Genomic DNA, 72,089 nt, shown 5'->3' with positions numbered 1-72,089 from the left:
TGACATGGTGGAATGTGCTTCGTTCCACTCCAGGCCTCTGCAGCAATTGATTCTCTCACAGTGTATTGGGCAGTATAATCTAATACGGTCCCAGAGGATCCTTCTCCGGAGGTTCAGCTCTTTTGTGGTGGCTACAAAAGTCTCATCTGTACAAGGGTCCGCCCTTTCTGGAATCCAAATTGGGTGCTCCTCACCATGGACGCCAGTCTTGGCGGATGGGGGTGGTGACAGGTCATTATACCTTTCGGGGAAAATGGACAAATGAGGAAAGTCACCTGCCCATAAACATCCTGGGGCATTGTGTAGTATACAAAGCGCTCATCCTGGCACAGGACCTCCTCCAAGGCAGGCCAGTCCAGATCCAGTCCGACAACAGTTGCCTATCTCAGTCATCAGGGAGGCATGCAAAGTCAAGCAGCCATGAGGGAAGTGGCAAACATTCTGATCTGGGCAGAACGTCATCTTTTGGCTATCTCTGCAATATTCATCCCAGGAAGTCCGCTTTCCAGTTAAGGACTCCCAAGTCATAAGGACATACACGCCGGAGAGTGGGCTCTCCACCCGGGAGTCTTTCAACTTCTGGTGAACAAATGGGGCCTACCAGACGTAGACCTCATGGCCTCACATCACAACCACAAAGTCCCCAGGTACGGGTCCAGGACTTCTTGGATGCACTGGCAGTGAGGTGGAACTTCCTCCGATTTCCCTCCTCCCAAGGGTCCTCAGGAAATTCAAACAGGAAGGCGGAACAGTAGTACTGATAGCTCCTGCTTGGCCCAGGCGCCATTGGTTCACCTACATACAGAGTCTCTCCATAGACACTCCGTTTCCTCTTCCTCTATGGTCTGATCTATTGGTGCAGGGTCCCTGCTTTCATCCGGACCTACCTCATCTGTCTTTGACGGCGTGGCTCTTGAGTCTTCCATCTTAAGAGCCAAAGGTTTCTCCAGCTTTGTGATTCAGACAATGCTTGGGGCACAAAAGCCTTTCTCTGCCCGTATCTATTACAGAGTTTGGCACTCCTTTGGTCACTGGTGTTCCCGGGTACTTGCTTTTCTCCAGGCTGGGTTAGACCTCCTGTCTCTGCCTGGCCACCCTGAGAGTACAGGTTTTTGCATTGTCAGTTTGATTCCAGCAAAGGATCGCTTCTCTGCCGGATGTTCGAATTTTTTTTTTTCAGGGTGTTCTCAGAGTTCAGCCACCCTTTGTCCAACCGGTGGTACCGTGGGATTTGTCTTTGGTTCTCAAGGGGCTACAGGCTCCTCCATTTGGACCTCTGGACTCAGTAGAGTAGAAGTGATTGATAGCGTAGACACTTTTTCTCCTTGCTATCTCCTCTGCCCGCAGAGTCTCTGATTTGGCAGCTCTCTCTTCACGCTCCACCTTTTTGATTTTTCACCAGGATAGAGCTGTCCTCCGTGCATGGGCAAGTTACCTTCCTAAGGTAGTATTCCCATTTTCATGTGAATGAAGAGATTGTGGTTCCAGTCTTCAGATCTGTATGTGGTTCGTGCTCTCCGTATCTATTGGATTGTACAAACTCTTTTAGGAAATCAGAAGCTCTTTTTGTGTTGTATTGGTTTCACAAACAAGGGTGGCCAACTAACAAACTCTGGCTCGATGGCTGCGCATGACTATCTCTCAGGCATACACGCAGGCTGATCTCCCTGTTCCAAACACGGTGACAGCACATTCTACTTGGTCTATAGGACCATCTTGGGCATTTTGACGTGGTGACTCTGCTGAACAATTGTGCAAGGCGGCCACGTGGTCTTCTGTTCACACCTTTCTTAGGTTCTACACCTTTGCCTCTCAGGATGCTTCCTTTGGGTGGCGGATTCTCCTTTCTGCTCATGAGTGTCCCCACCCTCAAGGAAACTGCTTTAGGACATCCTCATGGTATCCCTGTTTACCCCCTATGGACCCTGAAGAAGAAAATTTGAGTTATGGTAGACTTACCTTTGTTAACTTTTTGGTTTTTTTTTATCTTCAAGGTCCATAATACCCCCTACCCTGACGCACCAGGCTTCATTGGGTAATTTTTCTCTGTCACGGATTCCCTCATCTTCTGTGAGAGAGTGTTTCCGGTGTACATTTGTCCTTCCTTCTCCTCTTTCCTTCTCCTGCCTTGGGCTTGTTTCCAAAATGGAATGGATGGGCCAGGGGTGGGTTATATGTGGAGGAGGACCCGAGGCATCCTGGGACCTGACAGCTTAACTGTTTGGTGCCTGGATCACTCCAACCACATTTCCCCATGGTATCTCTGTGGACCCTATGGACCTCGAAGCAAAAGAGTTAATATAGGTAAGTCTACCATAACTAATTTTATTCTATATGATATTGCAATGCACATTGCACTTTTTTGTATATACTTGGAGATTATGTAGATACCTGTTAAGGGTCAGTTGTCTCTCTCTGTTTTTTATTGTGTTTTTCTTTTTATTACTTGTAGAAATAAATTGTTCATATATTTTTCTTCTTAAATTATTGTGGTTGATTATTCATTATTGGTATTTATACCTGGCAAGACACTTAACTACACATTGTACTTTATTACACAGACACACAGTGTTTACACATTTATATATGTATATAAAAAAACACGTCAAACCTATGTTTCCATCTAAATTTTTCTAAGGACTTTCATTTACAGTATTTGAATCATCTCGGTGTTGCAATAACTGATCTTGGTTAACCATTTTGGGAGGTTTTTGTTATGCGATTTGAATTCGATCCTGTCTCATTTCAGGGTATGAACTTTATCACTGGATACCTGATACTTGTTACTAAAGATGAAGAAAGAGCCTTCTGGCTGTTAGATGCCCTTATTGGACGCATTTTGCCTGGTATGTTTAATGTTTGTACCCAGTATAAAAAAGTTTGCTTAATAAAGACAAATTTTGTTTAGAATATTCCATTTTCTTGTTCTCTGCCAAATTCTAAAATGGAGGCATTTTATCTAAATGTCCTCATATTTAATGATTACAAGAGCATTTGTGAATTTGATGGTAGATGTTTCCATGAAGCAGACAAATGTACATCTTTTAATCTGCTTTTTTATGAAAGAACACATGTAAAGGCAGACTCCATTAAAGTCAGTGATGTATAAGTTATTTTGTATAAACATATATTGCATGTTTTTCGCATTATGTTATTATTTCTGTGTGTTTATGCACAGGGCTTGTGCAGGGTTTTTAGGCGCCCTAGGCAAAGCTGCACAATTATGCCCCTGCCTCCTCCAATCCCCTCCTCCCAGCTGCTCACATAAAAACATGTTTTCTAAATATTAATAAATATATATATATATATAATTTTTTTTTTTTAACTTTGAACTACAGTTGGCCTGGTGCCAGATTCACATGAAATACATTGGAAAAAAAAGCCACTCCAGCACCCCCCCTCCTTCCCATCTCCCTCTGTAAACATAAAATGATGCACCTCTCTACATATAACATTATGAATCTGTCCCCTCTATAAAATAACATTATGCACCCATCTCCCTCTGTGCACATAACATTATGCACCTGTCCCCCTCTGTGCACATAACATTATGCACCTGTCCCCCTCTGCAGACATAACATTATGCACCTCTCCCCCTCTGTAGACACTAACATTATGCACCTCTCCCCCTCTGTACATATAACATTTATGCATCTGTCCCCCTCTGTAGACACTAACATTATGCACATCTCCCCCTCTGTACAAGTATCATTATGCTCCTTTCACCCTCCACCTCTAGCGTTCACACAAACGTTTGATGTACAATACTAGACTTAATAGTGAAGTCTCAGTCTGAAGTTTTCAGCCCCATCCCCCAGCCAGCCCTACTGCTTGTCTCTCTGAGAGGAAGAGGAGGGGCTTAGGGAGATGAAAGCAGGCATACATCACTGCTGACAGGCAGCAGCCCGGGGGATGGGGATGTGGAGAGGAGTCCAAGCACTAGCAGTGACCAGTGCAGTGCCGACGTTGAGGTGACTGACAGCAGCATAAGTGGCTGGTTAGTGCCGCAGCCGCAAGGCTGGCCCAATGCAAATGAAGGATGTCTCTTTCAGAGACATCTATAATTTTTTAGTATAACAGATTTAGCGGGCGCCCTCCAGTGGCCGGAGCCCTTAGGCAGCTGCCTAATGGTGGCGCCGGCCCTGTTTATACAGCATGTGTCTTAAACTTACTAAAAAATTAAACAAATGCATTTTGTTTTCTTTAAGATTTGCATGCCCAACACTTAAATCTTTTTATTTATATGTTAATGATTGTCTGTGCAAATTTATTTATTTTTTAATTATTTATTTGACATCAGAGTATTTTGTTTTGATTAGAGGTAAGAATTACAAAATAAAACATTTTGATCTCATGATATAAATAAAATGTGAAAACCCAAAGACGTCAACACCTTTTATAGCAACTGTACCTCTCCCTTGCTACACTACAACATGTGCAGTATTTCAATACAGTGGCAGCTTTGACATGCCCTAGGCTTACAAATGTTTCTCTAACAGATTCCATCATTCTTTCCTTACCCATTTTGTTGCCTTTGTTCCTTTTCACTGTTCATTTGGGAATGTGCCAACTTGAAAGGAGCAGTGCAATATTATACTGGCATTAGTGTGAGTGTTGGGTTGTGCAGGAATGTGCCTTCTATTCACTGTTCACCTCTATGCTGTGTAGAGGGGCTCACAGCAAGCATTTGGTTGATTTATGTAATTTAGGATTTTGAGAACTTTTTATTTGATCGGTAGCTTGGTGCAGAGTTGAACGCTAGTCCATTTGCAAAGAATATATTCCGTTTTTTTCTCACTGTGCATGCATCTCATCCAAGTGTATGCAATTCTGGTCAATGCAGCCTAGTACATGGTATACAGTATGTATTTCAGTCACATCTCTACTGCAGGCTGAATAGGCTTAAGTGGGCTGTAACTAGGTGTCCTCCCATAGGCTGTTCAGTGAGTTGTGCCAGCGAATTGCAAGTTACAGATGTGTCCTCATATACTATTGCTGCAGTTGTGCCAAACAGACCTCCTTGGTGCACCAAGTCCTGTGCTGCTCTGCTAGTGCCAAGTGTCTTTTTCACCCAAAAATGTGTCTTAGTCGCAATCAGAAGTGACAGACCGACTCACAAGACTGCACCGATTCATTTGAAATGTGTCTGCATCTGTATAAGAAGTGCTGTAATGCAGCAGCCGTGGCTTTTTTCTACACCAAGTTCCCTCGTGCTTAGTAAACAGCTTCAGTGGCACATCAAGCAGTGCAGCGTTGTGAAGGGGTTTGAGACTTCCGATTGCGACAAAGATGCATGTTGAGGTGAAAGACTTGTAAGAGATGCTGGGTGCAAGCTAAGTCACACTGTTGTGTACTGAGCACTGCAATTATGTGAGGTTATTGTCTGTACTGTTTTGTACTTATGCATCTTGTTGTATGTTTTGCCTCTGTGTATGGTGCTTTGGAGCCTGTGTGGCACCATATAAATAAAAGATCGTCATCATATTGACAACTATGCATTAACTTCCTATTAGAAATGCATAAATACATTGCATAGGATCTTCTGAATGCGCAATCATTTATAACATCATTCCTCAAATATCTTCCTGCTCCACAAATATTCCTATCCTATTAAAGCTGACCTGTTTCTTCTAAACCTTGGCACATGCTGTATACAATTATTTAAAATGCATTAATTGTAAGTAGGGAACCGAGTAGAACCGAGCCTGCACATCCCTAATTGTAAGTAACATGTACAATTAGCATCGGGCTTTGCTGAAAATTGTCCAGTATTTTCTGAGTGTAACAAAGTATTTTGTTTTCCATTTATTTTTCTCCTTTTCACTAGGAGATGGTATAGTTTTGCTACCTATTATCTATGCAGAGATGCTTCAGTAAGTGATTAATTTTGCTCTGATATTTATTTTATTAGGGATTGCCCAGGGCTGTGGCAGTAAAGGCAAACTGCAATCTGTATTCCTCAAAATTGGTTTAAAATTTGCTAGTGTCTATTCTGGTGTGAAATCTATGCTAGTGGTCACAATGCAGAGCCAATATTAATATGCACCTCAGATTAACAAGGTACTGGAGAAGCAGCTAAGTATGAAACATTTGTAAACTACATTGACTTACAGTTGTGCGCGTCCTGAAATCGGGCCTACTGTAGTCCCAATTCTCCAATTGTTTCCTGTTTTTCTACTTTTCTGGCAGAACAAGTTGCAGAACTTTTATAAAAAGTTTAAAATAAAGCGTTCAAATGAGACTCAGAAAACGGTGTATATTTATTTATTTTTTGCCATTTGTTACACCAGTATAAATTCTTTATACCTCCCACAAATTTAATGAGGTTGCAGTGAAGGAATTGACTGTAAATCTGATTATTTCATGTGTTTATAGACACATTTATGCTTCTTTGGAAAGACTTTGAAGATGGCAAGTATGTCATAATCTTAGTTGAAAGTTGCTTTTTTTTGATTTAATTTACTTCTATGTTTATTGGGGACCTCTATTGTCTGCTTATTGGAGCAGAGACATTTGTTACTGTGGCTGGGGGCTTCCATAATGATTTGTAGTGATACATCACATATAAAATTTTGCCCTTCAAAATGAAAATATGCCCTCCTCACTGATTAGGCGCTAGAATAAACACTACGGATCAAATATAATAGGGTGAGAGTTTAGAAAATGTGAGCGAAAACTCGGCTAATGTAATAGTCTGAGAATATGCAAACTTACATGTTTTTAGACTAAAAAAAAACTCTCACGATTTAAACTCTCATCCAGATGTTTTCCCATTTTGAAGATACAACTCGACCAATGTAATAGTGTGAGCGTTGTTTACTGCTAAACTCACATTTTCTAAACTCTGACCCTATTACATTTGTCCCTATATATTATGTGTATATATTTCAACAGTTAATGAGGCACAGGTTGGTCTTTTCATATAGTAGTGATTTAATAAAATGCTTTCTTAAGACAAGTTGTCAAAAGTTATTAAAGGGGGATATAAAGCATGGGGTAACAGAAACGACGGAGCATTCATAGGATTACCCCAGGCAGTTTGCCCTATCCCAATACTAAATGAATATAATTGTATACACACAAATCACGTCAGCATGCAGTTGCAGAACATCAGATAAATCTAAATATAAAACATTTAAATTCTTCACATGACAAATATTTATCCAATCATTATTTTAAATGATTCCAACTCTTGTCGCAGTTTCTCTTTTACCCATATTTTTATATGATTGACCAATATATGGTTTTATTCTGTTAATGGACTGAACTGTAAGGTACAGGCGTTTACTTTTCCTTTCTGCGAGCACTACAATATGCGCCCCATGACCAGTCTTGTCCCTTTTTATTTTTAGGTGCTTGGTCACACATAATGAAATGGAAATTATTCAGTGTCTTTTAATATTTGAATTATCTTTATCATGTCCAGATGGGTATACCTACAACCCCATGCATGTTGGTATTGGATCGAAAGCATTTGGTAATTCTTGCTTCATTTCCAGTAGATTATTTTCCTGTTTGTAAATGTAAGCGTGAAAAGCTTTTTGTATTGAAGTGCATATTCATCCTCTTTATTTTGGGCATTTAACTTTACATATGTTAAGATAATCAAAAATATGAAATATTTTCTAATCTGGCCACACCCTGGCTGACCTGCCTAAAGCTATATTACACTCGTATACAATCGTCAAGCCGTTCTTTCGATTTTGACCCCTTCTGTTGTTATCGAAGGAGTGTGTACGCACCTTCCAGCATGTTTTGTCGGAAGAAAACTGGTCGAATCGAAGGATTGCATGTAATGTGCAGTTTAATATTCATCCGATTCCTTCGGGCGAGATCAGACCAAAAGTGCAGTGTATGAACCTTCCACTGTTGTTGCAATTCTACACCAGCAGCAGTGCCACCTCCTGTCGGTGGTACAATAATTTTCTTTTGATATTTTGGCAGTCGGGGATCGAAGGTCAGCAGTATGATACTCTGATCGCACTGAGTGAAAACAATTGTGGGTCCCAGGGACTGTGGAGTAGGGGCCCAATTTTTGAAAGTTCCATCATATATTATGGGGGGTGAAGGCAGGCAGCAGTTGGGACCGTGCTGGAGATATAGGTAGGGAGAAGTTGGGGGTAGAGCTGGGAGTAAGGGCAGGCAGTGCCACGTGTAGGGAGGCGTAGTTGTAGACAGCAGTTGTGACCCTGCCAGGGGGCAAGGAGGGGGCTAGTGGCAGGCAGTGCTGGGGTTAGGGAGGTAGCAATGGTAGAAAGCAGCTGGCGCAGTACTGGGGAACAAGGAGGGGGCTAGAGGCATGCTGTACTTGGGGTATGGAGTGGGCAAAGTTAGTTAGCAGCTGGGGCAGTACTGGAGGCAAGGAGACTCTGATCCCTGGAACAGGTTTATCAGGTATGTTAATGGTGGGGGGCCCTGCGCACTGGAACGGACTAAAGTGTTCGGGGTGTGCTGCAGATAATAGGTCGCCGTGACCTTAAGTATATGAAATAGAAGGGTAACACTGCGCTCTACCCCTTCTGTGTGATGACTAAATAATAAATGAATGCAGGATGTGAAATGATATACACTTTTAATTCCAAAATAGTTGGTGAAGTGAGTATAATGAATCAGGGTATACACATTAACAGCAAACTTGTGTTCTCATATAAACATGTCTATACAGTTAGTTGTGATGGTAATCCTATAAAAAAGTCTAAGAGTACACTACTACCCAATGCAATATGAGATAACATTGGTGGGTGGTAGGTAAAATTCTCCTTAATAAAAGTCTCTCTAACACCTGCGTGTTCAAGTCTGTCCGTGTGAAGTACCTTCACTGCCTTAGTTGAGCGGCGTCCCGCTTTCCTTCGCGTTGTGGTGCACCTCTTCTCTCTTTGATGTTGGTTCTGGGGCGGTGGAGGCCCGGTGGTTTCAGCCCGGTCTTATGGTACACCTAACTCGTGTGGCTACCTCTACCACTGTCGTGCTCCCTACGGATCACCTTGTTAAGGTTCACCTTGGGGCATCTAGCTGTGGAGGTGCCTGGCTCTGGATGTTGTGACCTCCTTCTGGTCCCTAATGGGGGTCCGTGGTTGGTCTCTCCCTCCGGCCCGAGCAGTGCGCCCGCTGTCTGTTCCTGATCGCTTCCGGGTCCCGGTCACGTGACCGCGAGTCCTAGCTTCCTTGATGCTGAGCTGCCCGTAGCTGGACAGTTCTCAATAAATATGAGATAGCATTGCTCTGGTGGGTAAGTATCAATGTCCCAACATGTTTTGGCCCTTGGGTCTTCCTCTGGGGATGTGTGGAAGGAGAACTCTGTCTCTGTGGCTCTTTTATTAGTCCTGCTAGATGTTACATGTTATCCAATTGGGCAGTAAAAGAGCTGCGTTGCTTGGTGCATAGGGCTGTCACTCAGTGTGTGCTGTTACAACGTGGGTATTACTGTTCCAGTTTGGCATGTTAGGGGTTAGACGGCCATCTTGGTTGTGGCTAATGAATGGGTAGTTAGCCACAGCCTCCTTAAACATGGAATTGTGGTACTACATATATGTATTAAAACCTTAAATTCCAGACCACTGCAACAAAACTCATGGCTCCAGCCCTACAACTTGCACAGTAGTATGGTCAATCTCTCAGGAAGAGTAAATATCAGGTGGGTGCATGGGGGTGGGCAGGATATACAGGGCAAAGAAGTCAGAAAGTAAAGGGGAATTAGCAAGAGAGAGTAGTACTGTGTGACTGAAGTAGAAAAAGGAGTGCTGTGCAGCAAGGTGTACTGAGCTTCCTACCTTAGGTCTGTTATACTATAATCTCAGCGCATTGCATACCCCTAAGTCCTCATTTATAAAACTTGGTGTGCAGGAAAGAATTGAAACAAATATGACATTTGTTTTCTTTAATAGACTACCACATATATTAGTTATCTATATATTAGATTCTGGATACAGTTCAATATATGATTTTTTATTTTTTTTATTTTCCAATGTGTGATTCAAGTATCTGATAAAAACCGTAATGCTGGTGCTAGACCATGTTATCACCCAGCAATACGCTGGTTGCCAGAAAATACAGTATTAAACAATATATATAAAAGGTTAGCAGTATGTATCATGTCACTTGGGTATTTTCTTATATGCAATAGTGATTTTTCTATCTAACGATGAATAATAAAGTTAAAATGACAAAGTTCTATAACAGCTTGACAAGAATTCGGTTACACTAGATCAACCAATCACAGATCAGGTCACTGTATAGGAAATATTATTCTAGTCTAAAATGTGTATTTCCCAGCAAAGTTTGTAAATGTCAGCATCTCCATGTTATCTGTGTGCGGAAATAGTTTGCTTATCGTGTCATGTTCTCACTCAAGGTTTGTTTTTTAACAATATATAGTATAGTACATCATTCTCCCATTTTATCTGAAAAAGATTGTGGAGACACTTCTAAATAAATATATTTGTATGCATTGAGATTCTATTTGCAGTGACCTGCGAAAGAATTTCAGCATATTTTCTATGTGTATTACAGCCCTTAATATAATGGAAGACTTGTACTTCACTGAATATGTCTGCCATGGTCTTTAATTTTGGGGGTTCCATAGGAGATTGGAGAAGCCTATGCAGTGGTTATTCACATTGGGGATACACGGAAAAATAGCATGATTTCTCAGAAAATTGTAATTTGGGGTTTTAATTATTTTTCAAAAACAACTGCTTTCTCCAAATATACCCTAATGCTGGACCTACATTGTGAGATCAGACTCCCCATCAGACAGGCAGACCAATTATCTGACATTGCAATACACAAATTATTGCATCTGCCAGGCATGCTGGAAGGTTTCTCATGCCTGACATAGCGATAATTAATGGGATAATTGCGTTTTGTATGGCTGCTTAGACATTTATTCTGAAATGCTTAATATTTCAGAAAATTGTCTATTCCCAAGAATATTGGTAACACAGGTGGCAGCTATCATAGGATATAAAATGTCAGTCAGCTAAGTCTGGGATAGTTATTGTGACCTCTACAGTAGTGGCACTGGTGCTTTTAAAATATATGAAATGAGAAGTTGCTGAAGTGTTAAGTGAATAATTACATGCATTATTGATAAAGTGTTTTTTTTAGTTTGATAAAGGATATAGTGTTTCCCCACATGCTTCTGGAGTTATTTAATTCTTTGATATTTGTAAAGATCATATCTGATGTTGGCACAGTGTACATTGCCATTTATAAAACTGATAATGAAGATGGGAGGATCACATCCCTCTCCTCTCCCTTGATTTCTGGATTACATTTGTGATTGTGAATGACAACTAGCAGGTACAACAGTGTGACCAGGTTGTACACCTTTCCATGGTTCTCTCACCTATGCAAGAAGCATTGGAAGTGCAATGCAAATTTGATGGGATACAGAGAGTAAGGACATAACTAGGGCCGCGGCTCAAAGCTCAGTTGTTTTTTTCCTTGGGGCTGAATCGTCCGTCATCACAATGTCCATTTGCCGGGCGCCCGCTGCAATATTTTTCTTAGCAGTACTCCCGGCTCCTCCTGCTGTGTGGCATGATGTATAAGGGGCATTACTGTGTTGCATAATGTGTATGAGACATTACTATGTAGCATAATGTGTAGAAGGGGCACTACTGTGTGGCACAATGTGCTGTAAATGTTTTACTCTTGACCCCTATGTGCATGTTGTTAACAAGACAGAAATAAGCACCAGGAAATTAGGAATTTAAAGATTACCACTATTTCTGGATACTACTGATCTGGAGATTGTAATAAGTAGATTAAAAGTATTAGTATAGGGAGTGAAGGTCTTATTTTTGGCAGTGTGTTCTTAAGCTACTAGTAACTGAGAACAAGGTCGCAAGCTGATCGTAGTGATAAGTGCATAGCCATAAAAGCCAATTTCCTTCTATTTTTATGGAGATTATGTTCTTTACTCCTAAAAAAGGAAATCTGCAGGACCTATGTAAATGAAAGCCAAAAAGCTTTATTCAAAACTCTGTTCTCTGTATTTAAATGGATGTGCTTAGAATAATATTCAGCAAATGTGGCTGTAAACACAACCGTAATGTGTCTCTTTTGTTTCTAAATGATCATGTACTTGGCTGCAATAAAATAAGTTGTCTGCACTATGCTGGGCATGTTCTCCTGTTATATGAAATTATGTTTAATGGGGCCACACTGTGTATGGCTTGTGTCATCCGAACTGTAGCTGGTGAGCCACAGAGCATAACTGACTACGGTTCCAACTCCAACAAATCCCAGACAAGTATGGTTCTATTCAGTATTTAACAAGTGTATCACAGGTATTGTGCTGCTCTTCATCTAACCCTCTATTAAATGAAGGCTGCAATAGGCTCATGTTGGTAACCTTATTTTGCCCCTATCCGTATGTTATTTATATTTATGCTTTATATGGTACCATACAATGTACACTCTGCCTTGCAGTACAGTTCCAGTTAGGTCGTTTGAGGGGCACCGTGCCCTGCCCAAATTTAAATAACTAAAATGCGCCCTGCCCTTATGGAGGGCACCCTGGCGCCCCGTTCATCTCATTCTTTGCTGACCTCGGCGGACCCACGGAACCCCGCCTCCCAATCAACTTGCTCCCACCAACTTCATGCTGCCGCGCATTGATTGAACAGACTTGTGACAGCGTGCAAACTGATTAGCTGGCAGGTTGCTATGACAGCCAGGGATGGGGTTAGGGTGTCAGGCTGGAGCGACGCGGCCGCTCTGCAACTACAAGTGCAGGGTAAGCAGTCCAATCACAGTGCAGTTGGTTCTGGATTGACCATGGCGGGGGGCGGCGGGAGGAGAGAGGTGGCAGACAGTGACTGTAACACTGCAGCTTAGTGTTCAGTACTGGCGTTTCAGCTGTGCTGCTGCTTTATGCACTGGTGCACCTCTCCCTGCATCCCCACATTAATGCAATCCGCTCCAGGTGACTGTGTATGCAGCACCCATTTTCTTCCGCATTCAATCATGGGCAGGTGACTTACCCTGCAGAGAAATCCTGAAAACATGAGCTACTGGAGGGATGTGAACACCGGGCATGGGAGCTGCTGCTGCTGCAGGCTAATAGGTGGGTATCCCTGCTATGTACCAGCGCAGCAATTGTCTGTACACCCACACAATGTCCCTGCTCACTGCAGTAGATGCCCATTCCCCAAATTAATCATGAGTGTCTTCTTTGTATGAAATAGGTTAGACACACCCCCAGATTGATGAGAAGTGGGCCTGCCATAAGACCACACCCCTCCCGGAGAGGTCACACCCATTTTCCAGTGCACAGGCGCCTGTGATATGCGCAGATGTGCCCTCCTAGGTGATCAGCACCTGCCCTAAAAAAAATTCCTAGAGTGAACACTAAGAGAACTACATAGGAAAACCAATGACCTCATAAATATATTCATTTTTAATAAGGTATTTACTATAGCTATCCTTCCCAGTAACCCTTATGCACTCACTGTAGGCTTTAGATTTTCCCAGAACTGCTTGAGAACTGGTTTATCTTTGCTCATATAGGGCCTCGTTTATCAACAAGTTCTATTATTCACAGAGAGTGATAAAACTCGTTTTGTATGATAAATGGTGCTACAGCCAATCAGCTCCCAACTGTCATCTGTCTGAAAAATGACAGTTGGGAGGTGATTGGCTGGAGCACCCTTTATCATATGCAGCGAGATTTATCACTTGTTGTGAGTGATAAAACTTGTTCTCTATGGGGCCTCATTTATCAACAAGTCCCAGAGTAACCACATGAATTGTGTGTGGGCAGTGGTGCTTTTAGTCTTTAGGTCCTAGGACCAAGGGTAAACGTGCATAGGAGATGCAGTGCATGCCTATAATTAATTTGGTTATGTACTGTAACTGTTCTGCCAGCACTGCACTTTTTACATAATGTGTATGTTGCATGTCCATAAATAATTACCAATCTGTTTTCAGACTAGAAAAGGTTGATGGTTATCTGGAGGTTAAAGGAAAATCTTTGTTGGCTACATTATTTTTTTATCTACTCTATATGTACTTCTACAATGGTGACAGGATAATGAACACTCTGCAATCTGATCTAGTTTACCAGTAATCCAAATAAATTGCATGCGGTACATGGAGGGCACTGTAGAAATTCTGGACACCATGTCATGCCGCAATTCAGATGAAAATATTCAGATAAACACGGATTTAAACATTTTAAATACTAATTTTTGTTTTGTCTCCCTAGACTACTATAGCCCTGCAATGATTGGTCTTAAAACAGACCAAGAGGTACTGGGGGATCTGGTAAAAATGAAGATCCCAGACGTGGCAGGCTTAATGGAAAGGCATGGGGTGATGTGGACGCTCGTGGTTTCCCGATGGTTTATATGTTTGTTCATTGATATCCTTCCAGTAGAGGTGAGTATACATGTTTTGCAACTCTTAGAACTCTGTAGTCTAATTCAATCACAATCTAGTATAGGCACAAAAGGATAGATTATAATTTGCTATACCAACAACCACAACCCATCTACCTAATTTACTTTTTCAAATTGCAAGAATAATGAAGCAGCCATTATACCTTAAGGAGTCTAGCATATATTAAACTGATCTATTTTACTAAAAATTAAGAAAGATGAAAGGAAGGGGAAAAGATAAGTCTTTGGGGGGATTAGTGGCTGAATTAGGCAGAATGAGCTAATTATAGAATCTAGACACAAAACCGAACTTTTTTGGAAGAGTAAAAGCAAGTGAGAAACCCAAGATTTCCATACATTGTAAACGATAGCAAGGAGTACTGCATAAAACAAGACTGTATACGCAATCCATAAACATGCCATATTCTATGTAAGACTGCTTGTATAAGAGGGAGGAAGCTTTCCATTCCGCAGCCAGCTGACAAGTGCCTGTCGCTATAAGGCCTGATTCTGAGTTGGGAGTAAAGCAAAAAAGAGTAAGTAGCTGTACACCTGGACAAACCATGTAGCAATGCAGAGGGTGCAAATAAATTGTTTTTGCATGTGGGCTATATACTGGCGGCTGTTGCATGTAGACCACAAATGCTGGACAGCTTTATTATAACACTGCACTTTTAGATGTCAGTTTGGACACCCCCCTCCCAAATCTAAATCTCCCTGCACATTTTATATCTGCCTCACTTGCAGTGCAGCATGGTTTGTCTCTGTGCACAGTTACTTGCTCTATCTTGCTTAACTCCCAACTCAGAATCAAGCCCTAAATGTCTAATAAACTTAAGCTGAGGCTGTGTGGTATAGGAACAGGGAGATGTAGCAGAAGCCTTATCATTGCATGCTATATGTAAATAGGGATGTAGTTCATAACCAGGCTGCCGGGATGCCAGCACCGTAATCCCAGGACCAGTCAGAATCCCGGCGCCGGTATTCCGGCAGTAAGTCTTGGGGTGGGGGGGCTAAGGCTTAGGCACTGGAAGGTTAAGTTTAATCTTTGGGAGGTAGGGTTAGGTTTAGGGGTAAGGATTAGGGTTAGGATACTTACCTGCAGGTGTCGGTATCCTAACACTGTCGGGATGGCGGCGTCGGAATTCTGATCGCCGGCATCCTGTACCCAACTCTGTAAATGTTATCATATATCGTTTTTAAGTAGGAACAAGCGATATTTTGTTTTTTGAAGGTTCTAATTAATCTGTTTTCCAATCACCAACAAGTACAGTCAGATTTGTAATTTCCAGTTTAATTACTGCCCAATTTTTTTACTTTTTTCTTCTTCTTGTAATGCATTACAATAAATCCTGTGTTGTTCAGACATGCATTTCATTTTTAAAGTGTACTCGTCTCCAACTTACAGTAGAGTCGGCCTACTTGGCTAACGACTTATAAAAATGGAGCCTGTGAATGGTAGTGACAACACCATAAGGGCACAAGCCAACAAGTACCCTATGTATCCTTAGGGGGCAATTCAGTTGTTTGTAGCCACCTACGCACCCGATGGAGCTATTTAATTGTTGCTCCTGTCGGGCGCGTTCAGCTGCCGGTGTCGCCATTCCAGCTCACATCCCACGAGGGGTGAGAGCTGAAATGCTCAAAAAATTACACGTTTTGAGGCCCAAACGGCGCTTTTCGTGATCGCACCCAGCATTTTGGTCAGGTGCAGCCATTTTATGCGGCTAAATCCGACCTCATCGTGCGCGATCGGTGCAATATTCTAATCAATTGAATCTCTCCCTGCGATCTGTTACTTTAGACAGGAGATTGGGTACAAGAAAACAATTGAATTGCGCCCATAATGGCTCTAATTCCTGGTCAGAGAAGAGGCAAAGTATTGGTTACTGACTGAGGGGTCTATTTACTAAGCATTGGATGGAGATAAAGTACCAACCAATCAGCTCCTAACAGTCATTTTTTTCAAACCCAGCCTGTGACATGGCAATTAGGAGCTGATTGGCTGGTACCTTATCTCCGTTCACTTTATCGCCATCCATGGCTTAGTAAATAGATCCCTGAATGATTACCTTCATTGTGTGTGAAGATAACTGTTACACTTAAAAGGCCAATTCCAAAAATGAAACCCCTCGCAATATTAATTATCTGTGGTGGTGTGTTTCACCTAATTTAGCAGGTCTTTTGATGCTTTACTAGACCACGCCAAGGTAGAAATTCTTCCAATCTAAACTATGCTAGAGATAGGGGTATAGAGAGCACCTCTAGGGGGATCTTTTTAGGTCGAGCTCATCTCTGAATCCCGAATCCCCAGGTAAGTGAGTTTTGGTTTTTTAGTGGTTCTCCTTTTAGTTCATAAATCTGCAATTAATCTCACCTGTGCTTTAGACAGGACATGAAAGAACATATTAAATAGATTTCCAGAAAACTGCCAGCTGTATGATGAGTATTTCTGACGTTTACAGAATGTAATCATTTTGTCAATTTTTATAAACAGTGTTTTTATCTATTAAAAGCTGTAAATTCTATATTCTGTCCCAATTATGCATTGGCATTGTTCTCACTTTTCACAGACTGTACTGCGAATATGGGACTGCCTGTTCTATGAGGGATCAAAAGTTATTTTTCGTGTGGCCTTAACACTAATAAAGCAATACCAAGCTTTCATATTGGAAGCCAAAAATTTCCCTGATGTGTGTGATAAATTCAAGGCCATAACAAAAGGACAGCTTGTTACAGAATGTCACCTCTTCATGCAGGTATCGTATACAGTATGTAAATGATTTAAAACTTAAATTTAGCAGTGCGGTGGTATTGGTGTACATCTCTGAATCAGGTTCTTAAGTGCTAATTATTGGCCTATCAGCTGCCTCATACAGACCACAGTTTATGTACATCAGACATATATGGGGCCATCGATTACAGTAAGCCGGTAGGTGTAGCACTAGGGCCAGCCCGTCTGAGCTGAGTGTTTATTTTTCCAGATGTGGGCACCAGTCGACAATCCCAGTCCCCTACTTTGCGGAGCATTGGAGCAAGTCTAAGAGTGGTAGAAAAACCGAGCACCAGTTCTGAACAGAAATGTACTTCTTATACACTGGATAGTGTATACAGCATTAATAACTAACACTATAGATAGTCTATAATACAGATTTTTGGGGAGAGAGTCTAAAAACAAAAAAAACACCTAACTTTCTGTATCAAATGTATGATGCAGCAACATACTCCCAAACCCCTCTATACAACATGTGCTGAGCGCAGCTCCATCATTTATTTTTATTTATTGCTAATATGATGCAGCAGATGACTCCCCTTACCAACAGATGTCCGGATCTGAGAAGAGGAGTGCAGTGATGAGTTACTGAGCACTCAAAGGCCCGTGAAAACTGCATGGGAGGAGCTGCACATCATAGCAGCTCACCTGGACTCCACCATCTCACTGTCTGTTCAGCAGCCCCCATCACTGACTGACCAAATCAGCAATGGATCGGTGGGCAGGGTAGGTTTCTGGGTATTTGCAACCCCCCTTTTCCCTGATTGCACCACTGATGATGCCAAGATGGTCAGCTCTACAGAGGACTTCAAATTGGAAACCAGATTTTAAAATGCCTAGAAGTATGGACTTCATCTACTATTTGAATTAATTTATTTTAGTAGTAACAAACTGATCTATGTTAAAGCACCTGGATCTGCCCACAGGGAAGAGTTTTCAAAGATCGCCAATCCCAGGATCCTGAGAAGGACCAGACATGAAAGAAAACTTAAAAATGAGGAAGAGGAAGATTAGATTTAAAAAAAAAAAAAAAAAAATTACCTTTTCTAACACCAGTGTATCTTAAAGATGCCTACTTCTTTATACTAATTAACTAAGCACGTCAAAAAAATTCTGAAGATTTCAGATATTCTATAGACCATTTCAATACTAATGTCCCCCTTTTTGGACTGTCAATCTCACCAAGTACTTTCACAAGGATTCTGGTTCTGGTCATGGCAATGTTGAGAAAAGAGAGCAATATCCCTTTGGCCTTATTTGGATGATATTTTGATAGTTGCAATGTCACAGTTAACTTCAGCTCAGGTCAAAGCCTGTACCCTGCAAGTTCTAAAGATGCCTACACACTTGGCGATGTGCTCACGATGTAGAATTTCCCTTGAACTCTCCCCCGGCAGCTCCCCGGCAGTCCTACACACGATTTGGAGTCAAAAATGTCCAGTCTGACTTGAGATCTATCGTGCATCCAGTGCATTGTGTCCCAGATTGGCAAATCTGCCCTACAGCACGGTAGAGCTGAAGATGCGATGTGCGACCAGTGGGGACGTGCATCACATTGTGAGTGGGGACTTATGATTTGGGCATTTTTTACATGATCTGTCGTTCCAATGCGTTGGAATCTGCCAGATCGTGTAATAAATCGCCAATTGTGTACGCACCTTAAGATCACTCGGTTGGATAATAAGTTATATAAAGCCATCTCTGTCCATCTTTAAAGTTGAAACTTTCCTAGGGATGTGTTTCGGACACAGTACAAGGAAAAGAACTTACCCCGAAACAGGAAGTGCTTTCTGTAGTATGAAGTATTGGGCAACAGCACAGATGTGACTGCGATAGAGGCCATTCCTTGGGGCAGGCTGCATACGAGAAGTCTGAGATTTTGCTTTTTAGCAAGCTGGAGCAACAATACAAACAATAAAAGTTTAACAGATTCCTAAAACAAAAGTTAAGAAAGGAAAGACCTACAGTGATGATCTACAAACGAAAATCTGAAAAGGCAGATTGTTATGACAACAGATGCCAGCAGGCAAGGATGGGATGCCACTTGTGAACATCTAATAGCACAAGTTCAGGGGAAAGAAGATATAGCAAGCTTGCTCTCAAACATTAGGAAGATGAAAACAGTTTTTTTAGGTTTATAAGCAGCTCATATTTCAGGGGTACAGGACGCATCAGGCCAGATTTCCTAACCTGCAGTTATGTTACACCTAGAAGATTAGGTACTGAAAAGTCAAATGTCTCTCAAAATTGTAGACAAGTGAAGTAATTAAACCTCAAGACAACATCAGAAAATACTATAGCGGGTGCCTTCTCAATAAAGTAGTAATTCAAGCTGTGTTGTGAATCATACCCATAATACCACAGCCCTAAATTAAATTGAATTCATAATGACCCAATCTATTTGGCCACAGCCAGCATGGGTCTCTCAAGCACTGCAAAGAACAGTGGACCATCCATGGTTCCTTCCACTTTGACCAGACTTAATCTGGTCAGATATAGGGCCAAATGTTATAGGGTAAGAGTTTAGGAGTAAACTCTAACACTTTTTAAACTCTACCAATGTAATAGAGTCCGAGAACATGTAAATTTGCATGTTTTTAGACTTAAAAAAAACCTCACGTTTTAAACTCCAGATGTTTTCCCATTTTGAAGCTAAAACTTGACCAATGTGAGAGGTTACTACTAAACTCACATTTTCTAAACTGCAAACCCAAGATTTAGAGAGTGACAGCCTGCTGTAGATTGGAGCCATTTAAAGCAAGTGTTTTTAAGGAAAAGTGTTTCCTAGCTTGGAAATTAATCTACAATCCAGTACAGGATTTGGCACTTTTTTAGAAGGTAGTCCTCTGAAATTAATATCTGAACCAAGATAAATCAATAACCACTGACAGCAATATTCCTGCAATTTACCACCAGTGATAATTCTGTATATAATTGCAGGAAATATTCCAACACACACTCAATGTCAAATTGTTCTGTGTGCTATTAACCTGCACTACAAATTTTAAAACACAAAATATACAAATGGTCTCTCTCTGTACTGAGTCACCTCTACCGTATCTGTGTATAAATGAAGTTGGGTGAGGAGCAGGACACACTACTGCATCAATGGCACCTTGTTCCGGCCAGACTACATTAACTGTAGCCCAATTCTTCTCCCCTGTGTGGGAGAAGATGAGGTGACGAGTACCTTTATTCATATCTGGTGAAATTGCCTAGCCCTGCGGGAAATTTTGGACTGACTTTAGAGCCCTCATTACTGTTAGTAACCAGCATTGACATCCCACATTATCTTAAATATTTCTGCCCCTTTCCCTGCCTCATATCTAATAAACTTATTCTGAGTGCTTCTACCTGCCTGCTTGCTGGGTCCTCAAGCTCCCAACTATGGAGTCCCTAAAACTCTCTAGTCCTTTGTGTCTGTGGACACAACATCACGGTACTCACATCCTACACCAGTGTTGGCTAACCTTGTCACTCCAGCTGTTATGGAACTACATAACCCAGCATGCACCGCTACAGTTTTGCTATTAGGGCATGCTAAAACTGTGGCAGGGCATGCTGGGATATATAGTTCCACAACAGCTGGAGTGTCAAGGTTAGCCAACACTGTCCTACACTAAGGCCTCCTGTTCAACTATTCTAACTCAATGCTTAAAATGCGTATTGAACTAGAATATTCCCCTCCCATATGCCTTACTTAAGTTTTCCTGTTGTCTTTCCACATCTTAAAATAAAACCTAGGAATCAGTATTTCATGTATTATTCTGTACAGTTTGTACACTACCTGCTGTATTACCTTATCTGCTATTGAGCTATTTATATCATGTAATCTACATTTACTACAAGCCAACTTGACACAGGAGTGGTTTCTATTGTTTCACTTGGTACCCCTGGTTGCCATTAATAAAATGCAATTTAAAGAATAAATACATATAAAATTAAATTTGCATTCATTTATTTTATATTTCTTCTGTTGCAGAAAATCTTTACTGACCCAGGGAGTTTATCAAGAACCACAATCAGTAAATTAAGAGAGAAACACCGCTCACAGTTACTGACTCAGTCATAATTGTCAGTCTTTCATTACTCCTGACACATTCCTTCAATGTAATAATTGCACTGAATAAGTCTTTGCTGCCTGGTGGAGTGCAACAAGTTGTTATACAATATGCTGCAGTCATGGCTGTAAGACATTAGCAGATGACGCTGACTGTTAACACAGGCTATGAACCTTCCTTTTTTTAGGGCTTTAAACACTACTGTACTTGGAAATTTGTAGACTTAATATATTTACTTTTCTGTGATCTTGTGGTAAACCGAATTCTGTTTGAAACAATAAAATATATACCCTGCTACCAGGTAAAACGCCTGTCATTGTATTAAAATATTTATTACTAGCACTTTGTACTGCAATATTTTTTCTGCGTTACGTTAAAGGTAATGTTCCCTAAATGTAACCATCAATTTTCAATGCACAACTTTGACTCCTGCCTAAAGCATGTGATGTGTGTAGCATAGCATTAGTTTGTTCTTATGTTACTGGAGTATATAATTAGTAAAGCTAATTATCCAACATGTTCATATGCAGATTTTTTTTTAATTATTTTGTTGCACAGCCCCCTCCAAATGGCAGCCCATTAATATTTCTGCAGGTACGGCATTGCACACTTCCGTTGTGTTTTAAAATGGCGAGCTGCGGGGTCAGGAGCTGCATTACAGGAAGCTACATATTCAAGTAGATTTATTTAAAAATCGTGGTTCCACATGCTGAATCCAGCGAGCACGGCAGTCTCCTTCCTGCTAGCTTATTTACAAGACTGACAACTACCACAAGGGGACAGAAACACAGGAGAGAGTGCATGATATTGCTGCATTGTCCTCTGCATACCTAGTGCATGTGAGGCAAAGGAGTGTGCATTGTAGACTTAGCACTGTGGGCGTAATGATGTGCACAAGGTGATGTATGGTGGTATTGGAATGATTGTGCTAGGCATTAGACTGTTGGAGGGCATACAGTTGGAAACCAAAATATGTATGGTGAAATGTAATTGGAGAACTTTATTTTTTGCAGACAGGGTATTGCATCCTGGACACAGGACTGTGATTGCCATAGGGCTATTATGGTGACCACAGGGATGATGTATACTGGCTTTTCGTTCATGCATAATATTTGCTTTACAGACCACCCACTATGCATAAAGCACAAGGTGTATATGCTTACTCTCCACATTGCACATACAAATTCCTTTTCACTAATGTTACAAGGTATCTTAATTATATGCTACAGCCAGGTAAATATATAGTTGCTATTATACACCATGCACACAACTTTTTGACATCCACCTGTTTATACACAATGAGTGACAATGTGTCCCTCCATATCTAAGTTGGACAGCACTGATTTAGACTGGTTTATGCTGAAGTTTCAGGGTAGTTAGTCCCTTTGTCATGGCAGTATTAAAGTCAATGCTTTATATAGAGAGAAATGAAATGTGACCTATGTTCTCACGATCAGCATATTTTGATCAGGGTCAGGTTAAGGTACGTGGCGGCCCGTCAATAAAAATTGAAATATATTTTCATTTTCTCTCACTCACTCTCTCATTCACTCACTCTCTCACTCACACATACTGGTTTCAGAGGCAGAAGTTGTACCAGCGCGATTAGCAGGTCTTTGAAGAGGGAACGGAGCCAAACGCCAGGAGAGGTGGGCAGAGCTGGTGCTAGGGTATTTGGTGCCCCTCTGCAAACTACAAATTTGCACCCTCCTACAAATGGGACAGGCAGTAGGTGACAGGCAGCGGGTGATGGCAGAGGGTGACAAGGAGAGGCAGTAAGTGACGGAGTGCTTGACGGGAATGGGGAGAGGGTGATGCCTTGTAGAAGCAGAGGGTGATGGGGAGATAGTGATGCAGGGGAGAGGTAATTAGGGTCAGCTTTAATGGCTTCGTTTACAAACCTCAATAGAATTGGACTGAACATACTTCCGTTAGTGACTTATCTGACCATGCATCATTGTCTAATAGCACTTCTTATGGGCAGATTTTACAATCTACATAATCTCATATATTGTACAGTACTTCAACTTGCTCTGCACTACTTTTTAATATTGCAGAGCACTATATTGTACTGTAGTCCAACTGCTCTGCAATTAAGTGTAATTAAAACAAAAAACTTGATTTCTACTTCAAGGTCCATAGGGTATCCACAGGATACCTTGGGGTATAGGTGATGACGTCAGGGATCGGGCACCATAGAGTTAAGTTTTCAGCCTCCCAGGATGCACTAGGGTCCCCCTCCTATACCCCGAGCCAAGGCATCTCTGTTTCGTGTGGTGCCCGGCCGGAGTCGGATGCACCTGGCTAGAGGGGGGCTTAGAAGAGCCCCTGAAGTTTTCTTCATTGCAGCTGTGGCTGCACATCTGGAAGTACAGCATGGACAGTCAGTACTGACGTCCATGCTGTCTTCCCTACACGAACGCCGGTACCGATCCGGGGATGCTGGTAAGCATCTGGGGTCACTGCTAGCGGTGACCCCAGATGTTTTGGACCATGGCCGCATCTAAGGGGGACAAAGGTAAGCAGGGGTCCCGCGGTGGGACCCTGCTGAACATGGTCCAAAAGTCCCTAGGCAGGGGGCACCCTGGGGACTGGCTGCAGCGTGGAGCCAGGTATTAACCTGCGCTACCACTACCCCCCTGGGACCGCGGCAGAGCGGTAGCGCTGCGGCGTCCCAGGGGTTAAATGCATGCCTGGGGAGCGCGCCTCCCTCGCTGCACACAGCCCTCTCTGCACACGCCGACTGGCCCTGTGGCAGCGCTCCTCCCCCAGGCCAGCCTCCTCTATGCTCCTCGGTGGCCATCTTCAGAACGCATGGTGAACGCTGCTGGAAGCCTAAGATCGGAGGCATCATGGTCTGGGTCCTCCCGCATCTCTCCTCCGCTTGGTCAGGTCTGTGTATGCAGCGCTGTGTCCTACCAGACTCTGTGTCTGTGTAGTTGAGTATCAGCGCTGATAGTGCAGGATTTATTTTTCTGTGCATTGTATGTGACTGTGCTAGCGCTGCTGCCTGTACTTTTGATTTCTTACTGTCAGCCTTATCACTGTCCCTGTTCTTTCTGCTAAAGCCCTTTCGGTGCGGTGCTGCAGGGTGGTCTCTCGCTATACTAACGAGTATTGTGAGAGGGGTCACATACTTTCCACCATCATGTCTGAGAGTGACTTTCCTCTCCTGTTTCAGTGTATTACGTGTAAAATACCTATAGCGGAGGGGGATAGTAGCGCGGAGTGGCTATGCCGGCAGTGTTTTTTATTGGAGCGGCCAATTACGGTCACAGCACCAGTACAGGAGCCGCCCTGGACTTGTTTTGCTAAGGCGCTTTCAACCTTGGTGGGCCAGTTAGCTCCGCAGCCCGCGTTCTCACAGATGGGATTGTCCCAGCAATCAGTGGTGTAGTCACCCATACAGGATTTCCCGAGGCAATTGATGGTACCCCACAGTATCCTTATTTCCCCTCCCCCGGTCTCTCAGGAGCCTGCGTGGGTTAATAGTGCCACATTACCTATGCCATCCATGTCTTCCCTTAAGGATGCTACAGACCGCAAGGTGGAGATCTGCCTAAAGTCCATTTATTCCCTTGCGGGGGGGGGGGCGCTATGGCCATTTGCTGGGTTGCCAGAGCTATGGAGCGCTGGGCTGACACTTTGGAGGCGTCCTTTGATTCCGACTGTTCGGCTGAACAGACGGAGTTGATTGGCAATCTCCGGGATTCTTCACCACTGGTCTGCCATCAGACCGGAACAAAACCTTGGAACTGCGGAAGGTCTTGCACACTATGCTCCAGGCTGGAGTTATAGTGCCTGTTCCATTCTCCCAGAGGGGCCAGGGTTTCTTTTCCAATCTTTTTCGTGCAGAAACCCAATGGGTCGTATCGTCCATACTCAACCTCAAAGCTCTCAACAAGTCTTTGCGGGTGCCGAAGTTTCGGATGGAGACCCTACGGTCCATCATTCTGGCGCTGGAACCTGGGGACTACATGGTGTCGTTGGACATACAGGACGCTTACCTGCATGTCCCTATTCTTTTACGCCATCAACAGTTCCTCAGGTTTGCAATCCGCAGCGACCACTTTCAGTTCCGGGCGTTGCCTTTTGGCCTGGCGACAGCACCATGTGTTTTCACCAAGGCGATGGCGGTCATGGCGGCTTCCCTGCGACTGCAGGGAGTCCGCATGTTACCGTACTTGGACGACCTTCTCTTGGTGGCAGGATCTCCAGAGCTCCTTCTACGCCACTTGGACCTGACCATTGCGGTACTGCAACAGCACAGCTGGTTAATAAACTGGCAGAAGTCCACCCTGATCCCGTCTCAGCGGATTCTGCACCTCGGAGCCTTATTGGACTCCAGACAGCAAATGATCTTTGTGACGGGGTAAAAGATCTCTGCCTTGCAGTTGAGGGTGCGCAGTTGTCTGCAGAGCCGCCGGGTGTCTCTGCATTCGGCGATGAGGTTACTGGGCTCCATGGTGTCGGTATTCGACATGGTGGAATATGCACAGTTTCACTACAGACCTCTGCAGCACCTGATCCTGTCCAAATGGAATGGTCTGCCTCAGTCTCTAAAATCCCAGACGATTTTGCTCACTCCGGAGGTTCGCCTGTCCTTAGCCTGGTGGTTGCAGACGACCCATCTCAACAAGGGTCGTCCGTTCTGGGTGGCGAATTGGGTCCTGTTGACAACGAACGCCAGTCTTCGGGGCTGGGGAGCAGTCTCGGGTCCACGCTTGTTCCAGGGCAGGTGGACTCAGGCAGAAGCAGAGCTTCCAATAAACATTTTGGAGCTCCGCGCGGTGTTCAATGCTCTCCAGCAGGCACATCGGGTTCTCCAAGGTCACCCAGTGCAGGTCCAGTCCGACAACACTACCACCGTGGCCTACATAAATCGGCAGGGAGGAACCCGAAGTCGGGCGGCTCTCGTAGAGGTGTCCCAAATCCTGGTATGGGCGGAGTGCAATCTCCCGGCTATATCAGCAGTATTCATCCCGGGAGTGCTGAACTGGGAGGCGGACTTTCTCAGTCGCCAGGACGTTCATCCGGGGGAATGGTCCCTGCACCCGGACGTTTTTCAACTGCTGGTGGACAGGTGGGGTCTTCCAGAGATCGGCCTCATGGCGTCCCGGCACAACAAGTTGCCGGTGTACAGGTCTCGCACAAGAGACGAAAAGGCGTCTCTTGTGGATGCTCTGTCCGTCCGGTGGACGTTCCGGTTCGCTTATCTGTTTCCTCCATTTTCCCTTCTTCCGCGGGTAATCCGGAAATTCAAACAGGAAGGAGGGCCGCTTCTGATGATAGCTCCTGCATGGCCCAGACGGCACTGGTTCTCAGACTTCCAGGAGCTGTCCGCCTCCCTTCTTTGTAGCCTGGCCCAGGCAGTGCTGGGCTCCTCCAGGTGGCTCAGCTGCGGCCCGGAACTTTTATGAGTAACGCGGCAGCGTGACATCATAGGTCACGTCACCGCAAGAGTTTCCTGCCTGTGAGGCAGGCTGCGCTGTGGACTTGGATCCAGCTAGGTTACCCCTTTGTCCTAGGAACTTGACATGACTACCCAACCCTAGCAACGACAATGAGGAGTTTAGGGGATCATAGAGGATTAGGGGCTGGGGGCAAAGTTAGATAATAGGTGCTGGGGACAGAAAAAGATGAAGGGGGAAGCTGATTAGGGATGAAGGTGAAAGGGGCAGAGGAAGCTGAAGGGGGACTGGGGCCAGAAGATGATGATAGGGGATGGAGGAAGATAAAGAGGGAAGAAGAAGATGAAGGGGGCTGGTGGCAGAGGAAGGTTATGGGGGGGGGGCTTCTGGGCTGAGGAAGGTGATGAGGGGCTGAGAACTTAGGATTGCTGGCTGCAGACACCATCTCTCCTACACCTGACAGCACTGTCATCAAAAAGACCTTGCAAGAGACGGCAAACAAGAACTACAGCCTGCATCGTTCGCGACAATGAGACAGTGTGGTAAGTCATAAGTTGCATACACACGATTTTGTAAATGAATGATTTTAGTAAACGATTTTCGTTCATTTTTTCAAGGGAAAAATGAACAAAAATCATTTACTAAAATCGTTCACTTACTAAATGTAATGAAAATCGTTGGTCAGTCTGACTGAACTACAAACGTGAACGCGCATGAAAGATAATCATTCATCATTTTAAATTTTTTTTGAACAATAAACAATATCGTTAACGATATTCATTCAAAAAAATCATTGTGTGTGTATGCACCTATAGTGTATTTTTACTTTAAAGGCTGGCATATTTTTGAGTTAACATATGTGAAGTATGATATCACACATACAGGGGAGGGATGTGCGGGATCGGGGGTGGTGGTGAGAAGGTGGGGCCCTGAGATTTCTGTTGCCAGCCTTGTATATACATAGCACTTTTTAGACCCTTTTTGCCTACCCCTTACCTCCATTATAATCTTTGTGTATGGGGATTTCTGCGACTAAAATGATGTGCAGAAATAAGACTCCCAAGGAGGTGGGTGCTACAGTGATGCCCACATGTAAGAAATGTGTTAACAGCATCTCTTCTCAAGACCGGAGCAGTATGGCCTTTATGTCAGTTGCTTTTACTCCCATGCAACAGACTATTTCAGGCGTATTTAAGGCGGCAACTGAATTGCCTTCTTCGGCACAGGTAGAAGACCTGCTGGCGGAGACATGGACCCAACCCAGTAGATGCCTTCAAGTTTCTAAGCGCATCGTTACCTTTTACCCTCTTCCAGCAGTGGATAGGGCTAAGGGGGAGACTCCTCCCCCATATTACCCATTTATTAGGTTGTCCCTTTCTCACATCTGCTTGGGTGGCTAAAGCGATCGGCCGATGCGCAGATGCTTTAGAGGTACTCATATGGGGGACCTGGTGTCTCTGGTGGGGCATGTTAGGGAGGCACCTGTCTAAAGCAGCCACAGATTCAGGAATTTTAACCTCCAAGGTGCCTGCTTCTGCAGTTGTAGCCAGAACAACAGTCTGGTTGCACACAGAATCCAAAAAGGCAAAGGCTCTAGAAGCTGTTTGGACCTGAATTAGTCAAGATCATGGCTACACTGTCGGCATCTAAGTCTACTTTCTTGCCTTCAGGGGCTCTGCCCAGACCTAGGGCTGCAGGTTCTCTTTCATTTCATTCGTAGAGCAAAGCCAGAGATCAACAGTTTCCCAGAAGCCAGGGTCCTGCCTCTAAGCCCTGAGGTAAGCAGTCTTGGTTCACCAGACATCTTTCTGCTAAACCAGCAGACAAGCCTGCCGCATGATGGGGCAGGCCTCTAAACGGGGGATCCCAGGGTGGGAGACTGGCTTCTACTGTTTTTGACAGTGTGGCTGTAGACCACGACAGACACCTGGGGCAGAGGCGTTGTGTCTCAGGGTTATGCTCTAACATTTTAACAGCATCCACCGCCCTGGGTTTTTTCCCACCGGCCTTCCTGCACAGCCAGGAAAAGCAGCAGCTCTCATGGAGTCTATTCGCTCTCTCCTGGCCTCCAAAGTCATCAGCCCCAGCCCGAGAGGATTTGGTTTCTGCGCCAATCCTTTTCTAATCTAGAAGCCGGACGGCTCATTTCGGCCCATTCTCAATATAAAGCATCTGAACAGGTTACTCCAGATAACCAGATTAAACAAAGGGAATCCATGCGTAATCATTCTGACTCTGGAGCTGGGGAACTTTATGGCATCATTGGATTTCCAGGATGCCTATTAGCATATCCCCATCCGAACCAGTTACCAACGCTTCCTCAAGGTTGTGGTAAGAAATAACCATTATCAGTTTCAGGCATTACCTTTTGGTATGTGCACGGCCCCTCATGTTTATGAAGGTCATGGCAGCACATCTACCCCACAAGGGCACCCGGATCTTACCTTACCTGTACGACCTGCTTCTCCTGGCCCAGTCCCTGACAGTTCTCAGGGATCACATCCACCTGACTATCCACCCATGTGACTGGATGAGTTCTAATCAATTGATGGAAATCTAAGTTAACTCCTTCTCAGGAGATGCTCCACGTGGGAGCATTGTTGGATTCCAGAACTCAACGAGTCTTCCACCCAGCGGACAAGATCTTGGGCCTACAATCCAAAACCCGCACCTTTCTAAGCCACCGTCGAGTTCCATACACTCTTGTATGCAGATCCTGGGGGCTCTAGTCTCCACCTTCAATATGGTGGAGTACAGTCAGTTCCACTCCCGGCCTCTTCAGTTGGTCACTCTGAGATGGTGGAACAAGTCTCAAGAACCTCAAGGTGCAGACGCTCCATTTCCTGATTGGAAACATTGGGTGTGGTACGCAGACAAGCTGGGTCTCGCCACAGATGCACCACTGTGTCTGTGTCTTCTGTCACAGGGTCCATGCTTTCATCCAGACCATCATGCTTTGACGGGGTGGTTCTTGAGACATCCGTTTTAAGAGCGAAGGGGTTCTCCAGAAGGGTCATTCAGACTATGCTGAATGCTAGGAAGCCTTCTTCAGCAGCTATAAACATAGTCCGGTACATTGCAAAACTGGATCTCTCTAAAACCTGAACTGTTGGGGAGCCTTGAGGACCCAATTTGGGAACCTCTGCAATTAGTAGATAGGAGCTACCGCGCTCAACCCCTTTCTTCAGCAAGAATCTAAATCACCAAGTTTGGCGTACCAACTTTGCTTGGTATGCAACTAGGGTGCTTTTTGCCTCTCCAGTGTGCTTTCCTTTTTACAGACAGGTCTGGATTTGGACCTCCAGCTCTATTCCTTGAAGGTCCAGGTTTCCGATCTTTCAGTTCTTTTCCAGAGGCAGATAGTGCTGTTGCCTAATATGCTGACCCTCTTCCAGGGAGTTCTCCACATTCAACCGCTATGTGTTACCTGTGGCTCTCTTGGACCTGTCAATCTGGGCTCTCCAGTCTCCCTTTGAACAGTTACAGATGGTTGAGCTACATTGGCTTACGTGGAAAAGTTGTGTTTTTGTCATAGTGTCGGATTTGAGCATCATCTTGTGTCGCTAGTTTCTGGTTTTCCATTCAGATAACCAAGGTGGCGTCGCACTTCCACATCAACCAGGAAATTGTGGTTCCCCCTCTCCCACGTTATGGATTCTTCTCAGCCGGAAGCCTCCTTGTATATTGTGCTGGCTCTCTGGCTGTGCGTGAACAGGACCAGAGAAATTTGCAAGTCGGATTTTCTGTTCCTTGGCCCGCTGGCTTTGTTTCACTATCCGCCAGGCTTACACCTTTGCGAACCTTCCTGTCCCTGCGACTGCCCGATCACTGGGGACTTCTTGGGCAGCGCACTGTGGGGCTTCTGCAGAACAGCTATGTAAGGCGGCCACGTGGCTGTCTGCTCATATCTTAATTCGATTTTATGCCTTTGACACATTTGCATCTTCATGCGTTGTGCTCAGCCGAGGACGACACTTTGGGACATCCAGCATTGTCCCTGTGCCCTAGTGGATGAACAAGAAAATTAGACTTATGTTGCTTACCTGTTAAGTCTTTTTTCGACTCCATGGGGGCACAGGGCTCCCACCATGACGCACCTGACTGCCGGGGTGCATTTTCTTGGTGACCTATCCAGCTATACTCTCCACGGTCTGTATGTTCTGTGTGTGCCAGACCACCTCATCCTCCTCGCTCCTGCCGTGGACTTGAAATCTAAAATGATGGCAGTGGTGGGGTATAGAGAAGAGGGAGCCTGGGCTTGTGAGTATTTTCCTTTAACCAGACTATTCTCCAGGCTCTATCCAGCATTGTCCCTGTGCCCTCTATGGAGTCAAAGAAAGCAATGTAAGCAACATAAGTCTTTGCTTCATAGCTGCTTATCTTCTACTTGTTGATCATAACAGTCCATTTTTATGTATAAATAGTCATGTTGATGTAATGTTCCATTTAAATATAGATTCATATTTTGATGTTGGACTGGTTTAGCCAATGTCTTACATATTAAGTACTGGTTCATACTGAGCACAAACAAAACCTGGATAAAAGTCTTATTACAAGTTGAAATGCGTGATCATAAAAAGGAAACTGTGGTGTTATTCTGGACCGACTGTGACATGATAGTAAAACAAAGGAACCTGGGAGCCTAATGATCTTGTGACACCCCTATATTGCCTGGGACGAATAATCAAAAAGATTTGTTTTATATTTTCATACCGTATTTATTGTGACTAGCAGATTTTATCATTGATTTTCCATAATATAAAAGTAAAGAAAGCAAAATGTGTACTGTGGGAACATGTGGAAGGTTATTCCAAAATAAAGTAATTAATTTAACATTCCTGACAGAGGTTCCGCAACACTGTCCTCTGGGTACCCTAACTACTAAAGTTTTCTAAAGTTTTAGAGATATCCATGGTTGAGCACAGGTGGTTAAATCAAATTGACTACAGTACTAATTAATTCACCTGTCCTCAACCATGGAGAGCTCTTAAAAATGATTTGTTTGGGGGGCCTTGAGGACCAGGTTTGGGAACATCTGTCCTAACAGTAAAAAATTGTTCTATAAATGCAAATAGCAAAAGGGACTGGTGAAGGATTTGCACATATTTTCAGAAAGGAGTGTGGTTTTCACTAGAGTGTTCAGATTACTGAAGAATGATTACACCAATATTGGTCTTTTTTGGTTCTGTCTCCCTACATGTGAGGAATGATACATTTGCAGATTACCGTGGTCTCTGTACTAATTTCTAGTAGAACTATTAGAGACTATGGAATCCATATGAAGCCTATTGTGTATTGTGTTAGGGCCAAGAAGTACCTGACAATTATACATTTAGTGTTTTGGTAGTTTGTGTTGACTGCACTTGCTGGTATATGCCTCAACCAATTCAGGAGTACTGCAGCGGTGGACTAACTAGGTTGTATAATTTTCCAGGGATTATTTTTTACCAGTTATAAAGCACACACATTCTGTTGAATGTGTAGCCTCCATCCACAACACTAGTACTCCCTAGACCCAAAGTACTATTAAGGATCACACACTACTAGACTAACAGTTTATGGGCCCAGATTGCTGTCCCAGTTAAATTCTAATATATTCTGCAGCACTTTACAGAGAATATCTGACCATTCACATCAGTCCTTGTTCCAGTGAAGCTGACAATCTATAGTCTCTACCACAAGTACAAACTAGGGTTAATTTTTTGTTGGGAGCCAATTAACCTACCTCTATATTTTTATAGAGTGGGAAGCAGCCAGAGTTCCAGAGGAAACCCACACAAGCACAGGGAGAATATATAAGCTCCACACAGTTAGGACCATGATTGGAATTGAGCCAGGGATAATTTACATTTGTGATCCTTAAATACTACAATTTAAAAAGCAGAGTGTACGGAATATAGGATTAGTAATTCAAAGTCTTTGGGGAAGTTTAATTTGTATTAAATCAGATTATAAAGAGGTTATGGACTAAGGCTGATCACATTCTGAAAGAGGATTCTTATGCTGCACCTTCAGGAATATCATTTCTTATCCACAGAAAGTTTAGTAATACATCTGACGACAATAAAAACAGACAATGTATGTTATTCACTTCACTTGTCTCATTACAATGCGACCTTTCAAGGTGTTAGGCAGTAAGTGAACACTTCATTCTTGAAGTTGATAGCAAAAAAATGGGTAAATGTAAGAATCTGAGAGACTGACAAGGACGACTGGGCCAGAGCATAGCCAAAACGGCAGGTCTTGTGGAGTATTCCCAGTATACAGTGATTAGTACCTACCAAAAGTGGTCTAAAGGAAGAACCACCAGTAAACTGGTCACAGGGTCAGGGCGCCCAATGGATCCTTGATGCACGTGGGGAGCGAAGGCTAGTTTGTCAGGTCCAATCCCACAGAAGTGCTACTGTAGTACAAATTGCAGAAAGTGCTAATGCCGACTGATAGAAAGGTGTCAGAACACAGTGCATTGCAGCTTGCAGTGCTCGGGCTGAGTAGCCGCAGACCGGTTAGACTCCCATATTTGCAGAGTCTAGTCTCCATGGAGACTAGACAACCATCTTGGATCCTGTTCACATACTCAGGAGTGGGATCATGACGACAATGTACAGCATCATGCTGCAGGAGTGGGACCACTGATTCAATTAAGATATTCTTAAGTAGGTAAGAATGTTTTAAGATGCACCATGGACAGACCACCACAATGTCCATACTAAACATTGTGTTTCTCAAAACGCTTATTAAAAATGCAATAGACAATTTCATGATTAAAAAGAAAAAAACGAAACTATTTCTTTGGCCATGTTACAACTACATGGTGTCTGGACGGAAATGCATGCCCATTATGTGTCACACTTAAATATCACTGTAAATAGAGAGCTTGGCAGTGTATGGAGCAAATTTTTCTTTAGCAGTGAATCAGCAGCAAAAAGAATTGTATTTGATGAAAGAACAAGGCCTTTATCAAAGTCCATCATTAAGATTATAATGGACCTTGCCCCTAAAAAACAGGAGATATGGTAAGAACTTACCTTTGTTATCTCTGTTTCTACGAAGTCCATAGGGTCCACAGGGTTGACCTTGGGGTTATAGCTGGAACAGGATCCATGGGCACCACACAGTTAAGCTTTTAGCTCCCAGGATGCACTTGGGTCCTCCTCTATACCCCGCCCCCGAGCCACAGGCACCTCAGTTGGTAAGCAGCCTAGGCCGGAGGAGAATATGGAACAGAGAGAAGGAAGACTGGAACACACAAGAAACCATACTCACAGCAATAGGAGACGGAAAACCGGTGACCAGCCACACAGCCCATTTGAAGCCAGGTGCGTCAGGGCGGGCGCCCTGTGGACCCTATGGACTTCGTAGAAATAGAGATAACAAAGGTAAGTTCTTACCATATCTCCTGTTTTCTACTTCAGGGTCCATAGGGGGTCCACAGGGTTGACCTTGGGGATGTCCCAAAGCAGTTCAACTAAGGGCGGGGACGCTCCTGTGCTGAAAGGAGCACCCGGTGCCCAAAGGAAGCATCCTGAGAGGCGAAGGTGTCAAACGCATAGAACCTCAAAAACGTTTGAATAGAAGACCAAGTGGCCGCCTTACACAGCTGAACAGCAGAAGCGCCACTTCTAGCAGCCCAAGAGGGACCCACAGAACGAGTGGAATGAGCCTTAACAGAGGCTGGCACAGGTAAACCCTCTTGTGCATAAGCCTCACAAATAACGGAACGAAGCCAACGGGCTAACGTTTGTTTGGTTTTCACAAGAGGGGTTGGCCTGCCAACAAAGAGGATAAACAAGGAATCAGACTTCCTAACCGAAGCCGTCCGGTCTACATAAATTCTAAGCGCCCGGACCACATCTAAGGAAGTCTCACCAGCTGAAAGATCAGGGGACTGAAAAGCTGGCACAACAAGTTCCTGATTAATGTGGAACTTCGAGACCACTTTGGGCAAAAACTCAGGACGAGTGCGGAGCACCGCTCTGTCCTGGTGAAAAATCAGGAAAGGAGGGCGACAGGAAAGCGCCCCCAATTCAGACACCCTCCTGGCCGAAGCAATTGCCAGGAGAAAAACCGTCTTAAATGTCAGCCACTTGAGCTCCACCGCCTCAAGAGGCTCAAACGGAGGACCCTGCAGGACCCGTAGCACCACCGCCAAGTCCCAAGGAGCCACAGGAGGCACAAAGGGAGGCTGGATCCTGAGAACACCCTGGAAAAAGGTGTGAACGTCTGGTAGTATTGCAATCCGCCGTTGAAACCACACGGACAAGGCGGACACATGAACCTTCAGAGATGCAAGGCGTAAGCCGAGATCCAATCCTGACTGAAGAAATTCCAAGATCCTGGAAACTCTGAACACCTGAGGATCATAATGTCTGGACTCACACCACTGTAAGTGTGCCACACTCTGTGATAAATCCGTGCTGAAGCAGGCTTGCGTGCCCTGAGCATGGTACCAATAACCGAACTGGAGAAGCCCCGAGACCTCAAGACGGCTGTCTCAAGAGCCACGCCGTCAAAGACAGCCGACCCAGATCCGGGTAAAGGCAGGGCCCCTGAGACAACAGGTCCCGACGCTGAGGAAGAAGGTACGGAGCGTCGATGGAGAGGCTCCTGAGATCGGAGTACCAAGGACGTCTGGGCCACGCCGGAGCTACCAGCACGAGCATGCCGCCGTCCTGCTTGAATTTCCGCAGAACCCGAGGAAGCAGGGATAGCGGAGGAAACAGATACGCCAGGTGAAACGTCCATTTCACCGACAGCGCGTCCACCAGACTTGCGCCTGCGTCTCTTGTCCTTGACCCGTAAACGGGCAACTTGTGATTGTGACGGGAGGCCATCAAGTCCAGCTCCGGCAGTCCCCACCTGTCCACGAGTAGCTGAAACACCTCTGGGTGAAGCGACCATTCCCCAGGATGCACGTCGTGACGGCTGAGGAAGTCCGCCTCCCAATTGAGGACTCCGGGGATGAAGACCGCCGAGATCGCCGGAATGTGACCCTCCGCCCAAGTCAGGATACAAGACACCTCCGACATCGCTGCCTGACTGCGAGTTCCGCCTTGGTGGTTGATATACGCCACCGTGGTGGCGTTGTCGGACTGCACCTTCCGTGAAGAGCGGGGCCGGACGACTGCAGGGCCCTGTATACTGCCTGCAGTTCCAGGATGTTGATGGGGAGAAGTGCTTCTTCCGCTGACCAACGACCCTGAAGCGACAAAGAGCCGGTCACTGCCCCCCAACCCCGGAGACTGGCATCAGTCGTGAGCAGGACCCAGTCCGGGATCCAAAATGGGCGCCCCTCGACCAGATGAGCTGTCTGAAGCCACCAAGCCAAAGATTGCCGAACGTCCAGAGACAACACCAGCACCTGAGAGCGGATCCGGTGAGGTAACCCGTTCCATTCTGATAGAATCAGCCCCTGCAGGGGCCGGGAATGGAACTGGGCAAATTCCACCATGTCGAATGTCGACACCATGGACCCCAGAACTCTCATAGCCGAATGGACTGACAGACGGCAACGGCTCAGGCAACTGTGTATCCGCAGCTGTAGGGAGGCGACCTTCTCCGGAGTCAGGAAGATCCTTTGCTGACGCGAATCCAGCAGGGCTCCCAAATGAACCATCCGCTGTGATGGAATCAGGGAGGACTTTTTCCAATTTATCAACCACCCGTGTGCTTGCAGGCAAGCGATCGTCAGGTGGAGATGTTGAAGCAGTACCGACGGGGAGCTCGCCAGCAACAGGAGGTCGTCCAGATACGGCAGCAGCCGTACATTCTGGTTCCGAAGATGTGCGGCCAGGACCGCCATAATCTTCGTGAACACCCTTGGTGCCGTGGAGAGACCAAAGGGTAGCGCCCGGAACTGATAATGGTGTTGAAGGATAGCGAACCTCAGATACCGCTGGTGTGAAAATGCTATCGGAACATGGAGGTAGGCGTCCTGGATGTCCAGGGACACCATGTAATCCCCCGGTTCCATCGCCAGAATGATGGAACGTAACGTTTCCATCCTGAACTTGGGAACTCTGAGGAATTTGTTCAGAGACTTCAAGTTGAGGATAGGGCGATGAGAACCATTGGGTTTCTGCACCAGAAACAGAGACGAATAATACCCCGTCCCTCGTTGTGATAGAGGAACGGGAACAATGACCCCTGCTTTCAGCAAGGACTCTATAGCCTCCTGAACCTGTAACGTCTTGGTCTTGTCCTGAGAAGGACTTGTGCAGAAAAACTGGTGGGGTGGTCTGTGCCGAAAAGACAGGGCGTACCCCTGGGAGACCACTTCTCGAACCCAGGCATCCGTGGTGGTATTGTGCCAGCACTGGGCAAATAGAAGTCGTCGGCCTCCCACTCTGAGGTCCCCCAGAGGGAGGCCCGTCCCATCAGGCCGCAGGTTTATCTTCCTGCTTGGAAGAAGGGCGCCGAGCACTCCAGGCTTGCTTCTTGGGTTTAGAGGCAGTCTTACTCGCAGACTGTCTCGGGAAGGGCTGACCTTTCGCCTTACCCTGAACCCGAAAGGAACGAAAAGCCGAACTCCGAACCTTAGCAGGCAGTGCCGCCGAAGGGAGGAAGGCCGACTTGGATTTAGCCAGGGTGTCCACTATTTTGTCCAAGTCCGGACCAAATAGTAATTCCCCATTGAAAGGTAAGGCCTCCAGACCCTTCTTTGAATCAGAGTCCGCTCTCCAGGACCGCTGCAGCCGATACCCGCGAGGTCAGCAGACTAGCATCTAAAGAAGCTTCACCAATGTAAGAAGCAGCGTCCCTCACTTGTCCCAACAACGCCCGCTGGACATCCGGAGCGTCGTCTGGGAAGGTATCTTCCAATGCATTGGCCCACCCCTCAATGGCCTTGGCCACCCAGGAGATGGCCATGGACGGTCGGGCCACCGCCCCGGAGAGGGAGTAAATAGACTTTAAGCAAGTCTCAACTTTCCTGTCCGTGGGATCCTTCAGCGAGGATATCGACGGTAATGGTAAGGTGGCGCCCCGAGTTAAACGGGTGACATGGGAATCCACCGCCGGTGGAGTTTCCCATTTTTTACAATGTGCCTCAGGGAAGGGGTAATTAGAAGCCAACCGCTTCTGAGGAAGGAATCTCTTACTGGGCGCCTGCCAAGCTACCGCCATATGATCCGTCAACTGATCCGACAGGGGAAACACCGCAGAAGCCACCTTAGTTTTTTTGAAACTAGGAAACTTCGACTTAGGAACCGGTGCCTCATCCTCTATAAGAAGAATAGCTCGCACCGCCCTAACTAGTGCTCACACATTAATGGACGACTTGGTATCCATTTCCTGGACCGAGGCGTCCGAGTCAGTGTCATCAGGGACCTCCCCATCATCTGAGGAACCCTCTGAGTCCGATACCCGAGCAGCCCGTGTCATGAGTGGGCGTTTTGAAATCCTAGAAGGCATGTCAGTCTGCAACATTGACTGAAAAGCCGAGGAAGCGGCCGCCAAATTTTGCACGGAGTTGGAGAGCACATCCACCCATGGTGGAGGAGTCGCCATAGGGTCCTGAAAAGGTACCACAGGCTGCTGCGGCACAGGGGAAGCCTGTATATACATAGGCAACCCCGCATAGGGACCTACTGATTGAGACCCAGGAGGACTCCGCAATAACTGCGGGACACCCGGGGAATGGGGGATGGTCGGCTGGGGCACCGCCCTAGTAGGGAGAGCAGTCGGGACCGACAGACGGTCCGCAATAGACACCAGCACTTGAGAAAACATCGCCCACGGTGGTTCCTGCGCCAGAGAAGGTCTGGATGGGCCAGGAGCCACCTGGCATCGACTACACAGGCCATCCTGTGACAAATCCTCCCTATCTACTCCTGCAGAACAGCGTCCGCAGGAGGCCAACACCGGAGCCACTGAGCGCTCAACCTCCTCGTCTGACATGACAGAATATATTATATATCTGGCACCAGGGTAGAAGTAAAACGCACTCACCGGTGTGCTGAACAACAGCCCACAATATGGCACTGAGTAGCACACAACTGTATGTGACGGACCTCACAAATACGTGATCTATATAAGTGAGGTCAGTAGAAACGCCCCTCCCCCACACACCTGTAGGGCTTGTAGGAGAAGTAAAGGGATAGGTATAAGCTGACAGTAAGTAGAAAATAAGCACAGACGGCAGCACTAGCAATAGTCACATACCATGCAGGAAGATATACTCACTGCACCTTTACACTACAATCAACCTGCCCAGATTCAGTGTCTGGGAGGGCTATAGTGCTGTGTACGCTGTCCTTAATCAGGGGAGAGGTACACAGGGGGACCGGTCCGCGTGCTCCCTGAGATCTGCGCTGCCACTGGGAAAATGGCCGCTGGAGACCTCAGAGGAGGAGTGGCCGTGTAACTGCAGCTCAGCGACGCCAGACTGCGTGCTGAAAGGCGCGCTGAGTTGAGGGGAGGAGCCGCTGACAGGGAAGGCTTCCTCCCCTGGCTGGCCATAACCCCAGGGATGCTGGCTTCCCGCTTGCCCCTTTATCCCTGGTGGTCTAGTGGTCCCACGGGTTATGGGGGGGCCCGCCGCCACTGCCAGCAGCCTCCGGTCTGTCCCCAGGACCGGAGGCTAAAGGACTGCATTTAAGGCATTCCGCGCGCCGCCGCTAGCCAGCGACGCGCGGCTTACCTGAATCCCCGGCGACTCAGGCAGCAGTCCTGGGAGGTAGACAGAGTCCGGCTAGTACGGACTCTGCCCTCCCGCCGCGATCCCCAGATCAGTACTGGCGTCGCGGCGCCAGTCGGGGATCAGAGCGGCAGCGTGGGCGTCTGTACAGACAGCCCTTCGCTGCCGTCTGTAGTAAAAAGATTAAAATAAATAAAATCTAACTTAAAATAAAAAGCTTCTGGGGGCTGCTCCTGCAGCCCCCCTGCGCGGTGACCGACTCCGGCCGGGCACCAGCTTACACTGAGGTGCCTGTGGCTCGGGGGCGGGGTATAGAGGAGGACCCAAGTGCATCCTGGGAGCTAAAAGCTTAACTGTGTGGTGCCCATGGATCCTGTTCCAGCTATAACCCCAAGGTCAACCCTGTGGACCCCCTATGGACCCTGAAGTAGAAAGGATGTAATACTGTATTTGACCAATTTAGTTCTCAGAATAAAAAAAAAACGTACTAGTGACTAATACCATAAAGAAAACAAATCTTTTATTGTTAAGACAATGCAGAAATTTCTTCAACTGTACGTACAACCCCAATCAGGCACCAAGCTAGGCAACCCGCATAGACATATCCATACTGTACACGTGCAGAAAAAGATCATCCAAATCTGTAAGTTCAAACTAAAGACAATATATTCTAAAGGGGGGGGGGGGGGGGGGGAAAACAACCATTTTAGAAAAGTAACAAGCTCTGGAAAAGCAGAGCATCCATAACAGCAAACAAGACTTATAATAATTGAAATAGTGCATTGTTAATGCCCTGCATGAGCACAGCATTTAATTCTGTTTCTAGTTAAATGATAAAATTATCATCACTGTAACCCAAGCAAAAAAAACCCCACAAACCATTGTTACATTTAGATTGATGTAAGTAATTTCAGGTTTTAATCACAAGTGCAGGATGATCTGCAATACTTAGTAACTGTAGTACAGAACATTTTCCCTTTGAGCATGAAGAGTAAGATAGTTACTGAACACCTATGCAAAAATAGTGCATTGGTAAGTAAGAATGCCTTGTGTAAAAGCACTTGGTTTCTTCCACTCCGATAAGAAATAGCCCAACCCTAAGCAAAAGAAATTGAAACTCATAATTTCAGGAACAGATCCTCAGTGCATAGTCAATATATGCTTTTAAATGGTAAGTCACATTAAGACAGCAGAATATCTTAAAATGCATGAAATTATGCCCGCACATATACATTTTCCTAATCCAAAATATTGGCTCACTGCAATTCTGTGCTGAGCTAGTGGTAAATGTGCACATAAAAACCATGTCTGTTATATTGTTTGATATCCAGCATGACTTCTCTTTCTTCCGATGAGATAAGCAATCAGCACAATTAAAACGAGTCCAGCCAGACAAGCGCCAACTACAATAGGTACTAGCATGCCATTCTGATCTTCTGAACATTCCACAGCTAGGAGAGAAACAATGTCATTACACAAATTATGTAATATAATTGTCATCACCAGCCATTTCTAAACATACTCATCACCAAAAGCGGGGAAAGCAGCAAAATAGTCATCAGATCGGTAAATACATTTATTTATTACATTGAAAGTGCATTTGCCCAATATAGGGCGGTATTCAATTAGTTTCGCATCGGCGAGAAAGTTTTGCCTCCCCGACTTTGCCTACATCTCGTGTTTTGGTCGCGAAAACTTATCGTGCGCGTCCCCACTATTAGCTGTAATCAATTACAAACCAGGGGAAAACGGCAAGCGGCAAATGCAGAACAGGTGTAAAGTACTGTCAGAATAGGGGAAATCCGTCTCAACCCACCAAAAAGATGCACTAACATTGGAGATCAATGTAGCAGTGTTCCAATAGCCCTAATAAAACTATTTGGGGTACTGAAGTGGTTGTAAATTCTTGTAATTAGCGTCCTTGTAAAAGTGGTGAAAAATGGCTTTAAGAAGTATTTTTTGGTGAAAATAAGTCAAGTCAAATTTGGGGTATGTGAAAATGGGTGCTAGCATGTTTTTATGTCTCTAAAGTGAAGTTTTTAAAAAAAAAAAAAACATGAAAAACGCACCTGTTGCCTGCACCTGCAATCCCAAAAACACCTGACCCATCCATGCAAACCCCTAAGGCGGCTATTTCGCTAGTTTTTATGCTAGTCTCCCCACTTTGTACTTTTTAGTCTCCAAAATGAAAGTACTTTTTTAGGGTGTTATGTTTACCCCCCGGATTTTTTGACAGTTGTCCTTTGGGGTACTGTCCCAAGGGTTCTGAGTGGTTTCCTCACATTAGCATCCCAAAATAAAAATGTTGCACTTTTCTCCTGCTATTCTTAGGCAAATCTTTTTTCGGTCTATTACATTGCATTGACTTTCCACGTAGGCGAAAACCGGCTGGAATTGAATTTCGAGATAAGTTCCGACCACATGAAAAGCCCCGATTGGCGGAACTTTTTCACGGATAACAGCTCTTCGCTTCTAATTGAATACGGCCCATAATTTTTTTTATTTTTTTTTTTAATTGGGTTCAGACAAATGGCAAGCTACATAAGCACTCAAGCCTTAATCTGTTAAGAGGGGAATTCATACTAGTACACAGGTTCTCAAACTCTGTCCTTAGGACCCGAATGTACATGTTTTCCGGGTCTAATCACAGAATCAGAAGTGTAATCAGCTCCACCTACGGATATTTAAAAATTTGTTAGTGAGTCATGAATACTCCTGTGCACCTGCTGGGTGACCTGGAAAACGTGACCTGTGTTGGGTCCTGAGGACAGAGAGTGAGAACCACTGTTCTAGTATGTGTATTCCCCTGTACTAGTTAACCAAAGAAAACATTTTAACCCAGAATGCCTCGAATGCAAGGGAGCTGCAATAATGCTGTTTTGTGTGCCAATATTGTGTTTAGAAGGGAGTATACTATATACACATATTATACAAATACAAAATCAGTTTTACTATAAAATGTTTGCACTTTAGAAACTTGAGTTATTTTATATTAGAGAGTCCCATGTTTATCAGACACACGAAATTCCTATAGAATAAAAATCCATGGTGTAAGGTGACAAGCTCCTATGGTTGTAAACACATTTATAGCCATCACTCCCCCACACGCTTTCATTTAAAAGAAAATAAATGATGTAATGATATTACAAAGAACTCGATTTAAGGCAACGCATAGTAAACTTTTGTATCTTACCAGGGCCAAATTTGTCTCCATCTATATCGAAGGCCTGGACTTGAAGGCTATAGGTGTCAATGGAAAAGTTGCTGGCAATCTGAAGATGCTGCTTAGAGTTGCATTTGTATGACTTATGTGTCGTTGTCTGCATGTAAGATAGGTTGCCATGATTCAAAATAAACCTGGGATCTGCAAATATAAGAAAAGTGATTTAACCTTATACTCCTCAAGAAGGGGAAACAAATATCTACAGTTTAAAGTTCATGTCACCCGAGATTTATCAAATATATATTATTCCAGTAAAATGTACCTTTTGCATCGGTAAGAGATGCGTTTACAATGACCTGGCCAAGGTAAAACTTGCTTACATTGGTATTCTGAAAGACAAGAACAGAGGGTGGAGGGAAGGACTGGCTTCCAAAGTATATCTAAAATTCGTATATTTTAAGAAGTGTACATATTTTCAAAATGCATAAACAAGTACAAGAAAACTGCAATTCCATTCCTGCTATTAGAAAACAGATCTTCAATGGCTGCCCAATTTGCCACTTCATTTTACACTTACCAATGAGAAGTTGAACAAGAGGTAAACTGTATTCGAGGTTAGGATCAAAACTGATGAACTATTCGTGCACGTCCCACTGACATTAAATTGTGTTGGATCAATATTGAATGCATAAGCTATTTCCTAGGATTGGGGGGGGAAAGAAAGAAGAAGAAAAAATTTTTTTAAATGTGTGATCTTCCAGTCGAATAATAATACATAAAAGAAGCCAGTGGCAGACATGTAGTCTGACGGGCTGTGCTGAGATTACAACATTCAGTGTTCGCTATACCCAAGTCACAGCCATTGTCTATCGTCAGGGACAGACATTGTGCAGGGCCGTGGAGGTTCTCCTAGGAAGTGTAGAGAAGGTTTAGCAAATTCAGACTTGTGAACTACAGAGAGCAGAGCATGAATGTTGAGTCTCCATGCATTTCTTAGAGATCTTGTTTTTATTTTACTCTACATACATTGAAGTGCCAATAGTCATGGGATAAATGATTGTGTAAGACCTCCTCCGGAGATGTGCAGCAACTCAACGTGGCATCGATTCCACAAGTGGACTGAGGACCTCTGGAGAGATATTGACCCATGCCATCTGGATAGCTTCCCACATCTACCTAATATTTGTAGGTGCAGGATCTTGGGTGCAACCACATTCCATAAAAGCTCAATTGGGCTCATGTCAGACAATTGCGGTTGCCACACCATTCATCTGAACTATCCAGAATGCTCCTCGAACCAATTCTGGACAACTTGGGACTGATGACACTGTGCATCATCCGAATATAATATTCCATCGTTATGGGGGTACATGAAGTCCATTAAGGGCTGCAAATGGTCATCAAGCAATGCAACGTAGCAGTTACTGGTCAAGGACGTGTTCAGATGTGCCAGCAGACCAAACGCATGCCACGTGAACACAGCCCATACCATTATGGAACTACCACCAGCCTGCAAGGTGCCTTGACAAATGGGGTCCATAGCCTCATGGGGTCTGCGTCACACCTGAATCCAACAACTGGAACCATGACTCGTCAGTGCACGTCACATGTTGCCAGGTCTCCAGGGTCCAATTAGTGACATCACAAGCCCAGGTGAGGCGCTGTGTCCAGTGTAGTGTTAACATAGGCACTCTGGTGGGTCTTCTCTGCTCCCATGTCCCATGGAATCTAAAAGAACACTGAACTGACCTGCTGGATAGGTGTCTAGTACCTCCTGCATTGAATATGAATGAGATTTGAACCAATATCCCTTGTCTGTTACCACAGACAATTCTAGCCAACATTGCTGGTCACGATCATTAAGCACCCATGGTCAACCACTATGCTGTCCATGGCAGTTGGTAATGCATTCCATGAGGTATTCCTGGTACACACCGTAGAAAGCGTAATATAGAATGTCCGTACAACTTCAGAAAAGGGATGTCCCATCCACCAGCCACCCCCTATTATGCCCCATTCCAACTCTGATAGTTCACGATGCCCTGCCATGACTAGCCTAGACAGCGTTTAAACTGACTCACGAGATGTCAGATTACAACTGATGCAGGTCTGAGCATATCGAAAACGTCACAGTAGGGTGACGCCACTTACCATTATCTTTACAAACTGCTATCCCATGACTTTTGGCATTTTATTGTATGAATCTGTACTCATACTGTGATTCCCTGTTTCTCTTGTACTGTATGTGTGTATCTCTGATATACGTACGGAGATATAATGTGCTTCTTTATAGACATAAAAAAAGAAAAAATCTGCCACTCAGTTAAGAATCACTCATTTTGGCACACATCTCTGGATGTAGATATATCAGACAACATATTAGCCCTAACTACGCTATTAGTACAGTTCAATGACAAAATATGAAAAACAATTGTAATCCAGGAATGCATTGCTTTTGTCAAAGTAATGGAGCATACACACGGTCAGATTTGTCAGATGAACGATTAAACGATTTGAACGATTTTTGACTGCATTAAAATGAATGGAATCGTCCAAGTCTGACTGCAAACACATCAGATGTCAGAAATCGTTATCTGACCATCGGGAACGCGCATCGTTGATCGTCCATCGTTCAGGCATGTCAGATATGAACGATTTTCCTTCAGATATGAACGACTGAATGATTTTTAAATAGTTATCGTTCATATCTGAAGGAAAAATCTGACCGTGTGTATGCACCATAAGCCAAGGTTTCAAAAGGATACTAACTAGCTCTTTACTAGGATCTTGGCTGAATATTCTACACCAAGTAGTGCTCTAATCAGCAGTAAATATTCCTGTACTACCAGTTACAAAGTATGGGAAGAATGAGCAGTCACTGCACATTCAGCAATTAAAAAAAAAAGTGTACAAAAAGAATGCAAAACTATAGGTTTATTGCTGTACAGATATTTGTCATTTATATATATCTGTCCCTGCCCCATTGGAGCTTACACTCTAAATGTCCTAACATACAAGCACCCACACACACGAATTATGTCAGAATCCAATTAATCTACAAGCACTGTATGTTATTGGAATAAGCCAGAGCACCAAGAAAAACCCTCACAGACACAGAGAACGTACAAACTCCACATAAGATCATTTTTCTGGAATTAAACGCATTACCTTAATGAAATAATGCTAGCCACTATGATCACAGTCCTGTCTATCGAGGAGGGCAATTCAATTAGGCGCAGCGTTTACTCCGAAGCTAATTGAACACGCTGCCCTATTCAATTAGGTGCAGGAACCTTGAGTGGTAATCACCATGTGTGTGAATTTTTCAACACTCAGGAGCTAAGAGGAAAAAAATCTGAGCTAAAATGCAGACTGCATTTTAACATGCTGGGAAACCCATAGATTACAGCCCTTTGTGCAGTATTTATGGTTGTGCGTGTTAACCCATGGTTTACTGCACAGGGGAAAAAAAAAAATTCTGATCTATTGAATAGTTCTAGGCGTGAAACATGGAACTTTGCCCAGAGCCTAATTAAATTCCTCCTATAAGTAATCATTTACAGACATTCACTTTTGTAGCGCTAGCATATTAAATTGCCCTTTACAATTGAAAACAAAACTGCAATAGAACAGTAATAAAACAAAACTGGGTAATAACATAGTTAAGAGGGCCCTTGCTCACAAAGCTACAGTGCTGTCCATCCATAAACACATTAAAAATCCAACCGGTTCCCTCACCAATAATGTTTTGCGGAAATCCAAAGTGTACTTTCTTTTGGTAGCAAACTGCATAAATGTAAATGTTTTTTGTTTGTTATACCAATAGAAAATAAAACTGAAAAAAGTGGTAAAAATAAAGCTGCGTGCATCTATGGTTTCACAGCTTGTGCAACCCCACTTCACTTGTAACATTTACATTGATACCTAATGTGTACTCTATCATAAAACTATAAATAACGTGATTTTTATTTTTCTTTGAATAAAATCAGCATGTGTTTAAATACAAGAAAATTATATTAACACCACAAGAAACTCAAGAGTAAATGCTATATAAAATATACAATTTGAATCAGATAAAAGTTAGATGTCAGTTTCATGTAAAATGATTATAAAATACACATCACATTTCCAAGATATATACCATACCATCATTGATTAGTCAAACGTTCTGCTGTAATTGCTCAAAAGTAGACAAAAGCACTATATTTGATTTAAATTAATAAAATATATGGTCATTCATTATTAATCTGTAACCTTATGTGAACAGGCAAGTGTCCATATATGTAGAAATATCCACTCCTTACTGGGGTCTCTGTCAGTTTGTATGGTCCAGGTAGGAGAATGAATGATTGAATAATATGAGATATGGTAAGAACTTACCCTTGTTATCTCTATTTCTACGAAGTCCATAGGGTTCCACAGGATACCTTGGGGGTATAGGTGTGACGTCAGTCGCAGGGCACCAAAGAGTTAAGCTTTCAGCCTCCCAGGATGCACTAGGTCCCCCTCCTATACCCCGCCCCCGAGCCAAGGCACCTCAGTTAGTTACCAAGCCATAGGCCGGAGGAGGAGAAGGAAGAGAGAGAACAAAGATCTGGACACATACAAGAATCACATTCTCACCAGAGGGAGACGGAAAACCGGTGACCAGAGCAAAGCCCATCTGCAGCACAGGTGCGACAGGGCGGGAGTCCTGTGGAACCCTATGGACTTCGTAGAAATAGAGATAACAAGGGTAAGTTCTTACCATATCTCATATTTTCTACTTCAGGGTCCATAGGGTATCCACAGGATACCTTGGGGATGTCCCAAAGCAGTATCCTTTAAGGGTGGGGACGCTCCTGTGCAGAAAGGAGAATCCGCCGCCCGAAGGAAGCATCCTGAGAGGCGAAGGTGTCAAACCTGTAATACCTCACGAAGGTATGGACAGAAGACCACGTAGCAGCCTTGCAGATCTGAACTGCCGAGGCACCACGTCGAGCTGCCCACGAAGGACCCACAGACCTAGTGGAATGAGCCTTCAGAGAAGGAGGGACCGGTAGGCCTTCATGAAGATAAGCTTCAGAAATAGCCATACGGATCCAGGCTGCCAAAGTTTGCTTTGAAGCAGGCCAACCCTTTTTACGGAAGCCAAAGAGGACAAACAAAGCGTCCGACTTCCTAAACGAAGAAGTGCGGTCAACATAAGTCCTTAAGGCCCGCACAACATCCAAAGAGGCCTCACCCACGGAAAGACCCGGTGAGTTAAAGGCCGGAACAACTATTTCCTCGTTAATATGAAACTGGGAAACAACTTTGGGAAGAAACTCGGGCCGAGTGCGGAGCACTGCCCTGTTCCCATAAAAAACCAAGAAAGGGGGTCTACAAGAAAGAGCCCCTAACTCAGAAACACGTCTGGCCGAAGCAATGGCCAGAAGGAAAACAGTCTTAGCTGTTAGCCATTTAAGATCCACTGAGCCCAGTGGTTCAAACGGCGGTCCTTGGAGAGCCCTCAGGACCACAGCCAAATCCCAAGGCGCCACAGGTGGAACAAAGGGCGGCTGAATGCGGAGAACACCCTGCATAAAGGTGCGCACATCCGGGATTGTAGCAATCCTACGGTGAAACCAGACAGATAGGGCCGAAACCTGTACCTTCAAAGAAGCAAGGCGAAGCCCATGATCTAGTCCCGCTTGCAGGAAGGCGAGAATCCGAGACAGACGAAACTCCCGCGGTGCATAACCTCTCGGTCGACACCACTGGAAGAACGTATGCCACACGCGATGGTATATCCTCGCGGAAGACGGTTTCCGAGCTCGTAACATGGTACGCACCACAGAGCTGGAAAACCCCCGGGACCTCAGCATGGCCGTCTCAACAGCCACGCCGTCAAAGACAGCCGAGTTAGGTCCGGGTGAAGGCAAGGACCCTGAGACAGAAGGTCCGGTCGTAGCGGCAACCGCAGAGGAATGTCCACGGACAGACCCTGAAGGTCTGAGAACCAGTGCCGTCTGGGCCACGCGGGAGCTATCAACAGGAGCGTCCCTCCTTCCTGTTTGAATTTCCGGATTACCCGTGGAAGAAGGGAGACCGGAGGGAACAGGTATGCGAACCGGAACGTCCACCGGACGGACAGAGCATCCACCAGAGACGCCCCTTCGTCTCTTGTGCGAGACCCGTACACCGGCAACTTGTTGTTGTGCCGGGACGCCATGAGGTCGATTTCTGGAAGACCCCACCTGTCCACCAGTAGTTGAAAAACGTCCGGGTGCAGGGACCATTCCCCCGGATGAACGTCCTGGCGACTTAGAAAGTCCGCCTCCCAATTGAGCACTCCCGGGATGAAAACCGCTGATATGGCCGGAAGATTGCGCTCCGCCCAAACCAGGATCCGAGAGACCTCTACGAGAGCCGCCCGACTGCGAGTTCCTCCTTGCCTGTTTATGTAGGCCACGGTGGTAGCGTTGTCCGACTGGACCTGCACCGGGCGACCCTGGAGAAACCGCTGTGCCTGCTGGAGAGCATTGAAGACCGCACGGAGTTCCAAGATATTTATTGGAAGCTCCGCTTCTGTCGGCGTCCACCTGCCCTGGAACAAGTGTGGACCCGAAACTGCTCCCCAGCCCCGAAGACTGGCGTCCGTTGTCAACAGGACCCAATTTGGAACCCAGAACGGACGTCCCTTGTTGAGGTGGGTCGTCTGTAACCACCACGTAAGGGACAGGCGAACCTCCTGGGTGAGCACAATCGTCTGGGACTTCAGAGACTGAGTCAGCCCGTTCCACTTGGACAGGATCAGGTGCTGCAGAGGTCTGGAGTGAAACTGGGCGTATTCCACCATGTCGAACACCGACACCATGGAGCCCAGTAACCTCATCGCCGAGTGTAAGGACACCCGGCGGCTGTGCAGACAACTGCGCACCCTTGACTGTAAAGCAGAGATTTGTCCTCCGTCACGAAGATCCTTTGCTGTCCCGAGTCCAATAAGGCTCCAAGATGCAGAATCCTCCGAGACGGGATTAGAGTGGACTTCTGCCAGTTGATTAGCCAGCCTTGCCGTTGCAGCAGTGCAATGGTCAGGTCCAAGTGGCGTAACAGGAGCTCTGGAGATCCTGCCACCAATAACAGGTCGTCCAAATACGGCAACATGCGGACTCCCTGCAGCCGCAGAGAAGCCGCCATGACCGCCATCACCTTGGTGAAAACACGTGGTGCTGTTGCCAGGCCAAAAGGTAACGCCCGAAACTGGAAGTGGTCGCTGCTGATTGCAAACCTGAGGAACTGTTGATGGCGCCAAAGAATAGGGACATGCAGGTAAGCGTCCTGTATGTCCAATGACACCAAGTAGTCCCCAGGTTCCAGCGCCAGAATGATGGACCGTAGGGTCTCCATCCGAAACTTCGGGACCCGCAAAGACTTGTTGAGTGCTTTGAGGTTGAGAATCGGACGATATGACCCATTGGGTTTCTGTACCAAAAATAGATTTGAATAGAAACCCTGGCCCCTCTGGGAGAATGGAACCGCCACTATAACTCCAGCCTGGAGCATAGTGTGCAATACCTTCCGCAGCTCCGTAGCCTTGTTCCGGTCTGATGGGAGACCCGTGGTGAAGAAGCGAGCCGGGGGTCTGTGCCGGAAGGAGAGGGCGTATCCGTGGGAAACCACCTCCAGAACCCAAGTGTCTGTCGTAGTAGTCGACCAACACTGGGCGAACTGTAGCAGGCGGCCTCCCACCCTGGGATCCCCCAAAGGGAGGCCCGGACCGTCAGGCCGCAGGCTTGCCATCTGGCTTGGGGGCCGGACGTCTGGTACTCCATGCCTGCTTCCGGGGCTTGACCGATTTCTTAGGGCCAGCCTGTCGAGGAAACGACTGTGGTTTGGGCCTGCCCTGGGCCCTAGATGACCGAAAGGACGATGGTCCCGAACCAGAAGGAGCAGCGGCCGACGGGAGACAGGCAGATTTGGCTGCCGCCAGCGTGGCCACAATCTTATCCAGATCCGGACCGAAGAGAACTTCTCCGGTAAACGGCAACGCTTCCAGACCTTTCTTGGAATCTGCGTCCGCCTTCCAGGATCGCAGCCACAAGGTGCGACGAGCAGCTACCGCTGCTGAAGAAATTCTAGACACCAGAGTACTAATGTCTAGAGCCGCCTCGTTGATGTAGGTGGCCGAATCACGGAGATTGCCAATCAACTCCGCCTGATCGGCCGGACAGTCGGATTCAAAAGAAGCCTCTAATGAATCCGCCCAGCGCTCCATCGCTCTGGCAACCCAGCAAATGGCCATAGCCGGCCGTGCTGCCCCCCCTGCAAGGGAATAAGCGGACTTCAGGCAGATTTCTACCTTGCGGTCCGTAGCATCCTTAAGGGAGGACATGGATGGCATCGGCAATGTGGCACTACGGACAAGACGGGTCACGTGAGAATCCACCTGTGGAGGGGATTCCCACTTCGCAAAATAATTATCCGCGAACGGATAAGCCACCGCCAGGCGTCTCTGCGGCTGGTATCTTTTGCCAGGTTGTTTCCACGCCTCCTCTAAATGGTCCACCAACTGACCCGAAAGAGGAAAGACTGTGGCATCGCCCTTCACATCTTTGAAAAAGGCATACTTAGATTTAGCCGCTGGGGGAACTTCGTCCTCAATCACCAAGGCTGTGCGGACCGCCCGAATAAGTCCAGGAATATATACTTTGGACTTAGCATCAGCGTCCTTAGTATGGAGAGGTTCCTGATCGTAAGGATCTAGAATCTCCCCATCATCAGACGTCCCTTCGTCATCCTCATAAGGAGCGGACAGAGACGCCACCGGCCTTTTATGAGACCGCATCACAGACTCCCCTTGCAACACATCCGACAAGTGCTGTACAGAACTCGTCAGGGAGTTAACCCACGCTGGCTCCTGAGAACCCGGGAGCGGGGAAATAGGGAGACTGTGGGGTACCACCAATTGTCGTGGGAACCCCTGCATGGGTGACGACACCACAGACTGCTGGGACAAACCCATCGGAGTAAACGCGGGCTGCGGAGCTAACTGGCCCACTAAAGCTGTTAACGCCTGAGCGAAACAAGCCCAGGGCGGCTCCTGTACCGGTGCGGTAACCGTAATAGGCCGCGCCATGGACAAACACTGCCAGCAAAGGCCCTCCGCGCTACCCTCCCCCTCCGCTAACGGTACTTTGCACGTGGTACACTGTAGCCGGAGGGGAAAATCACTTTCAGACATGATGGCACCACGTATGTGACCTCTCTCACCAATTAAGTATTAAATAGGCGAGAGACCACCCTGCAGCACCGCACCGCAAGGGCTTTAGCAGAAAGAACAAGGACAGTAATAAAGCTGACAGTTTAGAGAGAAAAGATTACAGGCAGCAGCGCTAGCACAGTCACATACAATGCAGAAAAATAACAATTCCTGCACTAACAGCGCTGATCACTCAACTACACAGACACAGGGCCTGGTAGGACACAGCGCTGCATACACAGACCTGACCACAGCGGAGGAGAGGTATGCGGGGGGACCCAGACCACGATGCTTCCTTCCAGCGCTTCCAGCAGCGTTCACCATGCGTTCTGGAGAAGATGGCCGCCGAGGAGCAGAGAGGAGGCTGGCCTGGGGGAGGAGCGCTGCCACAGGACCAGTCGGCAGCATGCAGAGAGGGCTGTGTGCAGCGGGGGAGGCGCCGGCTGTGAGACAGGGAAGGCGCGCTCCCCTGGCATGCATTTAACCCCTGGGACTCCGCAGCGCTACCGCTCTGCTGCGGTCCGCTGTCCCAGGGGGTAGTGGAAGCGCAGGTTGGTCGCCTGGCTCCACGCTGCAGCCAGTCCCCAGGGAGCCCCCTGCCTGGGGACTTAGGACCATGTGATCAGCGGGGACCCACCGCGGGACCCCGCTGCTTACCTCTGTCCCCCTTGAATCCGGCCATGGTCCGGAGCATCTGGGGTCACCGCTAGCTGTGACCCCAGACGCCCACCAGCATCCCCGGATCAGTACCGGCGTTCTGGTACCGGCGGGGTGTAGGGAAGACAGCATGGACGTCAGGACTGACTGTCCATGCTGTTCATCCAGTTGTGCAGCCACAGCTGCATGAAGAATAAGCTTCAGGGGCTCTTCTAGCCCCCACTCCAACAGGTGCACCCGACTCCGGCCGGGCACCAAACTAAACTGAGGTGCCTTGGCTCGGGGGCGGGGTATAGGAGGGGGACCTAGTGCATCCTGGGAGGCTGAAAGCTTAACTCTTTGGTGCCCTGCGACTGACGTCACACCTATACCCCCAAGGTATCCTGTGGATACCCTATGGACCCTGAAGTAGAAAATGGTTTGTTGCAAAATCCTCAGTGTTTTGCAACCAGGCTATTATATTTAGCATAGACCAACACAGAGTTTAATCATTCAAAATTTACGAACTGCTTTGGAGACCAGCATCATCAGCGCATACATCCTGCAGCACAGACACGCTATACACTGCTCGCAACCATACGTGTCAGGACACCAGGCCAAGTCTGTGGAGGATTCTCATAATTCAGGGATTAGCTCTCCTATACAGTGCATACAACCAAACATTAGGACCCCAGTAAAGAGTAGCTATTTCTCTGTATATATGGACACTTGCTGTTCCCGCAAGTTTACAGATTAATGACAATTTATTAATTGTGAAACTGTTCTAAAGTGGTTACTCTGAACATGGACCCTTTGAAAAGGTTATTGATCTTTTTAAATAAAATAGTGATTTAGGGGGGGATTTTTTATGGATATCCATGCTCGAGTCTGAATGGTTAAAGCAATTGACAGCAGTTCTAATTAAGCCACTACAATGGTCTTCATCGCCAACTGGTTCATATTTTGGGTATTATATTAGAAGTCCCTTACATTAACATGCACCAACAGGGGCAGGAAAGTGCAGAGAGACTATACGGGTCTCCTTCCTCTTTGGCAATCCCAGTGATAAATGTAAATGTAGTTTCCACAGAAAAAAATTACGACATTGCTTTCCATTCACATGGTTCTAGAACATTAATAGAGCTCTGTATGTTGTGTAGGAAACATCTAGTGGCCAAGTTCTAGGTCGTAATGCAAAAACAAAAGGTTGTCAATGACAGACCAGTTACCATGTAGGATTTATCTGCACTGCAGGGTGCACAAGTGCACCTACATCACAGGATATATAGTTCATTCCTGGTTTTGAACTAAATAGAAGGAGGCAGACATTTGACATTTATGAACTACAGCTGTGGTTAACTGGATTCAACCAAAGAAATGGCTGGAGTGGTAAGCCAAGCAGAGCAGAGTCCCTGACCAGAGAGTGACCTGCTCCCAAGGCCTCCGCACATCCCAGAACCATATTGCTTGGAGGTCTGACAATGAAAAAATGAAACAGGTTACCTATTGGATGGCTGTCATGTTTAATTCGGTAGAACAGTTAAAAGCAAAGTATTGGGTTCAAAGTAAATCCTCTCTCTACAAAACATTAGTGTCCCCCAGAAGTGAGAAGCTCTTGTTTCAATGAATGGGGCAGCAATAGTTTCCAGGCAGCAATGACTGAAGATGTTTATAGAGGATAAAAGTCCATTTTATTAACAAAGTTTAAACAACTTTAGGCTTTGCTAAATTCTACAGGATCTGTTAGTAGAAGTGATATTAATTCATAGATTAGGGATTCTTCCTTTTTCAAGTTTATCACTCATGCTGGCCTCCATTATGTTATCATGTAAATTAGATACTGGTTAACATGGCTTCTGGTCATATAAAGTATGCTGATCAAATAACCTGACAAATTAGAAATGCCTGCTAATTAGAATGCATCAGAAAGAGAATCAAGAGTCAAATTTTGAATGGCATAACAAGGCATGTTTTGGAAAACACTGCGAGAGAACACATACCTTATCATCTTTTTTCATGTAGGTAATATTAAGCTGCAAACCCATTCTGGCCATTATGCAAACTACCCCAGCTGTTGTTTTAACTGTATAATTCCCGATATCAGGTTTTGGGGGGTTTACAGGTACAGTGGTCGGCACAGCTGTGCTGGGTGGAATAGTTGGTCCAGAGGTAGGATTAATATCCTCTTTGCATGAAGAAACTATAAAGAAATTAAAAAATGAAATTAACATGCATATATTCTGAAGTTGAAACATCATGGTGTTATAATGCTTTTAAAAGAACTCCAATGTAAAGCCTAGGTTGGCCACTTATTGGTATGAATCTAAGGGGGCCTATACATTACCCGAATTTGTTAACAATCCGACAAAAACCAGGAGGTTTTGGTTGCATTGTTAACAGTCGAGTAATGGATAGCCGGCAAGGACCAACAATGCGAGTGTACGCTGGGTCCTTGCCGACCTGGACTGTCTACTGAACATGCCCCTCAACCTGATTCACTCGTCAGGTTCGGCATGTTCAGAGATAGGAGAAAGTGATAACTAAGTGGCTCGGGGAACACCACATCTAAATTTTAGGTCCATGGCCAGGAAACTCCCCAAACTTTAATCCCATTGAGAACTTGTGGTCAATCCTCAAGAAGCGGAAGGATAAACAAAAGCCCACAAATTCTGACAAACTCCAAGCATTGATTAGGCAAGAATGGGCGGCCATCGATCAGTATGTGGCCCAGAAGTTGATTGACAGCATGCCAGGGCGAATTGCAGAGGTCTTGAAAAAGATGGGATGTAATTGTCAATAAAAGCCTTTGACAGTTATGAAATCCTTGTAATTTTACTTCAATATACCATAGCAACATCGGTACTTGTGTACTTTACGGACTCATTGCAGAGAGAACCCAATGAATGTTTTAAATGGTACTTGTGTACTTTATGTACACAAGTACCAAAAGTTGCCCCCTCGCTGGTTCGCTACACTCACCACAAGGTTATATTCCTCCTCTATGCCCACTTGGATGGTAGGGAATGATGCTGGACACTGGGAATGATGCTGGACACTGGCTGATTAAGTCAGGGTCCTCTCCGTGAAGGGGATTTAGACATTACCATGATGAATAATAATAATAATAATAATGTGTAGGACACTTTGGGTTCTCTCTGCAATGACTCCGTAAGTACACAAGTACCGTAACATCTGACAAAGTTCTAAAAACACTGAAGCAGCAAACTTTGTGAAAACCAATACTTGTGTCATTCTGAAAACTTTTGGCCATGGCTGTATACAGAAACTGATGATTGCATTTTGGGTGAACTCTGGTGGGAGGGTCTCATTGTAGAAACAATAAGAAGAACCACCAACTTAAATAACTAAAACACTGAAAGACTTAACAGGACAACTAAGGCGTTATTGAACTATTATAAACATACTGCGTTGGCACACCTTAAAACCCGCAAATCAAAAAGTATAGTGGTTGCTCACATCAGCTTAATGATACTGCACAGGTGCTTCTAAAGGGCAGAGTTTACACTGAACCACAGAAAAAAAGGGATATTTTCATCACCTGTTTATTATTTATGTAATTTTAATTATTTTGTGTGATGTCCTGGGGATGGTCCTTCGCTGGATTCTTTTGGGGTGCCCTGTGCCTCGGACGTGAACCCCTTAATGTTAGGGAAGCCGGTATAGAGGAGCCTTGACGCTGACTCGGCGCTTAATCATATATTTGCAAATGTATGCAACTAATACCTTTGAATTTCTATTATGTAGGATTAAAGAATTTTTGCAGTGTTCTGGAGGGAATACACCTTAAAACTCTCCAATCCCAAAAGATGAAAGTACATGAATTGCAGAGGAGGGAATGAGAAGTAGTGAAGCTACTACACACACTGACTCAATAGCTGATGGGTGGTAGCCTGGAATACGGATAAACAGAATAGAATAGGGGTTGATAATAATGTTACTAGAACTGTGGGGCACAATAGTGTTCTGCCCTTTACATGTACACAGTTTCGCTTCCCCTGCAACACAATAAAGGATTGGTTACTTTGAGCAATTTTAGGAACAAGAATGTTTTGCACTTAAGAGTTAAATAACACAAAATGAATATTCTCCTTTAGATTAAATACAGCCATTGGCCATTTCACTTGCTTCAGGGCAAGTTTGGCTTGAAAATTCAGCAATACATTTTTTTTTTTCAGGTATAACAAAATAAAAAGCTAGATGATGGATTGGTGTCTGTGTGGTCATAAACTAGAAAAAAAATGTTGTATCCCATGTGATAGTGGCTTGGCTTGTCTGATATCTGACATGCTATGAGCAAACTGATGACGTGTTGTCAGTTTTCCTTTTTATCTGCGCTCTGCCATGTTTTATTTTTTCCAGTGTCACTACACATTCAAGGACAGATTTCAAACTATTGGAAGGTCATGAAAGGGGGAAGGGGATAATTGGATTATGCATACCTCCCAACATTTACACATTTATCTGTACATAATAGATTCTGCCCTTGAGAGAAACCTTCCCAAGCCATATCCCTTTTGGATGAATCGCCATCCATATGGATACAAACGCCACACACTCTGGAGGTCAGTTGGGAGATCGGGATTATGGAAAAGTCTTAAACAACATTTCTCAATGTGGTAGACCATGCCTGGCTGCTCACATATTGGGTAATTACGGTAGTGCCAACCTCACAAGTTCCCCCTCACACTACTATGGGGGTGAAGGAAATCTTGCAATGCTGGAAGATGTATGTAATGGAAGCAATATGCCACAACTGAATTCTCCCCTATCAGACGAGAGCTTGCTATCTGATTGCAAAGTTTCAGGAGAATTGGATATTCATACCGTTTGAACTGAAGGTTTTGCTGTTTAGATATGCTTCCAATGAAACATTATAAAATGTAACATTTACATTTCCCATTGTGACAAGGTGTGGATTTGAACACTTGTAAAGATGGTTGGTTTCAGCAGATATTGCGGTATTCTTTGTGGACACTACCTTTGTTTCTGAAAAGTAAAGAAAATAAAAGTATATAAATTTGCATTCTTATAAAAGACAACTTAGGAGATCAATCTTGAGAAACTCACCTTTTTCAGCTGCGTCAGGGAATATAGCTTTGTCTGAAAGATTATAAGTAAACACCAGTTCATCAACTTGATACAGTTTCTGAGACTTGGTGAAATTTATGCTTAGCAAGTGGCCGTTTCCAAACTTGATGACCAGAAGTGGTGCGGTTGTGTTCTCTTTGCCACAGGTACTTTGTGGATCAGTGATTGCATTTTCAGGTAATGGAAAATGAGCTATAACCTGTAATATAAACACACTTTTAAAACACAAAAGTGTCAGTGTTTTTCAAAAGCTTATGATTATAGGTTGCGTGACTCACTGTAGCCAAAATTAATTTTATAGGCGTTGACAATTTTTTGGATACCACTCTTGACTTCCGGTTGCATTTTCCCCCAAAGACAAACATACAATTATCACCACCACTTTTTGCTGCTGTGCATGGAGGACGCTAATTGGGCAATTCAATTCTATTATCGGGCGCCAGATAAAGCAATTCAATTGTTGCTGTCGGATGCACACATGGTATGGGGGCCCGAATGGAGCAACAGGCTTAGCCACGCAAAGCGACTAAACCCATCTAAAAGCACTGCTTTGGGCGCCCAAAGTGTCGACTTCTCGTCCATTTCTGCTCACCACCTCAGGACACAGTGAGCAGAAGTGTGGCTACCTGCAGCATAAGGCCCTGAATGCAGCAACAATTAAATTGCTCCGTTGTACACCCATTAGTTAAAGCGCACGATAAGAATTGAATCGCCCCCTAAAAGTCCTGTGCCACTTTCATTAAATTTGTCTGCTCTCCCTCATAAAAAAAGTTTATGAAAGCACTTGATCACCTGCAGAAGCTGTTCAGAGACTATAGCTGCCCAGGATTCTTATTTATCTCACATTTTGTTCTGAGCATACATAAACTACTCTTACATTGCATAAAAACCAACCCAATAGTTTACAAAATGAATCATCTTCAGTTTAGCTGAAATTGGCCAGAAAATCAGCTGCTATTGCCTCTTGCAAGGAGTATGCCATAACTGGGAGAACATACAGCATAATACGCATTCCTTTCATCACCTGCACAACCTAACGCTAATGTGACTTACAGCAATACCACCACTCCATCTCAAGCACTCAAGTTACAAAAGGAGAATTTTGCACAGAAAATATTTACATTTTAGATATTTAAAAGTATGCCAATTTGTTGGCAAATTACCAAACTGGAAAAAAAAAACTAAACCAATCATCTCTTTTCCTAGAAACATGCAATAGCAGCTATTACAATGTGTAACCCCTTTATCAGGTCAGGCAGAAAAAGGTTAGATCAGTTTCCTAAATCCAGACCTCAACCTACAGAGGCTCATGTTTTTCAGGACTTTAATACTACACAGGTGACAGACTACTTGGCTGAGTCACTATTTACACATAAAATGACTATAGGAATTATGAACAACAGTGATAGTATTAATGCCCAAAGCCAAATAGGTTTTGTTCTGTAAGTGCAGTTATCTTAAAATGATCGACATGATTTATTTTTTTTTATTTTTTTTAGGGTTAGGCACTTACTAGAGGGTTAGTAGTGTTCACTCTGGCTCGAGCGTCAGGCAGGGCGACGGCGCTAAAGAGGGCACCTTAGTGTGCACGCAGAAGGCGCACGCGCATCCAAAAAGGGGGCGTGGTCATCGAAAAGGGGGAGTCTATAAGACGCGTCCCCATTTCGTCACTCTTGGGGGCGCGCCCGGCACTTACAGACACGTCGGGCAGCCCCCAAGCGCTGCAGACAGGGAGAAAAGATGCCGGGCGCATGCGCCAGGTGTCTATTCTCCGGCGGTAACCGTATCACCACACATTTCTCCACCCGCGGGACACTACGACCCGCGGGTGAAGACGACACCCGCCGGCTGTGAGGCAGGGTGCTTTTTGCCCTCCCCCTGGAGGGCAGGGTGCTTATTGCCCTCCAGAAGGAGGGCAGGGCGCCGCGCCCCGCTAAAACAACCTAGCGGGAACGCTAGGTTAGGCACTTACTAGCGGGTTAGGCACCAGAAGGGAGGGTTAGGCACCAGAAGGAAGGGTTAGGGTGAAGATTAGGGCCACAGCAAAAAAAAATAAAAAATTAAAATTAAAAGTGTGTGTCAATCATTTTCATGTCGACCTTTTGACCCTATCGACTCTTACATGTCTACCTTTAATTGCATCAACCTTTTGTCCCCGTCGACCTATTGACTGTCTAACTTCTGATGTCTAGACACAGTCGACCTTTTCACTGTCTTTAATCCACACCCATTAACAATATCCCTGCTCTATATAAGTGGAGTGGTTCCTGTTTTCGCTCATGTGAAGTGGAGATTTTTGGCAATAAAGGTGGATTGGCTCTTAGAACCAAAAGTAAACATTTAAAATGGTTGCATTGGTTCAAATTGCTTTTCATCACAGCATTAAGCACCAGGTTGAGATCTCACGCAGCCACAAAGAACCTAAAGGATGACAATCTTCATCACTGCTTGTACTATCTTCCTTACCTATAGCTTCTTGCATTTTTAAATATTTGGCATGATGAAGGAAAATTAACATACTTCAACTTTGGATCCTGTGGGAGACTATTTTACTTCCCTCCAGAGGACATTTGTATTTACAGAGCCTCATGTCTCCAAATAGAAAGCCCCTTCATATGACACAATACCTAGGCCAATTTTCAAATGACTGCAACCAGATGGCTCTCGCAGCTACTGAGACCACCTTCCTGAAAAAGCAGTAATTTACAAAACCTCACACAGCTCTATCACTCTTTGGGGGAGGTTATAGCGGTGCTTTTTCGCTTTGATAAAGGAGCAAAACTAGTCAGAGAGATACCTGCCCAGTGCTGACAAACTGCAGAGTGACATTGCCTTGTTTTCCAGAACTTGTAGCAGTTGTCACTGTTCAGCAAAGACTGTATTATACTGAGAATTGAGCCCTGAAAGGACATTATTGGTCTCCTGTTACAGCTGTTATAGAGACCAAGAGCTCCTTTTACCAGCGGTGAGTGACATCATAAAGCCATTCGGAGATTGGAGCCGTAATCACTTATCAGTGCTGGTCCCGCTTTTGGTCTAGGCGGAGACCCGGAGGATCCCAGAGGATCATTAGTGACGTCCGGCCTGAGGGGCTGTAGATGTCAGACGCTCCATACAACAGGAACGTGCATATAGGTTCCAATTATCTGAAGGCTCAAATACTTCCAAACAACTAGGAGTAAAAACCCAAGATGTGTGTAAAAAGAGGACTTGTTACAGAGTCCTGATAAGTGCTGGATGGATGAACATGTTATTTTATGTGGTGTGATCACTGATACATTTAAATTATTTTGAAACAGTCTGCTACTGATTGTAATTAATATTTTTCTTTCCATGTTTGAGGCTGTCCATATCTTATTCTGCAAAATTGTCAGCAGCGTTATACCCTTTTAATGAGAAATTATATGCGTTTAGTTTTTAGATATTGGATGTATATGTATTTATAATACAAAATGTATTGATTTAAACAGATGGTGTCCTGAATTCTTGTTTCTGCCATATTGGGAACATTACCCTTATGATTAGTGAATCACCATTTTTTGTTGAAATGCACCTTGAATTCCCATAAACTAGATCTGCTTCGTACAGGTAGCAGACTGTGTAGCCAGATCAGTCCCCTGCTTGCCTCTATTGGTTGAGCATTGCCGGGAACAGAGTGATCGAGCCTGTACACTGCTGAAAATAAAAATCATTGCCTGATTGACCTTGCTAGAGACCGGAAGATAAACAAGGAAGAGGAATAGCTGCAGCATTTCAATCTGTATATCTGTTGTAATGGCTGCCAAAGAGGATCAAAGAGGAAAACCAGCTTTTAATCAGATGTAAATCAATAACCACCATAGAAGACTAATTCTAAACATTACCTGTTTGTCAGCAGTTTTATATTCAACTGTGAAATTAATTAAAAGGTCAGCCAAAATGCAAGTGTTGTTCTGTTCGGTTACTTCAAATTTAATGGAATAAGTAGACTGGAAAACACCTGCGACAGATAAAAGGAAAAATTAACACCGTAACAAAAAAAAAAAAAAACAGGAGTTGACAACTCAAAATGAAGACTTTTCATGCATAGATTTAACAGACATGCTTATTTTTAAATCTGTATGTGCATTAGTATATATTGATACCTGTACAGTGAACAGCATATGGTTCTGCAAACTTGTATTGTATTAGCATTAATTAGTATCTCTGTCACAGTATAGTTTGTTAGTAATACTTGATGTAATGAAATGTAGAACTATAATACTGCTTTTATACCTAAATTTCGGGTCTGACTTGGAGTTTGGAACAGGGTTCCAAACCAGATCAGACCCACAATTTAGCCGGCGCCAACCCAGGAAATTCCCGAGTCAGCGCCATTCACACTGGAGCCGGGTCTGCAGTGACCCGGCTCTTCCGGTGTGGAAGTGGACGCTTGGAGGTGACGTTATCTTCAAGCGACACTGAAGCCGGCCAATCAGCCAGGATGCTGCGCACTCCAGGTCATCGTGACCTGGATCGCGCCGTTTGCACTGCAGGGTTTCACGGGTTATTCCCATGTTAAACCCTGCAAGTTACCTGGGTTGGATTGCAGAGTCACTCAACCCGGAAATCCAACCCTGTCCCCTTTTACACCAAGTAGCTACCCAGGTTAACCCTGCAATAACCCGGGTTTTAGCTCTGGTGTAAAAGGGGTATAACTCTGTGCTCAGTAAGAAGCCTCATTAAATACATGGTAATGGCATAGGCAGCACGATTAAATAAATATACAACATTTCATGAATTTTAGACTTTAGGTCAACCAAATTAGTATAACTGCCACACTGGAGTCAGCAAATCTGCTAAGAAATGAAATGACAAGTAAACTACAGTCTGCCTCATTCATAGAGATTCGTCGCTTGTCTATCGTATCAAAATTGGCTGTACTCAAGGTAGAATTGGTAAGGAACTAGATTGTGCAGCTTTATGGTTTCATTTAATTGTCCAAAATACACCTTCAACAATATAACCCAGGGGTCTTCAAACTTGGCCCTCCAGCTGCTGTGGAACTAACATCCCAGCATGCACTGCCACCTTTTTGATATAACAGCATGCTAAAACTATGTGCAGTGCATGCTGGGATGTGTAGTTCCACAGCATCTGGAGGGCCAAGTTTGAAGACCCCTGATATAACCTGTCCCTGGCACAGGTTTTATTGTATACTTCTATAAAGTTCCCTTCAACGGCCTGGCCCCCAAAGTAAAATTTCACAAACAACGCTGTAGACCTTTTTCTTTTCTCTCTTTTTTAGAATTGTAATAGTGACACCACAATTGTTACACCCACAAGCTGCAGGCATCAATTTCATTAAATTATTTGCATTACGATTAAGCACCAGGGTCCAACATCTACCAAGGTAGAAGGAAGGAAACCTATTTTACATTAAGCAAACAACCTGGATACTTATGCTGGGCATACACTATGCAATTATCTGTCAGACATCTGTCTAATCTGGCTGGTTGGAATAAAAACCTGGTAATGTATGGGAGCAAATGACATTCAACCATGTGGTCCAAACACTGGAAAACGGACAAAAATTAATGTTCAAATTTGTTAAATTCGTTTGATTTAACCAGTTAGACCGAACGATCATTTTTGTCTTTTTTCCAGTGTTTGTGAGCAAGCAGTCGAATATCATTTGCTCCCATACATTACCAGGTTTTCATTCCAACAAGCCAGCTAATTGTATAGTGTATGTACAGCATTATTTAGAGCATACTTGCCTACCCTCCCGATTTGGTCAAGAGCCTCCCGAAAATCGGGTGCCGCTCCCGATCTCCCGGGAAGGCAGGCAATTCTCCCGGCTGCCGCCCACCCCTCCTATCCCCCCGCAATAACCCCTGCAACCCCCGCAGTGGTGAGGCGGTGACACGATTCGCATAATTTTGACCCCGCCCCCTGCTTCAGAATGCCTATTTTATCGGCATTGTGTAGCGGGGGCCAAACCACGCGATCGCGTGACCCCGTCCCCGCGATTAGCGTTGCAGGAAAGGGCAGTGACTATAACTAGGTGCATGGTTGGTTCCCCCTGGCACTACTATTACTGGTTATCAGTGTCACCGCCAGTTGGATGTGCACCCCTCAGCTACCCCTGATGACTGCTCCTCACAATGCATCGCTGCTGTATCTCAGAATAACGCAGGGATATGGACTCATGGTAGTGTAGTGTATAGATCCCCTTCCGTAGATTTACCTGGAACTGATGCGAGTGAGGGCAGATGTACGGTTCCATGCCCATAAAGGCCCCAAAAGAAGAAACTTGTCTGCTCGCCACTCTTCGAGCACAGTGGCTCTCTTAGCTGCCACAGGTTTATATTCCTCTTCTATGTCCACGTGGATAGTAGGGAATGACGATGAACAGTAACTGATGACGTCAGGGTACAAATAATGAAGGGGAATCTATCCACTATCATGGATTCCTTCCGTGCTTAACATTCCTCTGCCCGGTGTCGCTGGGGGCTTCCCTCATCACCGGCCCCGTACTAACCCCCTCCTTGCACCCCAGCACTGTCTTAACTGCTGTCTGCACTTACCCCCTTCCTACCCCCTGCATTGCCTGCCCTTATCCGGTCAACCCCAACTTCTCCCTGCCTCTACCTCCAGCTCTATCTCCAACTGCCATTTGCCCTTAACACCCTCTAACCCAAATACTACCTGCCCCCAGCACTACCCAAGCTGCTACCTGCCCCCAGCACTGTACCAACTGCTGCCTGCCCTTATCCCCCATAATATAAGACCCAGAAATCATGGCGTAGGACCCCAACATTTTAAAATGAAGAGTTCTTGGGCCCCACAAGTTATTTCATTCAGAACAACCATTGTCTATATTATTGTTTGGCTATTATGCAGTGGCCTCCATATTATATATGTCACTACACAACAGCATTTGTTCCTCTACACAAGGGGGAACATATAGGCTCTATTTGCCATCAGCCTTACAAAACTACCAACCTACCTTAACTCACTTCAGTGTGACCCTTACAGAATTACAGCAACCTTTGGGTGGGAAATTCAATTCAACGCGCTATTGAACAGCGACGGCAGGGACCCCAGAAGCTATTCAATACACCGCGCTGTTTGGGCGTGCTAAGGATTTTTTCTTGCACCCCCCTGGGGATGCGAGGAGAAATCTGACCAAAGTGCCGGGTGCACGGCTGTTTTTCTGCATAGTACGGCGCTAACAGCCTCGTGCCGGAACTTTGGTCAGAGAATGCCGGTTACCGCACCTTAACACCCTTGTTAAGGCGCGATGACCTCGATAACCGGCATTCTCCGACCACACAGCGCACTGAATTGAATAACTCCGGGAGCTCGCTCTCTGCGCTATTCAACTCACGTTGAATTGAATCGCCCCCTTTGATAGAAGGATTTTGACATAGGGGTGACGTTTCAATTGTTTTTTTGAGTGCCTAAGCATATCCAGATTTCATGTGCTCCTCTGAACATTAATCATGGTGTGGCCACAGTTACATTATCTGACTAATATAGAAGTGATGATTTTAATCACACCATCTTCTCTTCACTTTAATATTTCGCTATAAAATGGGTTTACGTGTTCTTTTAGGTAATTGACTAATAAAAATTATGTTTTAATACAAATATTCTCAGATCAGCGCCCCTATATATTATCCTTTTCTTCTACCACAGGAATGTCGACAACTGATTTCACATTCACTTTGTATGTAATCCTAAACGCAACCCAACCCTAAAAATCGGCAGTCGACATGCTGAAAGTTGAGTTTTTGACTGCATACCTGTTTTTAATATACTGTTCAAGTAGCCCCATCAGCTCAAGTTTTTAGTTCTCAAACACACACAGGCAAATTAAAGTTAATTGAAAAAGGAGTTCACTGTCTAGATTAACTGGATTCTGTCAATAAAATTTTCTGTCAATACATACAGTATTGCACTATTTTTGGTATATTCTCTTTTTGAGTTGATCTACACTTGAGGTTGGAATTTCCTATGGTGTTACAGACTGGCGATACTATACGTTTTCTACCTATTTTGAAACATGTGAGTGTTCCTTTGTCATCACCATTATAAGTGTCATTTTATTATCATTGCACTATGTTTGGTTTCTCTTTTTTGAGATATTGATGCAAAGGAAGCAGAATTGGAATTTCACACATCTTGAGGAATAAATCCTGGAAGATTTACATACAGAGGATCTCATTGTGGTTCCATTTTGGAAATATAAGGAGACATTGTGTGGCAGCGCCAAAGGGTGATACCTGACTTTGTTTATTTGTATGTTTTTTTAGAGGGTAAGTGAGGAACCTCTTAAAAGTCTCCCCTAGGCTGCAGTCATTGATTGCGCATATTTGAAACATTACAATATTAAAATTGTGTACTGAAAAGCTGTACCAATTATGGTTCTTGATTGGCAACATTAACAACAATCAATTATAAAGGATCTGTATGTTAGGATCATATACCGACATCATAAGACCGAAGGAGCCAAACCCTGACTGGAGCTGGCAAGTACCCTAACCCTCCTCCTAACCTACCCCAACCCTACCTTAGTGGTGCCTAACCCCAATCCCCCCTTCCCGCACCCAAAACTAACCCTCCAGGGGTTGTGCCTTGCCGCCCCCCCCCCCGGGGGTTCCCTAAACCTAACCCTCACCCCCCGCAGTTAGAACCTAAGACACCTGGTTTACCTTCGTTCGGTATGACGGGTGTCGGGATTTCGTAGTGGGGCTAATGATAGGTGTCGGGATTTCAACGCCTATCTTTAGTCCCCTGTTGGGATTGCAGTGTCGAGATATCGGCGGGTGGGATATTTTACACCACTTGGGGAAAAAAAAAAACATTAAACTATATTGCATTTTCTGTATTATCTTTATGACATTGTGGAGGTATAATGCCAGTTTAAATAATTTATTGTTTTATAGGAAGAGACACAAAGCTACCATAACTCCTTCAATGTAAAGGGTTGATGGTAGGGGACACAGATTTGAATATAACGCAAAATAAACCACATTAGATGGTAAGGTCCTCAAACAAATTATATATAAACACACACACACACACCTGCCTAACATTGTGTAGGTCCCTCTCATTCCACCAAAAAAGCTATGACCCGGCTAGACATGAACTCTACAAGACCTCTGAAGTTGTCCCATGGTATCTTGCTCTAAGACAATAGCAGACGATCCATTAAGTCCTGTAAGTTTAAAGGTGGAGCCTCCATGGCTCAGACTTGTCTTTCCAGCACATCTCACAGATGCTCAACCAAATTGAGATCTGGAGAATTTGGAGACCAAGTCAACACCTTGAACTTTTTGTCATGTTACTCAAACCACTCCTGAACTATTTTTGCAGTGCGGCAGCGTGCATTATTCAACTAAAAAAAAGTAACTTATCAGGGAATACTATTGCCATGAAGGCATGTAGTTGGCCTGCAAAAATGTTTAGGTAGGTGGCACGTGTCAAAAATATCTATATCAGGGGTCTTCAACCTTTAAAACAGTGTTGGCCACATTAAAAAAATTCAACGAAGCCCGAGGGCCATTAAGCTATACTGCGGTAGTTAAACTCTAAATTTTAGAGGATTGTAAGACCTTTTCCATACTCATAAGGCCATAATGAAAACTTCAAAATAATTTTATAATATTAAATGAACGAAACCTGGTCTGTTGACCTTTTTTTTTTTACAATAATATGACTGATCACTTCTGGCTGTGTAAGCCTCGGGGATCCAGGAGTGTGTTGCAGCTAATAGTCATAGACCGGTCTTTCTGCTGAATCTCCCCGGAGGAGTCCAGGCTTTGAATGGGCTTCATCCACTCGGCAGGCTGTCGTCCCTGAGAGCACGGCTTGCAACGGCATTGCACACTGCTTCCAGGTGGTCACTTGACCTGCTGCTCTGTCAGCAGGCCAAGGGGTACAGCTCCACAGGCCACGGGTTGAAGACCCGAATGACATGAAGACATGAATGGCAGGACTAAAGGTTTTCCAGCAGAACATTACCCAGAATATCACACTGCCACCGCTGGATTTCCTCCTTCCCATAGTGCATTCTGGTGCCATCTCTTCTACAGGTAAATGACACATGAGCACCCAGCAATTTGTAATACAACAGCTCTTCTATGGGATCAGACAGGCTAGCCTTCATTCCTCACACGCGTCAATGAGCCTTGGGCGCCCAATACAATCTTGGCTGTTCACCGGTTGTCCTTCCTTGGACCACTTTTGGTAGGTACTAACCACTGCATACCAGGAATACCACACAAGATCTGCCATTTTGGAGATGCTCTGACCAAGTAGTCTACACATCACAATTTGGCACTTGTCAAAGTAGTTTCCAACACATCAACCTAGAACTGACTTCACTAGATGCTGAGAGAGAAAAAAAAAAAAGTGTTGAGTTTTTCATTTTATTTTATTTTTTTAAAATATTTTGCTGGAGCTTGTAGTACTAGAACTGGGCATTGTGGGATCTATAGTTTGCCAGGGATATTTTCTTCCTATTTTTTTACAAATCAACCTAACCTCACCATTCAGGGTTGCTGGAACAGCCTTCAGTGCTGTCAGCATGGGCTAGTTTTGCTACAGTTCTCAATTTTGTTTCGCAGATAGGGCTGGTAGGTACTATAGGATGAGGACGACATCACGTGCCGTGTTTTCCTTCTACAGTGATACCAGCTCTTACCGGCATAGACTAGACTAATGCTGGTAGTGGCAATTTTCATCTGCCCAATTTAATACATATGCCCCTCTGTACTAAATTGGACAACAAAGTGAACTATATATTGATGACTAGCGATTGCAGAGTGTGACAAAGTATAGGTTTCACAGCTGTTTATACATGCACACATCACTTACGTATTATATTTCACACTAGTCTGCAACATGTATGTCAGTTCTGCTTGTATCAAGACAGTATTTCTAGATAAAGTTGTAAAATCTGTATATAACAGTAATACTTCATATTGCTATTTTTATCATCTGAAACTACTCTACCACCCATGGCTCACCATCTTTGGCCCTTTTATACGGGTGTAGTATGTATTACTGGCAGCCGCTTGGCCGGCAGCTCAAATCCCGACAGCAGAAGCCCGGCAGAGGTGAAGATCCCGATCACTAATAATGTAAGTATAACTAACCCTAATTTCCCCCCTAACCCTCCCTTAGGGGCGCCTAACCCTAACCTCCCCCCTTCGACGCATGTCATTAGTACCTTGCCGGGATTAGACAGTCAGGAAGTCGGCGGTCGGTATTTAGACCGTCGGCTTCCTGACTACATTCCTTTTAGATTTGTCCTACCCTGTACTATAGTAATATTTTTACCTATGTTAGGTACTCACACTATGGTTAACTGTTCTTTGTATTTATGCTCATTTACTCTGAGCAGCCTTAGAGATGAAATTTCACTGTGTAAACATTTAGAAAGGATTCCTTTAAAACAATAAAAACCGAACACTCAATTCTTTGCATTCAACATCTTGCTTGTTTGTAGCTTTATCCCTTTAAAGGACAAAGACATACTTGTGCTTCAACTATTATGTAGCCATGTTATATGAAACGTCCAGGTAAACTGGTTTTCAAGTGTACAAATAACATTACGCAACAGTTAATAGATTAAACAAAAGGAGAACTAGCTAGGAGTCTGGAAGATATCTATTGTTTATTATAGCGAAATAATTCTAGTGCTGTTTCAATTAGCCTGCTTCTCACACTGGCAGGCCGATGATCAGCGCCCAGGTCAGGCCCCCTAGGACACAGATGTGCAGATAGGGGAAATTATATGTTAAGTATCATGATTGTTACAGCTTGACTGTAGCGCAACTAATGGGGCATACACACTACACAATTTTAATGACAGATAACGTTATCGCTCTTATCCAGTGTGTATGCACTGAACGACCAACGGTGCACGCTCCCGCGGGTTGTTAACAATATCACCAGTCGGCTGAACATGCAGCTCAATCGGGGGATAACGTTAACGATGCCATGCTTCTTTGCCCCCCACCCCCGGTCGTTCGCCGTGGCCGACACTGGCGAGCATGTATACACTTACCAATTTCGGCACCCCCGTCTGGTCCCGCCACAAACACACATAGTCTAGTGTGTCTGCGGCTTAAAGAATTACTTTCTGCAGATGATCAGACTTGGGGTCAGCAGCGGACAACAAGCAGATGCATTTTCAACTTCAACACCCAACTCCTTTCTGCCCTGTTTATCATCATCTCTGCTTTATGCCCAGCTGAGCACTTTTTTTTTTTTTTTGTTTTAAACGACAATAGACAGCTGGCGAATCACAATGGATCATAAAGCATAGAATACTAACCTTACGTGAACTAGGTGAGGTGTAACATACCAAAGCAAGATTTGAACTCCCATAGCTTTATAAAAAAAAAATACTATGCACAAATTGCCGTTTGTTGTAGTTGCGATGTTGCCAGGTTGCGTAGTGATAGCGGTTTATTACTGAAAGCGCTAGCACAGCAAGTACATGAGGGCATCTCATTCCCTACCTAGGGCCTGATCCATTATGGATCGCAGCTGCGATTACGCACGCAGGTCAGTTGCAAAAATATGGTAATGACTGCAATCGCAGAGCTATTATAGAGATGCCCAAAGCCAGCATGGAGACGCCCACTACCGCCTTCACACATCCGTAATACTTTGCAATCCTATGTATACATCGGGAACAGAGTAACATCGGCCCCTCACACACAATTACAACAGGCCTAACCTTACTCAGAAATTGCTTATCTCATCGCACGCAGTGAGTACACAAGCTGTGTATGCAGCGGCTAATTTATGCACACCCCTGTAATGGCATTCAAATGGACTGGCACGCCTGCATTACGCCGGCCACAACGCCCCCCCCCTGTCAACACCCACAAACGCTCATTTCCTTGTCACTCTGCGATGGGCCTGCGTAGTCTCTGCAACTGCAGTGGTGCCTTTGCACATGCACAGTACGCAACATTCTTCCACCTGTGTGCATAATTCACAATAGCGATCCGTAATGAATCAGGCCCCTAGTCCGGAAACTACTTTTATGTCAACCAAGAGTAATCTCATTAATGCTAAGTGGCCAAAGTTTATTTTAATTATTTCTAATTGTTTAGAAGTTTAATTTTTATTAACAATTGTGATTGAAACGTGTTACAAAGATTTTATTTATTTTTTTTAAAGTTACCAGAACACTTATAACTTTAGTTTGTACCAAATGGTTTTATTTTTGTTTTCTTGTTTTGGTAGATTAAAGTTTATTCCCTTTTTATTATTGTTTAGTTTTTATACCTTAAGGGACCAGAATCGATATTATGACAGTCAGAATTATTGTCGTACTAAATTAGGATAGTTATGATAAAGTATAGCAAAGGGTAGGAGATACCCCACATAGCTCTCCATGTTGGGGTTTTTTTTCACCCGGTTCAAAGAAGGTTAAACCATGCGGAGAAGCCTGCCTTCACATTACAAACTCCACCGAGGAAGAGTGACGTAAAGTCTGCATCACATGATCTCCATCCATCAGTCACATTACAGAGCTGCTTGATTCATACAGAGTTTCATTAAAGTAAATAAGAAATTGTAAGACTGACACTTGTCCATTTTTGGTACCATTTACCCAAGTGTATAAACATTCTCCACCATGGGGGGGGAATTAAAAAAAAACAAACACAAGATGACTGATGAAAACCTCTCCACAGAATTGCATGGTGCTTGTACCAGCCATACACCTGACTTTCAAAGTCTGGTCTCCCAAAAGCCACACTGAACGGTGGCCTTCTCATAACTGAGGTCTGTGTAGCTTGCATTAAAATGGCCCTTTTAAAGGTTACAGGTCTGTCAGCAAAAATATACCAGATTACGAAAATAAATATATATATATATATATATATATATATATATATATATATATATTACACACACATATACATACACACATTGTTGTTTAAATAGTAACTCTTTAAGTAACATCGTATCACTTACATAACATATCACTACATAATACACATTTGCCGTATAGCCTCAGACGATGGCACTGCCTATGCCCAGTGCCAGTGCAGAGGGCACTGCCCAACTGACGCAAGAGCGCCCAGGACACTACGCTGACAAAACGCGCACTGTGCTCCTGTCGCACTTACCTGGCACACATTACCGCCAGCGAAAGGTTAGTCTATGCCTAGGCACTTACCAAGCAGCAACGCCAAGCACAGCGCGGCCTCCGCAAGCCTCCCCTGCCCGGTGCTCTTCATCTCACCGACTCCTGCCAACCAGTGCGAGGCGAGCTCTAGCAACGAACCCCGGCGAGCGGGAGGCGACTGCAGCGGGGCGGGCGCTCGGTCAGGTACGGGGGGGACCTCACACACAGGGCTGCACAGCACAGCTGAACAGAAGTCACATGAATTTACGTCACGAGATCACGAGCTCATGGTCCTCCTGCGTACTAAAGAAATTGGAGTTCAGATACTGTTGTTCTGAAAATATGTATAATATTGTGGAAGGTGGCCATTTTCCCGTAGGCTGAAACCTATTGATCTAAACTTACTAAGCTTACCCAAAATGGCCGTCATATGGAGACGGATACGATCTTAGTTTGTCTAAACCAGTGTTTCCCAACCACGGTCTTCAAGGCACGCCAACAGTCCACGTTTTAGTAATATCCATGGCTGAGCACAGATTGTTAAATCAAAATAACTGAGGTATTAATTAA

At 44.7% G+C, this 72,089-nt stretch overlaps 2 protein-coding genes across 6 annotated transcripts in view; one reads left to right on the top strand and one right to left on the bottom strand.

Annotated features, from left to right (window-relative positions):
• The window catches only part of GRTP1 (growth hormone regulated TBC protein 1), a 40,692-nt gene extending 19,135 nt beyond the window's left edge, over window positions 1-21,557 (top strand). For all 5 annotated transcript variants that reach the window (XM_088458637.1, XM_088458612.1, XM_088458629.1 and 2 more), the window contains exons 6-9: window positions 2,750-2,846; window positions 14,213-14,385; window positions 16,958-17,143; window positions 21,140-21,557. In XM_088458637.1, the coding sequence (XP_088314763.1) occupies window positions 2,750-2,846; window positions 14,213-14,385; window positions 16,958-17,143; window positions 21,140-21,229 (546 nt within the window). In that variant the 3' untranslated portion in view covers window positions 21,230-21,557. The remainder of the gene's footprint in view (window positions 1-2,749; window positions 2,847-14,212; window positions 14,386-16,957; window positions 17,144-21,139) is intronic.
• Window positions 21,558-39,769: 18,212 nt separating this feature from the next.
• On the bottom strand, window positions 39,770-71,818 carry LAMP1 (lysosome associated membrane protein 1). Its single transcript, XM_088458595.1, has 9 exons — window positions 71,571-71,818; window positions 61,261-61,376; window positions 57,377-57,596; window positions 57,134-57,295; window positions 54,289-54,488; window positions 43,007-43,129; window positions 42,752-42,818; window positions 42,460-42,630; window positions 39,770-40,717 (listed from the first exon to the last, which is right to left on the bottom strand). Exons 1-9 carry the CDS (start codon window positions 71,629-71,631, stop codon window positions 40,578-40,580), a joined length of 1,260 nt encoding a protein of 419 aa, XP_088314721.1. The 5' UTR covers window positions 71,632-71,818; the 3' UTR covers window positions 39,770-40,577.
• Window positions 71,819-72,089: the final 271 nt, after the last annotated feature.

This window comes from Taudactylus pleione, unplaced genomic scaffold (genome assembly GCF_031769625.1).
Source record: "Taudactylus pleione unplaced genomic scaffold, aTauple2 ptg000041l, whole genome shotgun sequence".
In the NCBI taxonomy this organism is placed as follows: domain Eukaryota; kingdom Metazoa; phylum Chordata; class Amphibia; order Anura; family Myobatrachidae; genus Taudactylus; species Taudactylus pleione.
Note: the sequence above shows the minus strand (reverse complement) of the source record. Positions and strands in the feature narration are given on the sequence as shown.

What these genes read in the sequence shown, in the direction of transcription:
- LAMP1 (XM_088458595.1), bottom strand. Translation starts at nt 71,631, where the DNA reads ATGAAGAGCACCGGGCAGGGGAGGCTTGCGGAGGCCGCGCTGTGCTTG. An exon ending in ACATGAAAAAAGATGATAAG is followed by an intron (nt 43,130 to 54,288) that starts GTATGTGTTCTC and finishes CCCCAATCCTAG; the next exon opens with GAAATAGCTTATGCATTCAA. An exon ending in TCTTGTTCAACTTCTCATTG is followed by an intron (nt 42,819 to 43,006) that starts GTAAGTGTAAAA and finishes CTTGTCTTTCAG; the next exon opens with AATACCAATGTAAGCAAGTT.